Source organism: Ictidomys tridecemlineatus, chromosome 4, assembly GCF_052094955.1.
Source record: "Ictidomys tridecemlineatus isolate mIctTri1 chromosome 4, mIctTri1.hap1, whole genome shotgun sequence".
NCBI lineage: Eukaryota > Metazoa > Chordata > Mammalia > Rodentia > Sciuridae > Ictidomys > Ictidomys tridecemlineatus.
Window position 1 is genome coordinate 55,799,189 of NC_135480.1, and position 72,089 is coordinate 55,871,277.

The window sequence follows — 72,089 nt, forward strand, 5'->3', positions numbered from 1 at the left end:
TATATTTATAATAAAAATTTCTATGAACAAAGAAATCTAGCCTAGGACTTTGTGGCTTTACTGTTGAATTCTATCAAACTTAAAGAAGAATAAATACCAAGTTTTCTCAAACTATCCCAAAACTATTGTAAAGGAAAGAACTTTGCTGAACTCATTCTACATTGATTTCCCTGATACCAAAACCAAAGACATAATAAAAAATAAAAACCTACAGACCAATATCCCTGGTGGACATATATGGATAAAATCACAACAAAATACTAGCAAAGCAAACCCATAATCATGTCAAAAATTATACACCATGATTAAGTGATATTTATCCAATAGATGCAAGGATGTTTCAACATATGCAAATCAATAAAAATAATACAGGGCTAAGAATGTAGCTCAGTGGGAGACACTTGCCTACCATATACAAGGCTCTGGCTTCCCTCCCCAGCACTGCAAAAAAGGAATAAATCTATAAACAAAATACAGTATATCAACATACTGAATGTAAAATAATTATCTCAATAGAGATGAAAAAATTATTCTATAAAATTCAACATAATTTCATGAGGAGTTGGAAATGCTAAGTATCCTGATTTTGTTATCATACCTCATATGCATGTATTGAACTATAATACTATACCCCTTAAAAAAGTATAGATATTTCAATTAAAATTTAAAAAAATGATAGGAAGGAAGAAGAAAAATGAACTCTAACAATGATGGAAATGATTTACATTGTGGCATTCTTCCACTTAGAGGCAACTTAAGTGTGGTTTTTCAATATCAATTCTGCAGTCTTTCCCTAGACAGTCATTTCCTTCTCGTTATAGATGTGACTTAGACATATTCAGATGTTAGTTAGACATACCCAATAATATTTTAAAGTAATGTATTAACATCAAAATATTAAAGTGTATTCTATGAAGAAAAATGTTTTGCAAAAACAATATTTTCTTATTTATATTCAGTCCCAATGTAGTGCAGGTATATATGAAAATATGAAGATATTTTATGTATAAATAGTACGTAGATACAGTAATCCCCCATTACTTGTGATTTTGCTTTTTTTGGTTTTAGTTACCTGTAATAAACTTTGGTCCAGCACAGCCCAAAAATATTAAATGGAAAATTTCATGAATAAACACATCACAAGTTCTAAATTATGTACTTTTACAGGTGGAGTGATAACATTGCCCACCATCTTTCTCCCTCCTACCCCAAATGCGAATCATTCCCTTCTATAGTGCAGTCAGGATGCCTATGCTACTAACAGATTAGTCACTTTGTAGCTGTCTCAGTTATCAGATCAATTGTCATAGTGTGACATTTCTTGTGTTCAAGTAATACTTATTTTACTTAGTATAACTTCCAAAGCCTAAAAGTAGCCATTTGTATATGCCAAAGAGAAAACATAAAGTGATTTCCTTTCACTTAAGTGAAAAGGTAAAAGTGCTCAACTTAATAAGAAAAGAAGAAATCACATGTGTAGATTGCTAAGATTTACATAATATAATAGGATATTTTGAGAGAAAGACCATGGTTACATAACTTTCTTTTGGAGTATATTGTTATAATTTGTTACATTCTGCTTTATTAGAAGTTAAATTGTTCAGTTCTTACTATGTCAGATTATCATAACTTGGTAAGTACAGAGAAAACAGTATGTATAAAGTTTAGGAATCCACCTGCAGATAACAGGAAGATTAATATAACTATGTGTGTGTGTGTGTGTGTGTGTGTGTGTGTGTGTGTGTGTGTGTGTGTAACTATTAATAGTAACTATCTGTGTTAGTCAACTCTGCATCACTGTGGCAGAATATCTGAGATAAACAATTTTAAAAGAAAAAAGGTTGATTTTGGCCCACTGTTTCAGAGATTTCAGAAGATAATCACTTAGCCTCATTGTTTTGGGCCTGAGGGGAGGTCAAACATCATGGTTGAGAGCATACATTGCAGCAAAACTGCTCATCTCATGGTAGGCAGGAATCAGAGATAGATCACTTGTATAACAAAGTCTGTATCCCCAAACACATTAAACCATGAATAAATAAGTGATTACTCCAAGATGCCAGAATCCTCTTGATCCAGTCACCTCTAAAGACTCGCACCTCTGAACAGTGCTGCATTGGGAACAAAGCATTTTGCATGTGGCATTAAGAGAACATTTAAGATCCAAACCATGACATTCTTCAATTGGCCTCCAAAGGCTCATGTTCATTTCATAATACAAAATGTATTGAGTTCATCTCCAGAATTTCCATAGTCTTAACAGTTCAAGTAGCACTGAAAAGTCTCAAATCCAAATCCTCCACTGAGGTGCAAGGCAAACTCTTAACTGTGAACTCCTGCAAAAATGAAACAAACAAAAAAAATAGCTACAAACAAGACACAAGTTACATTCTTCTAAGATGTAGTAATGCAGAGTCTTAACACTCTTGTTTCAAAAAGGAGGAATGGAAAAAAGCAAGATAAAAATCTAGCAGGTCAAATATAAAATCTTTTAACTCCTGTTTAGTATCTAGGGCAAATAGCAGTGAGATGTGAGCTCCAAGCTTCCCTGACCCTACAATCTTGCTGGCTACAGCCTTCCTGGTGTCTCTCTTGTGCTCACTATTCTTGCTGTTTGCAGATTTCTTTGGTAAATGTTCCAAATACTTGTTTCTAACTTTCTGGGATCTCCATGGTAGCTTCAGCCTCACTCTCACAGCTTCAATATACTTCCTTTTCTGAGAGGCTTATTTCAGGGGCTCTGAACCTGCCATACAATGCCTGGCCTCAGATTTTCCTTTGAAATCTCAGTAGAAACCTCCATAATTCTTGTATTTGGCATTTCTTCAAAAGCAGCACCATGTGGACAATGTCAAGGTCTGCCACTAGTGGGAGCAGTAACCTGGCCACTTTGGACTATGACTGCAGTAGCCTCTGAGTGCCTGCCTAGACAGTTGTGGGAAATGAATCCAGGAAAGCAATTTCCTAGGTGACCCATGCAAGCACGGTGCCTTGGAACTTTCTTCTCAAAGTAGTCTTTCAATGAGTTATTATTTTTTTTTTTTAAATATCCATGAGCCTGTTATGGGTGGGGTTTTGCTAATTCCTGAAGTATTTAGGATGTGTCTTTCCTATTGTCTGGATGCAAAGTACTTGGCTTCTTTTTAATGGCTCTAATATCTTTAGCAATCATACTTTTCTGGCCCCTAAATTTCATACTTCTTTCCTGGACAAATTGCAAGTGTTTCCAATCTTTCTGCTGTGCTTTTGGCTCTTAAGTGTCACTGTAAGTCTGCTAAAAGTAACCAGCAATACCCATGTCTTAACCCGAATGCTGTGCTACCTTGAAATTTTCTTTTTCAGAGATTAATTATCCTTAAACTCTGCTCCACTCCAAGTCTCAGGGCATGTACATAATGTAGAAAAGTTCTTTGCTAGTATGTAACATGAAGGGTCTCTAGTGCAGTTCCCAGTAGAGCCCTCATTTCCATTTTAAACATCAGTAAACCTTTACTCTCCAGATTTCTATCAACATTCTGAGTCCTCACCAGTTTGCCCATTAAATCAATAACAACAACAACAAAAAATTAAATACACACTTTAGAGTATCATAGTGTTTCTGTATCCTGCATCTCCAAACCTTTCAAAACCCCTCCCACAACCCAATTCTAGAGGCTTCTGAATCACATTTTCAGGTATAGTTATAGAAATGACCCTGCTTCTTTTTACCAAGTGTATGTGTTAGTCACACATAACTTTTGAAATAATCAACTTACAGAAGTAAGGTTGATTTTGGTTCATGGCTTAAGTTAAGCCATTGGTTCATGGCTTAAGTTAAACCATGGTTCATGGTTTCAGTCAATGATCATTTGGTTACATTGATTCTGGACCCAGGATGAGGCAGGACATCTTGGTGGGGAGTATAGTGGTAAAACAAATTTTCTCATCTCATGAAAGGAGGGAAACACACACACACACACACACACACACACACACACACAGAGAGAGAGAGAGAGAGAAAGAGAGAGAGAGAGAGAGAGAGAGAGAGAGAGAGAGAGAGAGAGAGAGAGAGAAATAGGTTTGAGTCCTAATATACCCTTTAAGGACACACCCATAATCATCTACTTCTTCCTACTATGTCCCAACTCCTAATGTTTCCTCACTCAGTAATAACCTCAGCTATGTACCAGGTCTTCAACACATAAGCTATTGAGTTATATTTAAGATTCAAATCATAGCACCATCTAAAATATCAAAGTGTGCTTAATTATTCTAAAAAATGTCTACCTTTTTGTACTTGATGCATAAGCCATGACCCTAAACACAGAGAGGGAATTGTTAACCACTGTGGCCCAGAGTCTTCAAAAGACATCCAACATAACTGAAATTGAGGCCAGTATAACCAGAAGAATGAATCGTTATATGTATGATATGTGTTATATGTCAAAATACATTCTACTGCCATGTATAATTAATTAGAACAAACATTTAAATAAAAAAAGGAAAAAGCCAATGATTCTCTCAATTAGGAGGTTTCTTCCCAGTTGATGTGTTGCTTTTATTTCTCTAGACAATGAACTTTGATGGTTCTCTGTTCTGTTTTGTAGACCATGGAACTTATTCCAATCCCATGGTTTCCCACCGTAACAAGGAAACTGTTCATTCTACTACTATACCCAAAGACCTATTTTTGGTTCCCTCTGAAGTGTAAATCTGACTTCATGATTCTTCATTCTTGTATTTCCTCTCTCAGCCACTTTTGTTTCTTATGCCTTCATTGTCTCTACCATCCTGCACATACCCTCAGCCACTGGGCAGTGGAACGCCTTCTCCACCTGTGCATCTCACCTTACAGTGGTGGTCATCTTCTATACATTGTGATCTTCATGTATGTCTGACCATGGAAATTTGCTTCAATTAATTCTACCAAAATTGATTTTATCTGTATATACAGTCTTCATTCCCATGCTCAACTCCGGTCTCTACTGCTTGAGGAACAAGAAGGTCAAGGATGCCATCAGAAAATCCATTGCTACTGGCCAAGCTATTATCTTGAGAGATTCTATTTTTTTCTGTTTTTTTTTTCTCTCATCATTTGCTTTAACCACAAAAAGCACCTTCATTAGAGAAGAGTCTATGATTGTAAACACACTGACTTACAACCATGATTTAGGGTTATGGAACTAGAGTTAAAATAAAACCCACTTTTGTCAGATCTTCATTATATGCTCCCTTTTATAAGGCAGTAGATGGAGTAGTCAAAACTCTGAGATACTTATTAGTAAAACAGTTAATTTTACTGTTTATGAAGAACATGTTAAGAAATAATCAGTTACTATCCCCTTTTATATTTCTGCTAGTGAGGTTATTTCATTTTAACTGGTTTATTTTAAAAGTCCTCTATCTAAAGAAGGGTACACAAAGAGGAGTTTCCCATAAAATGTGGCCTGTTCATTGCTTAAAGGGGTGTGGAGATTGGATCCTTTTATAATTAATTGAGCTTATTGATATCTTATTTTAACTATTTTTTAAAATTTAAGAAGATGAGAGATAAATTTTCTTTAGACTCTAATAGAAATACTATAAAACACTGTGTAAAGAAAAGTGTGTGTGTGTGTGTGTGTGTGTGTGTGTGTGTGACTGTATGAGAGAGATTTCATGTTTTCATTTTTAATTTCCTTCTTTGTTATAACTTTTGCATATAGTATTTTGGATAAAATAGAAGACATAGGGAAGCTAGTGGGTGTTCATTAAAACCCATTCCTTTTCAGGTAAAGGAAGCATCAACATTGTCAAGACCAAGTGCTTTGCATAGATGGCACTTGGCTACCTTCTTTTAATTTTGTAAAGGTGAATGCAAGATCCAGTTTAGTTGTTTAAACTTTCATTTGGCTATTATAAAATAGTAGAAGAGAGATTCTGTCTGACTCAATAGAAATATTGAATGAGTGAATTCATAAAATATGGTCTGCTAAAAGTTTAAGAATAATATTTTAAATGCTTTGGAAAATACATTTCATGTTTTAATTAGGTACTGATTTATGTGCCATCTATGCTTTATTTACTTGCTTATTTATTATTACTCATTTTTATTGTTTTTAATACACATGACAGTAGGGTGTATTTTTTAAAATTAATTAATTAATTAATTTGTTCTAATTTTGTTATACATGACAGCAGAATGCATTTCAATTCATAGTACACATATGCAATCCATTGCAATTTTGATCTCATTCTTGTGGTTGAACATGATGTAGAGTTACACTGGTCATATATTCATATATAAGCATAGGAAATTTGTGTCTAGTTCATTCTATTGTCTTTCCTATTCCCATACACCCTCCTTTCCCTTCATTCCCCTTTGTCTAATCCAATGAACTTTTATACTTCCCCTCCATAACTCCCTGTTATGAGTTAGTATCCACATATCAGAGAGAACATTCAACCTTCAGTGTTTGGGTACTGGCTTTATTTCCTTAGCATGATTCTCCAGTTCCTTCCATTTATTGGCAAATGCCATAGTTTCATTTTTCTTTATAGCTGAATAATATTCCAATGTGTATGTACTATCTTTTCTTTATCCATTCATCTGTTGAAGGCACCTCGGTTGTTTTCATAACTTGGCTATTGTGAATTGAGCTTCTATAAACATTAAAGTGGCTTTGTCACCATAGTACACTGATTTGAAGTCTTTGGGTATAAACTGAGGAGTGGGAAAACTGGATCAACTGGTGGTTCCGTTCTATGTTTTCTAAGGAATTTCCATACTGTTTTTCAGAGTGATTGCACCAATGCTTTATTTTATTTATTTTTAGTCCTTACATTTTCTTCCCATTTCATGTTTGGTTTTATATAAAGACAGATGGGAATTTTTATTTTATTTTATGTATATTAAGATGCTTTACAAACTACAATGATTCCCAGTTAATCTAAATTTATTAGATTCTTCTTGCTTTAGCCCAAACCTAGTGTTTTCCCAAGGACAAAGTACTATTTTTCTTTAGTCAAAATATAGCCTTATGATCCATGATCCATGATACATAATAAGGACACTATGAGTAATCTAAGATGGTTTGTCTTGAATAGTATAATTTTTACCCCAATACTAGAATATTCTGCTCTTTTGGTATGAAAAGGGAAAATTTTGCTATGTGTATTTCTGCCTGAAAATCTTTATTAATCACTAATGGACAATTATTGCAATTTTGAAAGCAAATGTTTTTTTTTAAATCATATTCTCACAACAAAAATGAAAAGTCATTGAAGTAATATGTTAATTAGACTCTTAATTATTCTACAATGTATACAATGTATACATATGTCAAAAACATCACATTGTATCTCATAAATGTATACAATTATTGTTTATCAATGAAAAATGATTTTTAACTTTTGTTCATCAGCCCTGGAGTCATTCATTTAACTTAACTATGATCTATATTTGGAAACTAACATTCCTCTTCTGGACTAGACTATCGGTTATTTATTTATTTATTTATTTATTTATTCATTTATTTATACCTGAGATTGAACCCATAGGCACTTAAACACTGAGCCACATCCCCACCACTTTTCTGTGTTTTAATTAGAAAAGGGTCTCGCTGAGTTGGTTAGGGCCTTGTTAAGTTGCTGAAGCTGGCTTTGAACTTGCAATCCTCCTGCCTCAGCCTCCTGAGCCACTGGGATTATGGGTGTGTGCCATGGCATCCACATAGACCATCTGACTGTTAAAGTTTATATATTACCAGTGAGTGAGGAGATGAGATGAGTGTATAGGGTATTATTGTTCAATTGGTATGGAGTCATAGTTATACAGACGATTCACTTCTCAGGATTCATTGTACAACTTAGTGCCTATAGTTGTACAACTTAAAAATGTGTTGAGGATGAGATCTTATGCAAAGTGTTCTTAACACATACAAAAATCAAAAGCACACAAGGCAACTTTTGGAGAAATTAATTGTATACAATTTTTGCACAGCAACTATATCTCAATAAAATTGGGAAGAAGAAAGAAAAGATTTATATACTACTGTTATATCTTTGTTGTATACATCCTCTGTGTCCCTATATATTTTCAATTTTGCTTGATAAATCAATTTTCCAAAAGTCATGTTTGGTTGTTGGGTGTCCTCCTAAAAGCTTTTGTGTTAATGCAAGAATGTTCAGAGGTGAAGTGACTGGCTTGTGGGAGTTGCAACTAATCATCCCATCCTAGTTGGACAGATTGGGTGGTAACTGCAAGCAGGTGGGGCGTGGCTAGAGGAGGTTTGGTACTGGGGTGTGGCCTGGCAGGGTGCATCTTCCCTCTTGCCTCTTTCCTCTTTCTCTGTCTCCTTCCTGACTCTGCCATGAGCTGAGCAACTTCCCCCAGGATGTGCTGCCTCACCTTGGACTTAGAGCAATGACTGTGTCCATCTATGAACTGAGATATCTAAAGCTGTGAGCCCCAAATAAATTTTTCCCTCCTTTAAGTAGTTCTTGTCAGGTATTTTGGTCAGCAACTAAAAGTTACTTAAAATACCAATTGAAGCATCTTATTGCCTCTATAGCAGTGCACATTTTGCCTTCCTTTTACTATTACGGATTTACCTTTCATACTGCTTTTACCTTAATATTTCAATATTTTATTTTAAACTGTTTAAATATACAGAAAATTAGAGAACATAGTACCACTGACAATTTTGTTCATAGCTTAGATTTTTTCAATTTAAGATTAAAAACTGTAAACAATTACATTTTATAATTTTTTGTATATGTAATATTGTACTCCCATTATAACTATGCTACGTTATTCTAAATGAGAAGAGTGTATTCAAGAAGGAAAGATGAAGTGACCCATAATTGAGTAATTTCAGAAAAGAGAATGATAGCTAATGATAGACAATGGTTATTCCGCACATCATTCAGGCAGTAAACCAGCAAATAAACAGAGAAACAGTTAAAAGAAAAACATGATAGGCAAATTATCAAAATAGGGTAGCAAGAAGTTTCACAGGTGACTAAATTGGTTAAAAATTGTCTTTAGAGAAATTTTCCTTTATATTACAGAAAACTGTTAGATGTAGGAGGACAAATTTTTAAAATAATCTTTTACTAAAACTTTTAATGTTGACTTTGGATAAATATATTCACAGACAGGCTTTTGATCATATTATGAATTGAACTGTGTCTCCACTCCTGCCAAAAGATATTAGTGAGACCCTTTAATAATCTCATAATGTGATATATGAAAATAGGTTCTTTAATAGAAGTAGTTAAAATGAAATCAAGGGACTGGGGATACAGCTCAGTTGGTACAGCGCTTGCCTCACATGCACAAGGCCCTGGGTTCAATCCTCAGCACCATTAAAAAAAAAAAAAGAAATCTTTTGTGTTATTCCAAACCCAATATGACTGGTGTCCTTATTTAAAAAGGGTATTTGCAAACAGAGGTGGACATGTACTACTGATTATTCTCAGAGCGAGCTCAGAATTCTTCAATTAAATAACAATAACATAAAGAAACAGCCAATCACAGTGACATGCCTGTAATTCCATGTGCCAGAGAGGCTGAGGCAGATGAATCACAAGTTTGAGGCCAGGGTTTAGTGAATCCCTGTCTCAAAATAAAAAAATAAAAAGACCTGGGGATGTAGCTCAGGAGTAAAATATGCCAAGGTTTAATCCCAACTATCAGGAAGAAAAAAACAAAATAAACAAGTAATTCTTTTTCATTAAGTCTATTTTTATTCACCTTTCAAAATTTTTTTGTAATTGTAAATGGACAACATGCCTTCGTTTTATGTGCTTTTTTTTTCTTTTTTTTTTTTTGTATGTAGTGCTAAGGATCGAACCCAGTGCCTCATGTGTGCTAGGCAAGCACTCTGCCACTGAGCTCCAGCCCCAGCCCCTTATTAACCTTTTTAATTTTCAGAATTTATTTAATTTAATCTGTGGCCTTATTATTCTTGAGTTTTGACAAAGCAATCCTTTCATGACCTATTTTCTTGCAGCATCACAACATTAACTTCCCCTGTAGAAAATTATCCAGAGCCTGGATAATTGGGAAGTGGAACAGGATGAGGTAAGAGTTACTGTTTTAGGAGTAGACCCAGACTACAGCTCCAGATGATTTCAGTCTGTTGACCTTAGACTAGTCACTATCTTCTTTCAGTGTTTTTTCTTTCTTACCCCTTCAATTTTGTAGACAAGTTATCAAATCCTACATATGCAATAATGACTAAAGAGTTAAGTAATTAGAATTAAAATACTCTTGTGGATAAAATGTATCAATAATTATTGTTATAAATAACTATTTCATTGGTAGTCTTAATAAAGGTATATAGGCAAAGTTTATTAATAAATATGATAAAGGATTATAAAAATTTTTGCATAAATAGAAATAAATCTTGCTGGAAAAGTACATACCTATAATCCCAGCAGTTTGAGAGATTGAGGCAGAAGAATCTTGAGTTCAAAGCCAGCCTCAGCAACTTAGTGAGGCCATAAGCAACTCAGTGAGACCCTATCTCAAAATAGAAAATAAAAAAGTGCTGGGGATGTGGCTTAGTTGTTAAGTGCCCCTAGGATCAATCCCTGGTAACAACAAAACAAACAAACAAAAAATCAATATAGTATAACCTAGAAAAATATGAATCTGTTCCTACATCTTTCAATTAATTCAAATACTTGAATCTTACAGAATTTTTTTCTTTTTTTATTGATTTTATTTTTTATATACACAACAGTGGAATGCATTACAATTCTTATTATATATATAGAACACAAATTTTCAACTTTGTATATAAAGTATGTTCATGCCATTTCATGTCTTTATACATGTACCTTTTTTCTGCATTACAATTCTTATTACACATATATACCACATATCTATCTCTGTTTGTATATCAAGTATGTTCACACTCAATTCGTGTCTTCATACATGTACTTTGCATAATGATGTCCATCACATTCTACCATCCTTGCTAATCCCCAGCCACCTCCTTTTCCCTCCCATTCCTCTTCCCTATCTAGAATTAATCTATTCTTCCCATGCTCCCCCTCCCTACCTCACTATGAGTCAGCTTCCTAATATCAGAGAAAGCATTTGGCATTTGTTTTTTTGGGGATTAGCTAACTTCACTTAGCTTTATCTTCTCCAACACCATCCATTTACCTGCAAATGCCACAGTTTTATTCTCTTTAAATGCTGAGTAATATTCCATTGTGTATATATACAACATTTTTAATCCATTCATTAATGAAGGGTATCTAGGTTGGCTCCACAATTTAGCTATTGTGAATTATGCTGCTATAAACATTGATGTGGCTATGTCCCTGTAGTATGCTGTCCTTTGGGTATAGTCCTTTGGGTATAGTCCGAGGAGAGGAATAGCTGGGTCAAATGGTTGTTCCATTCCCAGATTTCCAAGGAATCTCCATACTGCTTTCCATATTGGCTGTACCAATTGAAGTCCCATCCGCAATGTATAAGTGTACCTTTTCCGCCACATTCTTGCCAACACTTATTGTTGTTTGTCTTCATAATAGCTGCCATTCTGACAGGAGTGAGATGATATCTTAGAGTATTTTTGATTTGCATTTCTCTGATTGCTAGAGATGGTGAGCATTTTTTTCATGTATTTGTTGATTGATTGTATATCCTCTTCTGAGAAGTGTCTGTTCTGGTCATTAGCCCATTTGTTGATTGGGTTATTTGTTTTTTTGGTGCTTAGCATTTTGAGTTCTTTATATACCCTAGAGATTAGTGCTCTATCTGATGTGTGAGGGGTAAAAATTTGCTCACAGGATGTAGGTTCTCTGTTTACCACACAGATTATTTCTTCTGCTGAGAAGAAAGTTTTTAGTTTGATTCCATCCCATTTATGATTCTTGGTTTTAATTCTTGTGCTATAGGAGTCTTATTGAGGAAGTTGGGGCCTAATCCCACATGATGAAGATTAGAGCCTACTTTTTCTTCTATTAGATGCAGAGTCTCTGGTTTAATTCCAAGGTCCTTGATCCATTTTGAGTTAAGTTTTGTGAATGGTGAGAGGTAGGGGTTTAATTTCATCTTGTTGCATATGAATTTCCAGTTTTCCCAGCACCACTTGTTGAAGATTCTATCTTTTTTCCAGTGCATGTTTTTGGCACCTTTGTCTAATATAAGACAATTGTAATTTTGTGGGTTAGTATCTGTGTCCTTTATTCTGTACCATTGGTCTACCAGTCTGTTTTGGTGCCAATTCCATGCTGTTTTTGTTACTATTGCTCTGTAGTATAGTTGTCTGGTATAGTGATACCATCTGCTTCACTCTTCCTGCTAAAGATTGCTTTGGCTATTCTGGGTCTCTTATTTTTGCAGATGAATTTTGTGATTGCTTTTTGTATTTCTATGAGGAATGCCATTGGGATTTTGATTGGAATTGCATTAAATCTGTATAGTGCTTCTGGTAGTATGGTAATTTAGACAATATTAATTCTGCCTATGTAAGAGCAAGGTAGATCTTTCCATCTTCTAAGGTCTTCTTTGATTTCTGTCTTTAGGGTTCTATAGTTTTCATTGTGTAGATCTTTCACCTCTTCATTAAATTGATCCCCAAATATTTTTTTTTGAGGTTATTGTGAATGGGGTAGTTTTCCTCATTTCATTCTCAGAGGCTTTGTCACTGATATATAGAAGTGCCTTTGATTTATGGGTGTTGATTTTATATCCTGCTACTTTGCTGAATTCAATTACTAGTTCCAGAAGTTTTCTGGTGGAGTTTTCTGGGTCTTCTAGGTGTGAATCATATCATCAGCAAATAGTGATAATTTAAGTTCTTCTTTTCCTATACATATCCTTTTAATTTCTTTAGTCTGTCTAATTTCTGGCCAGTATTTCAAGATTATGTTGAATAGAAGTGGTGAAGAACAGATCAGCAGCAAAAGCAGTAGAAGGCAAGAAATAACTAAAATTAGAGCTGAAATCAATGACAGACCCTTAGCCACACTAACAAAGAGCAGGAGAGAGAGAACTCAAATTACCAGCATTTGTGACGAAAAAGATAATATCACAACAGACACTATAGAAATAGAGAGGATAATTAGAATTCATTTTGAAATCTCATACTCCATTAAAATAGAAGTCATTGAAGGCATTGATAAATTTCTTAAGTCATAAGATTGCCCAGATTGAGTCAGGAAGATATACACAATTTAACCAGACCAATATCAAGTAAGGAAATAGAAATGCCATCAGAAGCTTACCAACCAAGAAAAGCCCAGGACTGGATGGTTACACAGCCTAATTCTACATGACTTTTAAGGAAGAACTAATATCACTACTCTTCAATTTATTTCAGGAAATAGAAAAAGAGGCAATAATTCCAAACTCATTCTATAAGGCCAATATCACCCTTATCCCCAAACCAAGCAAATACATATCAAAGAAAGAAAACTTCAGACTAATACCTCTAATGAACATAGATGCAAAAATTCTCAATAAAATTCTGGGAAATCAAATACAAAAACATATCAAAAAGATTATGCACCATGATCAAGTGGGATTCATCCCAGATATGCAAGGTTAGTTCAACATACAGAAATCAATAAATGTAATTCCTCACATTAATAAACTTAAAGATAAGAATTATATAATTATCTCAATAGATGCAGAAAAAGCATTTGACAAAATATAGCACCCCTTTATGTTCAAAACACTAGAAAAACTAGGGACAACAGGAACATATTTCAACATTGTAAAGGCTATCTATGCTTAGCCTCAGGCCTACATCATTCTAAATGGAGAAAAATTGAAGGCATTCCCTCGTACAGAAATTTTCTCAGATGTGTTTTTTTATTTTTTATTTTTTAATTGTCGATGGCCCTGTATTTATTTGCTTATTTGTATGTGGTGCTGAGAATCGAACCAGTGCCTCACACATACAAGGCTCTACCACTGAGCTACAACTCCAGCTCTTCAGATGTGTTTTTAAATACCAGCTAAAGCTATTTAATAATGGCCATGGAGTCCTCAAATAAACAATAATTTAAGCTTATTTACTAGATAACTACTGGAAAAGGGTGCATACTTTCATTTCTCTGACAATTTAAGTTTGAAGATGCCAAGATGCCACACTCATGCCCTTCATACTCTTGATTCTGCTGCTAATCAGAGAAAGAAGGTGCAAGTGTAAGTGACTTCTTGTGTCCCTCTGATGCTCAGAGCATACAATTTTTTTTAATGTTTAGGGAAGGGTTAGAAATTAAAGGAGATTTGCAGAATTCAATTTATGATCAGAAATAAACTAAACGAAATGTCCCAGGGTATCTCATTGTGTGAAGAGGTAATAAAGTGAGTTATTCCCAAGAGAACCCAAGGGAATATCTTGTTTACATCAACTCTCAGGACCTCAATCTTTTAACAGTTTGTCTTAGAAAAAGATTCAGCTCAGTGTTGGTGCTTGAAAAATAAGTGTTTTCTTCCAGCAAGAGTACAGCAAGAGTTTGGAATAGAAACTAGTGCAAAATCCATTTTGTCAGGAGAGAAGGTTGAATGTCCCTGAGACTGTTATCTGTGCATCTACAGCTTAGACCTCTGGATCTCTAGTATATTAATGTGAACTCCTCTCATTCATCGTTCCTCTGCCCTAAAACAAACTCATCCCAGGCTCCAGGTAAGGAGGAAGATGGTGAAGTGACCAGAAAGGAAGATTTTGAAAGAAATAAGATTCTCAAAAAACAGAATCTTGGGTGTATCCTGAGAAAAGGCTAAATCTTTATTTTTACAGCCCGTCTATTTGGGAGAGGAGATTTTTCTTTTTCCAATTTTCTCTAGCATCCTCAACCCAAGAAATCTTGCTACTGGACTCTTCATGAGGGTTTGAGTGTAAGTACTAAGAGTTTTGAGAAACCAAAAGTATAATTTTCCTCAAACTAGTTATGCCTTTCCAGACTCTTCCTACTGTCTGGTCTTGATTCAGTCCTTTCAACGTTAGTGTTCTCTTCCTCTTCCTCTTTCACTTTTCTTTTCTTATTTATTTTTTATTTTTTAGTACTAGGGATTGAACTCAGGGGCACTTGGCCACTGAGCCACATCCCCTGCTCTATTTTGTATTTTATTTAGAGACAGGGTCTCATTGAGTTGCATAGTGCCTTGCCATTGGCGAGGCTGGCTTTGAACTCACGATCCTCCTGCCTCAGCCTCTTGAGCCACTGGGATTACAGGTGTGAGCCACCGGGCCTGGCTTCTTTCACTTTTCCTGTAATCTCTTCTTGGGTGACTCACTAAACTCACAAGGCTCTACCTCAGATGTAAGACAGAGCTTCTTGACATTGGTCACCCTTTGTCTGGGAAGTGGGAAGGAGCCAGAATTTGATGAGCACTAACGTGGCTGTGAGTGTACTTCAAGTCTTCCAAGTCTTCCAAGGCCTCAATACTCTCTCTCTCTCTCTCTCTCTCTCTCTCTCTCTCTCTCTCTCTTTCTCTCTCTCTGGGGTTAGAATGAGAAATAGAAAAGACTTGCAAATTTAGGATCTCTTCCTCTTTTAAAACTGCCAGTGATGCACTCTCACCTAGGTAAGTACCCCAGATGATATTACCCTGTGATTTTCCTTATTGCATGACTCTCTGTTCTAAGGAGATCAACTAGCTGGACCACATCAGCTCTGCTTTTTAAATTTCCTACAATGCTTTAGATGGAATGAATAGTGATTATTAATACTAAGAAATTCATGTGTGACATTGCCTACATGTGGAGTAGGAGTCCATTCTTTCACTGAAAGCCAAAGGACTCTCTGGTAAATTAAGATAGACTAAATTCAGACTCAATCTAGATGAAAATTCTTTAATAGAAACTTGTCATCCTGTGAACTTGAAATCAAGTCACACTTGGCAGCTCATGAACCAGTGGTCCAGCCACAATGGTCTGTTCATATTCCTTCTATACTGCCAGCTAGACATAGGGTCTTGTGTGAGAGGGGAAAAACCTTACATGTTTGAAGTCTTGGACTACCCTCTATCTTAAGATGGTCCTGCCCAGAGGGCTGAATTTCTGCTCCAAACATCTTTATCCTAAAGGGTAGTTCTAAGACGAGTATTTCAATCCTTCTCAGGGATCTCACTATACCTCTGAGTCCCAGTCATCTGCTACCTTCTCTGATTCTTTCTATGATTCACTTATCCATTAACTTGGATCCTGTCATATGTTCTTTGTTGCATGTATACAGAAAAATAGAGAGACTTTGAATAGTCTGACTGGCTTCAGAGCATCAGTCCAGTGCCTGATTTCCTACCAATGCACCCAACCAGCTGACTGGACATTCTGAATGAAACTGCAGCATGAACGATGTCACACACTGTAAGACATTACAAGTATGTGGACAGTTGTTGTGGCTGCATGTGTTTTTCATGAAGGTCCCCACAATGTGTGGTGTTGCTATGGCTAGTCGCCTCTTTATGGTTTTAGCTCCACTACAGAGGACCCTACCTGCCTTACCCTTGAGCACCACCATCACAATCAAAGATCATTTCTCTGATCCAATGAAGAATTTAGGAAAGGACAAGGACTGTGGATCATATCACAATGGAAACTGTGTATTAATTGCCTTTTAGTGGGGAAAGGTGTGCTTGTATAGATGATAAAAAATCCACTGGAAAAACTGTAAAAGTTGGTTATTTAAATCTGCTATGTGATGAAATTAAATGTAAGTTCTGTGCTGTAATCAGTAAACTAGAAAGTAAACTATAACTGGGGCTTTCTACTAGAGGGACAATTCCTTTCATTGTCTCAAATCCATATAATACATTCTTTTTCTTTGCCTCAGATGAATAACATGAATTTTCCAAGAAGATATTTCCTAGTATCATTTGCACAATTGTCAAACAGCAGTTATGATTTATTTACTCTCCCAGCAAGGATCACCAAGAAGGCATAATGCTGGTGTAACTGTACCTACCAACCAAAGGGCTCCAGATGAAATATCAGGATGGGAAATCAGAAAATCCAATGTCTTACATGTTTACAAGAATTTAAAAAATAAAGTACATTTGTTCTTCCAATGAGAGGCTCACTTACTGGATTGGATGTCCCATCATAGTCAACGTTTGATGGTTCAAATCTGTAGACAGACATAAATATCCATGGGCAGAGAAAACAAAACTTACCTAACTGAATTCATCTTGCTGGGTCTTTCTTCAGATCATCAGATCCAGATCCTGCTGTTTGTGGTATTTCTCATCATCTACCTGCTAACTGTGTTTGGGAATCTACTTATCATACTCCTAATTCACATTGACACTCGGCTTCATACACCAATGTACTTCTTCCTCAAAAATCTGTCATTTACTGATTTCTGTTTCTCTACAACTATTGTTCCTAAGATGCTATCCCATTTTCTGGTTATAAGAAAGACCATTTCATTTATTGGGTGCTCAACTCAGATGTTTTTCTTTCTAGTAATGGGGTGCACTGAAAGTTCACTTCTAGCAGTGATGTCTTATGACCGTTATGTGGCAGTCTGCAAACCTCTGCACTACTCCGCCATCATGACCCACAGGGTTTGTGTTTTGCTAGTCATAGGGTCTTGGGTTAGTGGAGTGTTTGTGTCTTTAGTAGATACCACCTTCACTTTATGTCTCCCATACCAGGGGCCAAATATAATTAATCATTACTTTTGTGAGCCTCCTGCTCTTTTGAAACTGGCTTCGGAAGACACCTACAAAGCGGAGATGGCTCTCTTTGCAATGGGTGTAATAATCCTCCTAGGTCCTGCCTCTCTCATTCTTTTCTCCTACAGGAATATTATCTCAACTGTGATTCAAATACAGTCAGGGGAAGGGAGGATTAAGGTCTTCTCTACCTGTGGTTCCCATTTTATTGTGGTTATCTTCTTCTACGGGTCAACAATATTTACTTACATGCAGCCAAATTCAAAGAAAATGAATGAAGGGGATAAGGTGATCTCAGTGTTCTACTCAGTCATAACTTCCATGATGAACCCATTCATTTATAGCCTAAGGAACAAGGATGTGAAGGAGGCTTTAAGGAGAGTAATTAGAAGATAAAGCCTATTAGAGGTAGTAATCTTTCTACTGGTATATAATCAGGGGTATGAAGACATTAGAAAGTTCTAAATTTTCAACAGCTTTTATTCTGAATGATCTCTCATCTGAGACATCACCCAATGCGTACATGTCCTTTTACCCATCTATGAATATTTCCCGGTTCGTCTACTGCAGTCATGCTAAAGCTTTATTCTCTATGACCACTGCTCACTTGCATGGTGACAGCTTATTGATAAATATATTAAAATATTTTCAATAGTGAACAATGTTTTTATTCATGTGGTCTTATTGGTGCACCAATCCATTTTCATACAGGGATATTTCCTTTGGCTCTAAGCTCTACAACTACTTGCTAAACTCATGCCAGTACTATCCATAGCCACTTACGCATCTTAAATCCTGACAAATATTAAAAGACTAGATTCCACAATTTCCTGTAAGGAAAATGTCAGTGATTTTTGTTCCATGAAACTCTGATAGAAGCAGCATTTAAAAAATATCTGTAGAGGTCCAATCTACTGTTATAGACAATCTAACCACAATTAGAGAGAACTGTTAATGTAGATAACAAGGTCCAACAGCAGACTTTAATATCTCATACACTGTCTCTCTCTTAGGATAATTGCTGGCTGAGGAAACAAGAATTGAGAACAAACTTCCAATACCAGAACTGTCATGTGAAAAACCCTGTGATATCACAGTACTCCACAGCTTCTCTTCCCTCTGACATGCTCACCTCTCCTCTGTAGATTTTGCCAGTATCTATTAAGATCTCTGTGGAAAGTGGAACTGAATGGCTAACATCCAAGGGGAAATGTTGGAGTTTGTTTTGTAGGATGAATTAGTCCCTTTAGCTTTTTCTAAATATTGTTATAACAATAGGGCAGAAGCACCACTGATAACATACCTGCAGCTACTCGCTGTCCCCGCTTTAAAAGAAAATCCAGTTGTCTTATTCACCAGACCCAACTGAATGTGTCACTATAGGTGTGAAGTGGAATAAACCCAATGTCTCATTGGTATGCAGGAATTCTACCAATTCCCATCCCATGCAGGGCCTGTGGGTCATGGAAACATAGCAGTAGATCATGTCAGTGCTAGCCATTTTCCCCCATGGTTCTCTGTTTCTCTTGGTGAAAGTCTTATGGCACAAGCATCCCTTAGTTGCACTTCCTTTCCCAGATTTACACATATGCCACTTGCTTGTCCTATCTTTCTACCATGGAGAAGGATTCCCTTTGTGGGGAAGAGTCCCTTTGTGGGGAACCTTGGCATGAAGAGAAGAGTGCTGCTCATCTTGCCCAACCCTCCTTTCATGAAGTGGGAAGAGTCTAGAAACACCTTATTATTTTACAGGAAGTAGTTTACACTTGGAGTTCACCTCTCACTTTGTGAAGTTTTATTAACAAATGTACAAACAGCAATTAGAGTAAAGGATGACACAGGGTAGAAAAAACAAGAAAGTCCTGATGAAATCAAAGTTCAACACACTGACATCTGGCTGCTCTGCCTCAATACCCCTGGCTTGCCCTTCATATCCAATGCTCTTCATTCTCTGTGTTGAATGTATTGTGTGTAGAACAGGAGATCAAATGTGCAAGGATGGATTCATTATACAAGCGTGATGTGTAGTATTTTTAGATAACATGAACAAACATGATCCTATACAAAGAAATACACAGTTGGTGAATTCAGCATGCTGCTTTTATCCGACACTGAATCATTTCTAAATATTAGGGAAAGAAATTTCAACTAAAGAACTTTAAAAAACATAGATCTATTAGCCCAAAGCCTATATAATTAAATTATGAATTTATATATATTATAATATTTATATTTCTTTTTTTTATTAGAGCATAATAGTTCTATATAGTAGTTGAGTTTATCCTGAGAAAATCACACATGCATGGAATTCAGTTTCAGTTCACATTCCTCTCCTCCCTTTTTTAAAGTATTAAAGCAGCATTTTTTTTTTTTTTGGTGGACGGGGAGGGGCAGTGGGTACTGGGGACTGAATTCATGGGCACTCAACCACTGAGCCACATACCCAACCCTATTTTGTATTTTATTTAGAGACAAGGATCTCACTGAGTTGCTTAGCACCTCGCCATCGCTGTGGGTGGCTTTGAACTTAATATCCTCCTGCTTAAGCCTCCCAAGTTGCTGGGATTACAGGTGTGTGCCAGTGCATCTGGCTAAAGCAGCATTTTAGGTAAATAGATGACTTATAACAATATATAGTTGACATATAAAATATGGCATGAATGAAAAATTAATCACAATCAGGTACTGCATCATTACAATGTAAGAAAGAACACACTTGAAAAATCTTTTGGAATAATTCAATTTCACTGTTTATCTGAGATATTTCTCTAGTATTCAAACCCACCTATGTAGTAACTTCTCTATTGCTAGAAACAATTTTGTACATTTCTGAACTCAGTATTCTTCCCCTCCCTCTATCCAAAGGAACCAGAAGAATCCAAATATTGGTAAAAATAAATATTAGAGCAAGAAAAACTCAAGATGTTTGTCTGTTTTTAAGAAATAGTGACTCAGCCCCAGATTCTGGAATCACTGTTCTCCTAGGAAAGTTGGGCAGGTGGTGAGTAATAAACAGAGGCAGCCAAGTTTCTTCCATAGGATGTAGCACTGGTGGCTTCTGGTGGGTTGTAGGGATCTTTGGCTGTGACAACATTAACTCCAATATCTGTCACTGTCTTCACATGGCCTTCCTTCCATGTCTCTCCGTCTCTAATTTTATAAAGATACTTTTTATTGGATTTGTGACCCACCCTTACCCAGGATGATGTTATTCTCAGATTATACTCATTACAACTGCAAAGAACTTATTTGAAGGAGGTCACATTCAGAGCTTCCATGTGAACATATTTTTCTGGATGACACAATCCAACCCTTCAACAGCAATGGAATTTCTGACAAGGTGACTGATTTTACTTTGGGATCCATAGAAAGCCATCCCTGGTGTGTTTTGAAAAAAATCGCTTTGAGGGTTGTGTGGAGAATGAATGGTAAAAGGATAATCTTGGAAGCAAGAAAATCCATCAGTGAGCTAGAGGTTTAGCCCAGGTAAGAGATGAGGGTCTGAGCCAAGGTTGTGGCAACAACAAGCCAGAGGAGATAACAAGACAGGTGAATAGAGAGGATGTCCAAGGAGAAAAGAGAGAGGATTGAAATAGCCTTGCAAGTTTGGCCAATGAAATCTACTGATGATGGGGAAGAAGCTAAGGTGAGGATCTATATGAGAAAATCACGAATGATCTTTGAATTTGTTTATATGGCTTGTGTTTTGTGCTGACTCTGCTTTCACATTATTTCTATATTTTAATAACCACAGAAAATAACCTTCATTTAAATAGTCATATATCTGGGACTATACCATGTACCCTAGTGTGTTTTTCCTCTAATAGTATAATTAGGACATTTTGGAGTTCAAATACAGACATAAGTTTTGAATCCTCTTAGTTTGGAGGATATCATCCAGATGATGAAGAATATATCATTGGTCCTTTATATCCAGACTTTCTGTAAACAATCATCTACTCATGTCAAGAATGTTTTGGGCATTATAAGTAATCTGGAGATTATTTTAAATAGATAGGAGGATGTTCATAGCTTATATGTAGATACTACTCTATTTTATATGAGGGACCTGAACATCCAAGGATTTTGGTATCTGCAGAGGTCCTGGAATAAATGCCCTACATTTACTGAGAGAAGACTGCACTTCTATCAGCCACATTTTACAGTGTCATCATTTCTGGAAGCAGTATTTTAAAAATTTAGACAAAGACCTGGAAATCCCAGAGGGCCACAGGGTGGTTAGAGGAACATCAGTATAGTATTCAACATCAGATGAGAATCAGGTATTTCAGTTTCAGATCATTTTTAAATGCCCTGGGGATCTCTTATTGTAGAAAGGTTAAGAAAGTTCACTGCACTGGTTGCTCCAGGGAATTCCCTGAGTATAACAGCTCTCAGGACCTCAGGTTTGAAGACTTCCTTCAGGAAGATCCTCCAGGTTTGTTCCTTATGATTTGGGATTGTGTCCTATATTGAAATAGTACTCCTTGCCTAGGGACAGGGTAAGATGATGTCCCAACCTCAGCATATTTGAGAAGATGCAGTGGAGGTTGCCTATTAAAAGAAGAATTAGCAGCCTGCAGATCTGCACATTTCATCACTTGCTAATCCTCTGCATCACTGCACTCACTTCCTGGGCTTACACCTGCTCCAGGTGAGTGTAGGTAAGATGCTGAGAGGGTTCATACTTTTAATCAGTCTGAACCTTGATTTTCTTCATGGAGAGGGGGGCTTTTTTGTCTCTTTCTTAGCTGGTTTCTAGAGACAATAGATTCTCTTCATGAATCCTGTTCTGTAATTCCTCTGAAGATAGTTAAGGTCTTGACAAAGGGTACCGGAGTGACTACAAGGGCTGTGGACACCCACTGCCTCTTCTTTGGCACTAAAGGCTAATCTAGAGATTCTCCTCTGCCTCTGGCTGTCTCAGAGTACTCTCTCATTCTCTTTAATTAATGTGTTTGGGCATTGGGAACTGATAGGACCAGGCTAAAATCTGAGCTTCCAGTCTTGAGGACATAGGCAAGGGAGTTGTTGAGCTCAGACTTCCCTGGACGGCCACAGTAGGCTGCACATCCAGCCCTCTTCCCTGTCCTTAAGAGAACTGAACTCACCCTCCTCCATTGAGACATGGCTGGTAGTGAGCTCCTGAGCTTTTTAATCTGGTGATGATTCTGTTGGTTGTTAATTCAAGACCTTAGCATCCTGAAGTCAGTGCTCAGTATCTCAGTGTTTTGTGCCCTCTCTTCTCTCTCACACTCCTCTCGTAAGAGTCAATGTGTTAGTGAGAAAGTATTGGCAAGAGCCTATTCATTCATTCACGTAACTATATTCAACCCTATTATGTGTGATGTACTATTGAAATATAGATGATAGAAATGAATCACATGTTAATGGTCTTGAAGCTGCAACCCAGATCAGACACACGTAAACTATAGAAGATAATGTAACAACTGTACAAAATGAGGTACTGCACAGATCCTTTTCTGGCCATTATGGAAATAAAAATCAACATTGTCTTATAGAGTGATTAAAAGCTCTAGAAAGTGGTTCTATTAAAGTTGACTGTAGGCATGTAATGATGTTTAAAGCCAAAGGGACCAATATGTTCCTGTGAAAGACTATGAAGTTTAGAACTACACTGTATTTGTGGCTTAGGCTGGTATAGAAGGCAAGGAAAGACATGAGTATTTATGCTGTGGATATTGGTAGAAGATAGAAAATTTAAAGTATTAGAAAATAATTAAAAGAAGCTGAGGAAAAGGAGAAATGGAGTGATGCTGATCAAAGGGTCTAATATTCCAGTTATCTAAGATAAGTAAGTGCTGGAGATCTAGTATACTTTACATTGACTACAGTTAATGGATTTTATACCTGAAGTCTGGGAAAAGGGTAGGTCTGAAATAAGGTTTTCTCACCAAAGACGGGAGAAGAAAAATGTTAAGATGTGGAGGTGGTAGGTACATTAATTACCTTAATTGTGATGATCATTTCCCAATGTATATGTATCAAAACATCAAGTTGTATACCTTAAATATACACCTTGTTTATATGTCAATTTTCCCTCCAATAAGCTGTTTAAAATAACTGCTGAGATAAGGACTCATCATTTTCTAATACTATCATTTGCTTTCTTTTGTGATTTGTTTGTTTACATGGGATATCGGTAATTATGAAAACATAAAAGTATCATCTTGGAGATGGGTTTTAGAGAACATTCTTATGCTTTAGCATAATAAAAGAACAAAAGCCACAAGATACAGTCTCTGACAGTTGCCAAGTGATTTAAAGATATATTTATAGTTAAGTTATATCACATGCCATAGAGATTGAGGAGGATATGAAATGATAAAAGATCTTTGCTTCAATGGAATTGTTATAATACACTCATGGAAATAATAATGAAGATGAAAGGATTTGAGGAGTCAGTGGTATGATACAAAACAGAAGCAGTAACTGCTAAATAGATGCAAGATAAATTTAGTAATAAAACAGGTAAACAAAAATTAGATAATGGATACAAGGAATAAGAGGATAAATGAAAGTTGTAAAGATTTACTATTTTTAAGTAAAAATAATTTTTTTAAAAAAGTGGTAAAACAGTAATACTTATCATCTTTACCATTTTAAGTATACAGTTCAGCAGTATTTCACCTATATTTTTCATCTTGTAAAACAAACTCTATATCTACTGAGCAAAACCCTATATTTTTCTTGCTCCATAAGCCACTGGAAACCATCACTGCATTTTCTGTTTCTATGAGTTGCATATAAGACTCATAACTTTTGTCTTCTTGTGACTGGTTCATTTCACTTAGCGTAACAGTCTTAGGATCCATCCATGACGCAGCATATGATAGGATTTCCTTCTTTTTAGAGCAAAATAATATTCCATTGTATGAGCATACCAAGTTGGGTTTACCCATTCATCCAGCAGTGTACATTGGACTCACTTCCAACTCTTGCTGGTGGTAACTTGTGCTGTTTTTTTTTTCTCTTTAAAGTAAGAAATACTGAGAATGTTTGATAGTGGAATTAAATTAAACTCAAGAAAACAATAAAAAACAAGAATCAAGAAAAGCAGCTAGTGTCTATGTTAGTGTACAACAAAATAAAAGTCTACTTGATTTCACTCATTTTGCATTACCACCAATTATTACTTCAACATTATCAGGTTTTGAAAAAGAAGTAATATAGGGTAGTGGATAAGAGAATGTGACCTGAATCTGGGAACCTGGGTTCCAAGCCCAGCTTTGAACCTATAAATCATACTTTATCACCCTATGACTTAGTTTTACAAAATAGAGAGGTTGGACAAAGAGTAGCATCTTCTGAAGGTCGAATAAAATTATGCTTACAAAGTTTAATGGGAGGCTTCTCAATCAGTAGCAGCTTTAGCAAAGGATGTTCATAAAGTTGGAGGATTTAAAGAGAGAAGAGTTGGCAGTGAAGAAGTGAAGAGGGGTCCAGATTATAATGGATCTAGTGGAAAGTTATTATTCATTGTCAGATTGCAAACAATATGCTTTTGTGTTAAAACATTTAGGAATTATAAAGTCAAAAAAAGATTGTTGGGGCACAGTGGCACACACCTGTAATCCCAGCAGCTTTGAAGCCTTGAGGCAGGAGGATTCTTAATTTAAAGCAAGCCTCAGCAAAAGCAAGGTGCTAAGCAACTCAGTGAGACCCTGTCTCTAAATAAAATACAAAATAGGCCTGGGGATGTGTCTCGGTGGCTGAGTGCCCCAGAGTTCAATCCCTGGTATACCCCTGCCACCACTTCCCCCCCCCAAAAAAAAAACTACAAGATGAAAAGAGAAAATCACTTGTCATTCCAACACCCAGAAAAATATACACACACAACATAGAAAGACAAATGTTGAAATGAGAAAAACAGTGTAAAATATTTTAGAACCCACTCTTTTATCTTAAATATCCTGCCAACATTTTTGATGTTTTAAAACATTTGACATTTATATTGACTATGTAGTATTTCATCATTTGGATTTTCTGCATCATATATATATATTGTATGTTACTTAGAGACAAGGTCTTACTGAATTGCTTAGCACCTTGCTTTTTCTGAAGCTGGCTTTGAATTAAGGATCCTCCTGTCTCAGCCTCACGAGCCATTGGGATTACAGCCATGTGCCACCTCACCAGGCTGATATTTGGATTTTTTAATCTTTGGGTTTTTTTACTTGTTTTTTTATATACATGACAGTAGAGCGTATGTTGATATATTATACATACATGTAGTATAACTTACTCTGCTTAGGAACCCCTTTTTGTGGTTGATTATGATGTGGAGTTTCACTGGTATTCACGTATGTACATAGGAAAGTTATGTTTCTTCCCTTTATTCCCCTTTGTGTTCTTTTGATCAATGCTGTATACTTGTAGTTACCACTATAATAAACATGCATATAAAATAATTTTGCCTACATTGTTTTTGACAAACTATTGTTATATCTATTACAAAAGACTGAATTTACTTTATCAAAGTATATTTCTCATTTTAACCCATTTTCTATATATTGACAACATACTCCTCATGCAGATTTTACTAATTTGTATTTTCAGTGGTACAAGAACTTTGTTATCACGTTATCAATTTTGAAACATCATGTTACTCTGATGAGAAAAAAAGTCATTTTAACTGGCTTTGCTAAATTGTACTGAGATTGAAATTTATTATGAATTGTCAGTTCATGTATATACTTATTTTACTGTAATATTTTTCTTATATTTCCTTATGAATATATCATAACACTTTCCAGACTAAAGATATTACTTTTTAAAAAAAATAAGTTTTAGTTGGACACAATATCTTTGTTTTATTTATTTATTATTAAAATAAATAAATGAGGATTGAACCCAGGCCCTTCCATGCACTAGGCAAGTGCTCTACCATTGAGTCACAACCAAAGATATTAATTCTTGATCCATTATGTATGTTATGGTTATTTTCTTCACTTTGCTGTTCAAATTTTATATTATGAATGTGTACATACTTAAAATATTTTGAGTCAAAGTTATAGTTGTTTCTATTTGTCATTTGTACCTTTGTCATCAGGTTCAGCAATCTACCTCATGAAATCAGGCAATAGTCACCTTATTTTTAAATGTCTAAGGCTGTGTCCATTTGTGTGTTTGTGTGTGATGCATGCGTGCACATCCTGGATGCCTCTGGAATGTTTTCTCTGTGATGTTTTGCAGAAACATTTTATTTGACACTACTTGCTGCATTGCCTAAGTAAAATTATGGAATAGTGTTCATCATTTTTCTGGCTTATTAGAAATATCTTTGGCATATAACTAACTTTTAGGCAGCCTCTACTGATTCTAGTTTGTATTCTGTCCCATACTTTGAATATTTTTTCCCTATTTTAAAACTATCTCATTGTTACTATTTATATTGTCTATATTAAAATCTCTTCATATGTTTTTTAAAAATATTTATTTAAAACATTCTTAGCTCCATTGTACTTAGAAAATGCAGAGTAAATTGTAAAACAAACAATACACATCAGCATAAAAAAGAAAGTCCTTAGCCATTAGCCTGTTTCCCCTAGAGTTCTGCTTCCTAAGGGTAATCACCATTAAGAGAATATTTTCAATGGATTGATTAACCATGTATACAAACTATTCTGCTATGGCATGAAAATAGTTTTCCCAGGACTCCTTACAAATGCTTATTTTTATTTTAATCTTGAGGAAAGATTGAGTTTTAATTTTACTTACATGACAATGTTAATTTCTCTTATAGTTTCAATTAAAAAGGAGTTTCTAAATAATTTAAAGTAGATTTTGTTATTTCAATCACACTAAAATATTAAAAGATCAATTAATCAAACTTGATTAATACATTGGAATCTCATTGATAGATACTTGAAATTTTGTTGTATTAGCTCCATGCATTTATATATATTGGGCCATAATAAAAAAGTTTAATAAATGGAGAGAATAGCCTGATTAAATCTAACCTAAGCTTGACCCTCATTACATATACTTGGAAGACTTTCATTCTTCCTTATCACACTTCACCTTGGCTTTGAATTTTACTAGCAACATAGTTCCAGCCCCAACAGAAGAACAAAGAACAAAAGAATGCAAATGGTAGAAATAATTAATAAGAATAATAATCGTCTTCAATCAATCATAGTATCCATGTGTAACTAGCTTTGTTCTTTCTAATCTTGCTATAATAATAGGATGGAGATCATGAGTCCATTATTAAAGTGAGATTTTATATAATATTTTGAGCTAGGCTTATGTGTTGTCCTAAATTCTTCAAACATCTTATCTTTTGTTGAATATTTACACGAAGGCATTAGATATAGGTAATTTGTATCACCATTTTATAGTTGAATAAAAGCAAGGCACAGAAGAGTTAAATCATTTGCTGTTGTCACACATCATCTAAATCAGCCAGTATTCACACCTAGCAGCACAGGGGTAGAGGCCCCTGCTGATCAGTGACCTATGTTGCTCTCTGTACAGCTGACTACAGTCCATGGTCAGTGGACTCACAGGGCAGGAGAAATGTTATAGAATCGATACATATTAAAAATACACATAAACATACACATATGCAAACATACATATGCATTCACACTTTATGTAAAAGATTCAAATTATATATCATGTATGAAATTTGATGGCTTCCTTTTCACTTATGAATCCATTACAGTCATCTTATTACCTTATCAAACTTGGAAATTGTATCATTTTTAATTTTACCTAAAAGGCAAATATGATATCTCATTTGTTGTTTAAATGAGTATTTTTTAGTTTTAATTAGTTATACATGAGAGTAGAATGCACTATGATACATCATACATAAATGGAGTATAATTTCTCATTTTTCTGGTTGTACATGATGTAGAATCCCCCTGGTCATGTAGTCATATATGTACATAGGGTAATGATGTCTGATTCATTCTGCTATCCTTCTTGCCCTTATGCCCTCTCCCCTTACTTCACTCCCCTCTACCTAATCTAAAGTAACTCTATTCTTCCTTAGCTCCTGCACCCTTATTGTGAGTCAGCCTCTCTATGTCAGAGAAAACATTCAGCCTTTGGTTTTTTTGCTTAGCATGATATTCTCCAGCTCCATCCATTAACCAGCAAATGCCATAATTTTATTATTTTTAAGGCTAAGTAATATTCCATTGTGTATATATAACACATTTTTATTATCTATTCATCTGTTGTTTCCATAGTTTGGCTATTTCGAGTTGAGCTGTTATAAACATTGATGTGGTAGTGTCACTGTAATGTGTTGATTTTAAGTCCTTTGGGTATAAATGGAAGAGAGGGACAGCTGGGTCAAATGGTGGTTTCATTCCAAGTTTTCTGAGGAATCTCCATACTGCTTTTCATAATGGTTGTAACAATTTGCAGTCCCACCAGCAATGTATGAGTGTAGCATTAATCTTCAGGATATATAAAGAACTCAGAAAACTTAACACCAAAATTAAAAAATGAAATAAAAATAACCCAATAAATAAGTGAGATGATGAACTGAACAGACACTTCACAGAAGAAGATATACAACCAATCAACAAACATGAAAAAATGTTCAACATCTCTAGCAATTAGAGAAATGCAAATCAAAACTACTCTAAGGTTTCTTCTCACCCCAGTCAGTATGCCTTTGTTTTATGCTTTTTGTTTAGTTTTACCTATTTTTGTGAACTGGCATTTAAGTTTTGCGTAACTTCTAATGGATCATTTTTTTGGCTGATTTTAAGAGACTTTCATATTTTATAAAAATAATAAGAGTCTTTGTTAGATATTTTGCAAATGTTTTGCCAGACATGTAATATTTATATTTTTGTTTGTGGTGCCCACTACATACAAATCTGATATCTTTGAATTTGCAAGTTTGTTAGCATTTTCCTTTATAAGATTTTTGGTGTATGTTTATAATGTATTTTATCATTCAGGAATTGGATGGAAAATGGGGGAGAAGGAGAGAAGAAGAGAAAGAGTGAATGAATGAATGCTGGAAAGCCAAGCTACCTAATTTCAAAGAAATTTTAAAATTTAAAATAACTTTTGTGTATATTTAAGATGTACAACATAATGTTATTAGATACATAAGAATAGGATAAAGGTGAAGCAAATTAACATATGCATCATCTTACATAGTTACCCTTTTGTTTTGTAATTTTTTTGTGGTAAGTAAATTCTATTTATTTGGCCTGAATCCCAAATATAGTACGATTTTATCACCTGTGGTCTTCATGTTGTCCATTAGATCTCTAGACTTGCTCCTCCTACACATCTGCCCCTTCTTATTCTCTAAACTACCTCTACCCATTTCCAAACCACTACTCACTCCAAACCCTGGTAACCACTGTTTTGTTTTTGTGTGTATTTGGATGTTTCTTTGTAGATTCCACATATAAGTGAGATTGTGCCAATATTTTTGTTTCTTTATCAGTCCTATCTCACTTAGCCTCTCTGCCAGGCTGGTCTCATCCACAGTATGATGAAGGGCAAGACCTCATTCTCTTTTGAGATGATTAGTATTCCACTTTACACACACACACACACACACACACAAACACTCCACAATTTCCTTATCCATTCATCCATGGACAAACATTTAGGTTGTTTTTAATATTTTGGCTATTGTTAATAATGCTGCAATCAATGTGGAAACACAAATATCTCTCTGAGGTGGTGATTTCATTTCCTTTGGGTATTTTCCCCAGAAAAAAAAAAGGATTTCTGGATTATATGGTAGTTCTATTTTTAATTTTAGAAACTTTCATAAATTTGTCCCTGATAGCTGTACCAATCTGTGTTCCTACCAAAAACTAATTAAAATAGATCATTAATATACTTGAGGTAAATTATTATACTGATTTGCATGTATAAATATGCATATATATGCATAATTTTAAAGTGAAAAACAACTACTCCTTATTTTGTTAATAATGCACTTATTTAAGATGCCTTCTTTGTCCTTAAGTTTTTATATATATTAGAATGAATTACATACTATAATGTCACTCAAATTCTCTAAACCTGATTATTAATACACTATATTACTTAGATAAAGTTGAAAATATATTTTTATGTCAAGTAGAATATATTTTTACTCCCTTCTTTTTTTCCCAACATCACATTTTGTATCACAAAATTACTCGTCCAGGTAAAATTTTGAAGAATTGTGCTAACTTTCCTCACAAAAATACTCTGTAAACTTGCTTTGAATTGCAGTGAATCTCTTTAAAATAACTTATTATTCTTTCCATAAAATCAATATACCTAATATACCTATTCATTTATTTAGATATTGTGTTTCATAGTTTTCTTCAAATAGATCTTGAAAGTTTCTGAAGTATATACGTTGGTAAGTTTAGCCATTGTTCTTTTTCTGAAGGATTTTTTTTACTATAATTTTAATTGGTATATAATAGCCTAGGGATATTTAATTGTTCAGTTTGTATCAGATAACATTTCTGCCTAGTTTACATAGGCTAGAATCTGCTTTGATTTTTTAAAAAGATATACAATTATTTTATCTGCAAATAATGTTTGTCACTTTTCTATATATTTGTTCCCTTAATATTTTCTATTAGTTGTTGGACAAGACCCATCAAAATATTGAAAAATAATTGTTAAGATATGCTAGACTGTTAATTTTATATCTATTCATAACTCTGCCATGAAGATTAGTTCTAACTCTGGAGATGGAAAGGGAATGTGAGCTTCTCTTTAAGGAGTGGATGTGAGAAACAGAGTTGTGCATAACTTTAACCTGTGCAAGCAGTTCTGAGGAAGAAAGAAAACAAATTGCAGGGTACAGAAGGAGTGGGCAGGGCTCTCAGAAACTAGTTTCAAAATGTTTTTGAGTCTTATCTTTTATACATTGGAAACAATAATAACTGTCTCATGGATTTCAAAGATATTGTTAATAACAACTGACACCAGGAAATGCACAATAGATGATAATGAGTGTTATTAATGCCAAATGACATTGTGCAAATCGAGAGGAAAGTGTGTAGATTAGGGGATGTATAAATGAGCTACTGAGTTCAATGACCAAAAAGCAGCTATTTTTTACTGATATTCCAGAGAACGCTCTTTATGTTAAAAACAAATGACTCTGGGAACAGGATCACGGAATACTATATCATCCATTACTTAACTTTTTTTCCCCTTGATCAGAGTGATTCTTTATGACCGTTTTGTAAATATGATGAAAAATATCAGCTTTCATATATGAGAACAGGTAGTTCACAGCATGATATTCTAACTGGTTCAAAATTACATCATTTGTTTTCTTCCTAAACCTACTTGGAAGGTTGCACAGTAAGCATCATTATTTTCTCCTAACAGGTGGTTCATTTGTGGGTTGATATGCAGCAAACTCAGTATGATTTTTTGTACTGGTGCTACTAAAAGATCCAAGGGGAGAATAAATATAAATGGCTTTCAATGGTTGAAGTGAAGGAAAAGAAAACCAGACTTTTGGCATAAGAAAACCATGTATAAAGTCATAAATCAAGAACCAAACTTTGGATATTGATTAAAAAATATCTAAGTTATGCAGATTTTCTGAAATAACTAATGCACTTCTTATCTTGATGCTATTCTATAAACAGGGACAGACACTCATGGGAGAGGAGAACCAAACCTCTGTGACAGAGTTTGTCTTCCTGGGCCTCTCACAGGACCCACACACCCAAGTCCTGCTCTTCCTCCTTTTCCTCATCATCTACCTGCTGACCTTGCTGGGGAACCTGCTGATGGTGGTGCTCATTCACATGGACTCCAGACTCCACACTCCCATGTACTTCTTCCTTAGAAACCTGTCCTTTGCTGATCTCTGTTTCTCTACTACCACTGTGCCCCAGGTGCTCGTCCACTTCCTGGTGAGGAGGAAAACCATTTCCTTTGTTGGGTGCTCAATGCAGATCATTGTTCTGCTTCTGACTGGGTGTACAGAGTATGCTCTTCTGGCGGTGATGTCCTATGATCGGTATGTGGCTGTGTGCAAGCCCCTGCATTACTCCACCATCATGACCCACTGGGCATGCGTCAGGCTGGCTGTGGGGTCCTGGGCCAGTGGAGCATTTGTGTCCCTGGTGGACACCACATTCACCTTGCGTCTTCCCTACCGAGGAAACAATATCATTAACCACTTTTTTCTGTGAGCCTCCTGCCCTCCTGAAGCTGGCCTCAGCAGACACTTACAGCACAGAAATGGCCATCTTTGCCATGGGTGTGGTGATCCTCCTGGCTCCTGTCTCCCTCATCCTGGTCTCCTACTGGAACATCATCTGCACTGTGATCCAGATGCATTCTGGAGAGGGGAGGCTCAAGGTCTTCTCTACCTGTGGCTCCCATCTCATTGTTGTCGTCCTCTTCTATGGGTCTGGAATATTTGCCTATATGAGGCCAAACTCCAAGACCACAAAAGAGCGAGATAAAATGATCTCTGTGTTCTATACAGTGGTGACTCCAATGTTGAACCCTATTATTTATAGCCTGAGAAACAAGGATGTCAAAGGGGCTCTCCGGAGAGTAACTGCAAAATAATCGTTTTGGAGGTGGAGATCTTGGATTATGATGACCATTTTAGGGATGTGGAGAGACGGGATTTTTCTTGAAAATTTTCCATTTTCATGCCATTGTTTCATTTTTTCCCCTTCTGTTTTGTGTCATTCTTTAAAGGAAACATCTACTCTTACTATACTAAAGACAGGGCCCTCTATTCACTCTACACTATGTACTGTCTCCACCTGTCAGAGATGTCCTTCTCTCCCCCAGTCCTGTCTAATCAGGGTGTTTATTACTCAATAAGAATCCTCCTTATTGGTGTCATCATCAACCTCTCACAATCACTGTTAATCAGAATGTTTAATTCTTCATTTTCTGCCACAGTTTCTAGTATAATTGTGAAAACATTATTCACACTTCCTTGTGTGAATAATGGATTGGAATTTTTCAGGACCTGCTATGCTGCCAGACACTTATTTTATGATGTTTCAATTTAAATACTTTCCAGAACAAAAAGAACTATAACTTATTATAATGATAAATAGAGTAATTGTAGAACTAAGAATAAACATAACAAACCTCTTGAGGAACCATCATTTGCCACATAACAGCATTTCAGCCTATGATGAACTGAGAAGGTCACATCAGACTGCATGGCCTATTGATGTTGTGGCCATTGTCATTTCTGTCCTATGGTGTATGTTGCTTCTACAGTGAGAAAGTTTTGCACAACCAATTGCTTAAATGCATCGCTATCATAATGCAGACCTGGTGATTTGCATACAAATGCCTCACTAAGTGTTTGCTAATTGAGAAAATTACAGATGAGATTAGAACTTTAGATAGATAAACACAATAATCAGATTTCCTTCAAACTAGAAATTAAAAGATTAGATTAAAATTATCTTCATATAATGAACATCACAGATTGGATAGTATCTACCAGAATATCAACCACATAAATTCTTTGAAGTATTGTGAATCTGTGATCACAAAAAAATGACAAAATTAATTTTCCAATTAATTATAACCTTTTAAAATAAAGTTCCTAATATAAAAGGATCTGTTCATCTCATCTCAAGTCAGCCTATAGAAAAATTGGTTACTCTGGAGCATAAGCACCTCTGCAGAATATGATACAATTAGTTAATCCTATGACAAGGCCATGTGTCTATTTATGCTGCTATAAATAATGTAGAGGGAGTCATTTAGAAAGAACAAAAATTTATTTCTTGCTGTTTGGGAGCCTGAGAGTTAAGATCCAGGGTCAAATGGAGACAGGGTTTAGGAAAGGCCTATGTCTGCTTCCAACCTGGCAATTCATAGCTGTATCCTGCAAAGGGGATGACCACTGTCCCCACATGGGCTGGAAACACATTAATGTTGGGCGAACCTCATGACCTTACCAGTTCTCCATGACCTTCACCTCTTAATACTATCATATTGCCATTAAATTTTAACCTGGCATTTGGAGGGGGTACAGTCAAACCATAGCATTCTACCTGTGACATACAAAATCCATGTCTCACATGAAAAATACATCTGTTGCACCCCAATAGCCTCCAAAGTCTTCATACATTTCAGCACCAACCCAAAACTCTGAAGTCCAGAGTAATTTACATAAGATAAGGGTGAGACTGAGGCACATTGCTCTCTAGCTGTTAACCTGTGAGATCAAACAAGTTAAGTACTTTCAAAATTCAGTGATGGGGAAAGGAGATGCTAGATATCCCTGTTGAAAAGGGAGCAGTGGGATAGAAAGGAGGAGTAACAGGCCACAAGTAAGTCTGAAACCCAACCAGGGAAGCGACACTAAAATATGAGTCTTGAGAATAATCTTTGACTCCATATCTTACTCTGGTCACACTGGGACAAGATTTGGGCCCCAAACCCTTGGCAAGCCAATGTCTGCTGACTGTTGCCCATGCTGCAGCTCTCAGAGATTAGGTTTGGGTGCCTGCAGGTTTCTCAGGTTAGTATTGCACACTGGTAGATCTACAGTACTAAAGTCTCAGGGTCGGTCTTAACCTCAAGGTTTGTTGTGGAAACCTCACTCTTATAGAAAAGTTTAGTTGGCCCCCAAGACTGTCTGAAGCATCATTTTATATTTAGGTGGAGGCAGCTGTGACTTCACAACCCAGGCACTCATTATGCTTGCAAAATTAGCATCATGTGCCTACTAATAAGGCTTCCTAGTTGCACCCATAGGAGCACTGGTCCAAGCTGTGCCCGAGTGTGCCTGAGCCTCAGGTAGGATACCCAAAGAGCACTGCATCAGAATGGGGGGAGCAGAGACTTGAGGACACCATGGGATGGCCTGTTGTGGAACTCCTTAGCTGACACAGGTTGTATGTTTTGCGTTTAATCAACTCACGATATTGATTTCAATTGCACAGTGTGAGTTCATTTACTCGGTGTATATCTAACTCATGTACTCACTAAATATTTATTGCACACTCTACTAAGTGTTTAATACATGGCAATGAATGATGTTTACTTGTGGGAGACCAACCTTACACGTGACTGAGTCACACTCCCCGGCTGGGTGTTGAGGCACTCAGTCACAGAAATGTGGCAGAGCTTTCCCCACCCTTCTTGGGTTCCAGGGTTGGTGTCTCGTGCATGGGTGTGTCTTGCTACAGCCCCATGAGTGAAGCTATGCTCACCCGTTCCTTTGTAATATAACTTCTTGCCCTGTTTATGATAGAATCTTCCCTGGAAGTGTCTTGTGTGTGTCCCCTTCTCTTACTGTGCCCTTGGTGTCAGTCAATCTGCTGACAGTGGACATCATGATGATAGACTCAGTCCCCTGAAACCTGACCCCTTGCCTCATTTGAATAGCTTCTCCTCAATAAAAAGGGTCAGCACGTGCTCTTGCGCTCTCTCTCTTCCTGTGGACCCTTAAGGTCAGAGGAGCCATCATAGCGACCTCAAAGAAAAAGGTATTTGTGTCTCTTGTGTGGTTACTTTGCGCAGCCCTGTTAGCCCAGTTTAACTGCAGTGACCCCTGAGCCTTTTAGTCATGAGAACAGAAACCCGGCAGTTTACAATTCCTACTTCCATAAAACTTGAATCTCAAAAAAGGGTGATAAAGCATAAAAATCACAATACATATATGTCTGACATCAGGGAGTGTTATAAAAAGAAATAAACCAAAGAAAGGGGGATTGCAATTTCAAGTGGGTGGTCAGGGAAAGCTACATTATAGTTAAAGGACTTTTCAGATCTCTCAGAATTTAGCACTTGTACTGAGGGGCCAAAATATTGAGAAGAAAGGAAAACCCACGAAGGAGAGATTTGGGAGAAGAAGGTCCAGGCAGAGAAACAGGGAGGCTAATGGCTTGAACAGGAATATGATGATTGAGATTCAGACTTAGAAGATGTGTTATGAGGGGCTGGGGATGTGGCTCAAGTGGTAATGCACTCCCCTGGCATGCGCGGGGTGATGGGTTCGATCCTTAGCACCACATAAAATAAAGATGTTGTGTCTGCCAAAAACTGAAAAATAAATATTAAAAAAACTCTCTCTCTTCTATTTCTCTCTGTCTCTCTCTTCTCTCTCTCTCTTAAAAAAAAAGAAAGAAGTGTTATGAGTTAACAGAGAGTGATAATGAAGGGCATTATAGGAAGAGGTAGAATCACATCAATAGGGTATTTGTATCGATTTCCTGGGGGCTGTCTTAACAAATTACCACAAAATTTGTGCCTTAAATAAAAGCAGAAAAATAGAAAAACAAACAAACCAACAAACAACAGCAACAACAACAAAAACAAAAACAGGAAAAAAGTTCTGGAGGCCAGAAGTCCTAAATCAAGACGTCAGTAGAACAAGCTCCCCCTCAAGGCTCTGGAGGAGGAGGCTTCCTTCCTCTTTCAGTTCTTCTGGCTTCTAGGCTTTACTTTACTTTTTTCTGTTTATTTTTTTATTTTTTTAAATTTTAGAGACAGGGTCATCCTGGGAGGCTGAGTTGCTTGGGGCCTTGCTAATTTGCTGAGGCTGGCTTTGAACTTATGATCCTCCTGCCTCAGTCTCCCCAGTCATTCCCTGTTTTTTAAATTTATTTTTAATTTTTTTTAGCATAAATCCAATCTCTGCTGCTGGCTTAACATGACCTTCTCTCCACATAACACGCTGAGAACTTCCACGTGGACATACCTTTTTGCATGACGAAATTCAACCCTTTGACAGTTTTGAAAGTCCTGAAAATGTGACTTGATTTCATTTTACTTTCAATAGAAAACCATCCTGATATTGTGTTTTGAAAAATCACTTTGAGGATTACATGGAGAATGAATGGTAAAAGAACCAGCATGGAAGCAAGATAATCCATCAGTGAATGAGTTCTAGCTCAGGTAAGAGATGAGGTTCTGAGCTAGGGTTGTGCCAATGGTGAGGCCATGCAGATGGCAAGACAGGTGGATAGGTAGGACACATAGTTGATAAAAGAGAAGCCTGGAATCTTTGCTAATTTTTAGCCTCAGAATTCTGTGGATGGTGGAGAGACTCAAAAGTAGAGTATTAGCAGGGGAAATCAAGAATTCTTCTGTTGGACTTGTTCATATTGGCTTGTGTTGTGTGCTGACTTCACACTACTCTTCTGTATCTCAGCAGCTACATTTCAATTTCAATACCTTAGTTTACATAGTATGTACATCTTGGTTTGTGCCCATACCTCTAGGTTTTTCGTGTATGTGTGTGTGTGTGGGGGGCAGAGTGGGGGGAGGGCTTTGGATGTCTTTAGCAGAAGACAGTTCTGATATTTTGAGTAGAAGTGTAAAGGTTCTGAACTACCCTGGTAATTATTAGTTTGTGATGTATCATCCAGATGATGCATGATATGCTTGAGTCAGCTGCCTTACATTTTATTATTAAGACCTTGATTTTAAATTTTTTGACAAGGAACATGGCAACCCCAGAAAGTCACACTCAAAAAACCTTATTGTAGTACCTAATATCAGATGAGACTTGAGCTTGTAATTATAATTTTAAAATGGTGCAGGGATCTCTTATTGTAGAAAGGTTAAGAAAGTTCACTGCACTGGTTGCTCCAGGGAATTCCCTGAGTGTAACAGCCCTCAGGACCTCAGGTTTGAAGACTTCCTTCAGGAAGATCCTCCAGGCTGGTTCCATATGTTTTGGGATTGTGTCCTATATTGAAATAGTGCTCCTTGCCTTGGGACAGGGTAAGATGATGTCCCAACCACAGCATATTTGGGAGACTGCAGTGAAGGTTGCCTATTAGGAGAAGAATTAGCAGGCTGCAGAATCTGCACCTTTCCTCATTTGCCAATCCTCTGCATCACTGCACTCACTTCCTGGGCTTACACCTGCCAGTGCTCCAGGTGAGAGTGGGTAGGATGATGGGTGGGGGTGGGGGGAGTTCATCCTTTTAAGCAGTCTGATTCTTGATTCTCTCCTTCTTCTCACTCTCCTTTCTTCCCTTCCTAGCTGGCTTCTATAGATAATAGGTGTTCCTCATGAATCCTGTTCTGCAACTCCTCTGGGGATGGTTAAGGTCTTGCAGGGACAGAGCAAGGGCTGTGGACACCCACTGCCTCTCCTTTGTCACTAAAGGAGGTTCACTAAGAGGTTCTCCTCTGCCTCTGGCTGTCTCAGAGCACCCCCTATAGGGCTTCCTCCCTCATTCTCTTTAGCCACTTGAGTTTGGGCATTGGGAACTGATAGGACTAGGCTAGAATCTGAGCCTTTACTCTTGGAGACACAAGCAGGGACTTATTGAGTTCAGACCTCCCTGGATGTCCACAGCAGGCTGAGTGATGTTTTGAGCAGTATGTGAAAGCACGCAGCCACCTTCCTTTCCCGTAAAAGAAGTGAATTCACCCTCTTCCATGGAGACATGGCTGGTGTTGAGTTCCTGAGCTTGTTAACCTGGTGATGAATTCTGGTGGTTCCTAAGTCAAGACCTTGCCATCCTGAAGCCAGAGCTCAAGGTCTCAGTGGCCCTCACCCCCACCCCTTCTCTCTCATACTTCCCTTGAAGGAGTGAATGTGTTAGCACTAGGGTGTCATCATGAGCCCATTTATTCATTCATTCACTCATCCAACTGGTATATGTGAAGTAATATTGAAATACTGATCATAGAGATAAATAATATATATTGTTTCTTGAAGGAACAACTCAGCCTGGAAATATGTTAACAAAGAATTAGAAGACAATGTAACAATGACAAGTATGTGGAAATCTTTTTTCTGGATATTGTGAAGATAAAGGTCAACTCTGGCTTGCCCAGTGAGTAAAGAACATTAAAAACCGGTTCATTTTAAGATGCCTGTAGGTAATTAATGGGGAGTTAAAGTCAAAGAAACTAGAATAATTTTGTGAAAATTTTTCAAGTTTAGGAGAACTGTGGAATTGTTATTTATTTATTTTTTAATTTTTTTTTTTTTTGCTAAATCCCAGATTTAAAGCTGTGGGAAGAGGTGAAACATGTGCTGTATATTTTTAATATATGTCCTTATTTTTATATACGTCCACTCTCCAGGGTTTTAGTTATACTTGGGTAAATTATTGTGAGAAGAAATATGAATACAGTACAGGAAGATATTTAGAAAAACCATGTTCATGAAACTTTTATTACAATATATTGTTATGTTTTCTTTTTTGTTATCACTTTTTATTGTCTGTTTTTTCCTTTGCCTAATTTATAAATTAAACTTTATCATAAGATTGTACATGTATAGGAAAAAACAGTAAACATAGGATTCAGTGTTATCCACAGTTTCAGGCATTCACTAATGTTTCTGGAAGGTATCCCTTAAAGTAAGGGAGGACAACTGCAATGGAATACTATTTGTCCTTAAGAAAGAAGGAAATTATGTTGTTTGCAAAACATATATAAACTTAAATGTGCCATAAACAAGGCACAGAAGATAAATTCCAAAATATCTCACTTACATGTGATAAGCAGAGAAAACAAAAAATTAAATATTAGAAAAGGCAACTAGTGTTTGTTTGTGTTGGTATACAGCAAATGAAAAAGGGCTTGATTTCACTTTTCCTCTGCTCTGCCACTAATTGTTATTTCAACTATTGGGTTTTGAAAAAAGAGGCAAAGACTCTTAGTAGAGTCTTGGATAAATTATTGTAAGAAGAAATGTGAGTACAGTACAGAAAGCTATTTAGAGATACCCTGTTTATGTAAGTTTCATTACAATATATTGTAATAAAAGAATCTGCTCATAGTAGAATTTTTAAGAGTCTGGGGGCCCAAGGTGGAGAAATCTTGGATCCATTTCAGTGGTAGAACAGTGAGAAACTTAATTTTATCACTGTCAGGCTTAGTTTTATTATCTATAGAAAATGGACAAATATTACTACCAAAGGGAACGATCATACTGAAGATTAAATGAGATAACACCAACTTAATTAATCTTAATGCTAGGCCTCTTAATTAACTTTAAAAAAGGATGTTTAAAAGAATGTTTAAAATGTTCCAGTATGGAAAGTCAGAGATAAGAAAGAAGGAAGAAATGTTAGGGAAGAAGTAGGCAGGGTCTAGATTTCCAAGAATTTGTTGCAAGGTATTATTTGTTTTCTGGTTACTAAACAATGTATTTTTGTTACAGAGTATTTGAATAGTATAGAAACAAAAATAGATGAAAAGAAAAACCCACTCTAGCACCATCACTCAGAAAAACACAAACATGCACATCCTGGGGAGACAAATATTAAAACAAGAATTATATTGTGTAATATATTTTGTGAATTTTTTTCTTGTAGTACTTAGGATTGACTGCTGGGATGCTCTACCACTGAACTATATCTACAGCTCTTTTTTAGTTTTTATTTTGAGACAGGGTCTCACTAAGTTTCCAAGCTGGCCTCAAATAAATTTGCAATTCTCCTGCCTCAGCCTCTAGAGTAGGTGGGATTATAGGAATGCATCAATGTGCATATTTCACTTTTTTTCTAGTGTTTGTATAGCATCCATCATTTGAACATTCTATGTTCATGTAAGGATACACTAGTACCTTCATATCTACAGGGGAAATGTTCCAAGACCCCTAGTGGATGTCTGAAACTGCAGACATTACCACACCTTATATATATCTTTCACCTGCAAATTTAATGTATATTTTATTTTAACTAAGCACTTAGTCTGCACTGTAGCCATAACTTGCAGTTATACATTTAACAGCAAAACTAGCAACAATTTTTTTCTTCATAATTTTACAGACCAATTCATTAGTACCATAGATCTTATCAACCTTAGCATATGATTTTTTTCCCTTCCTTATTTAGTTGGTAACTTTCACCTTTCATTTAAAAGAAGCATTTTCCATCTTTTCTTTGGCCTATACGAATCACCAATATCATGATTCTTGCATTTGGAGGGGCATTATTAAGTAAAATAAAGATTCCTTGGACACAAGGACTGTGATCCCTCCTTATCTATATGATAACTTAACTGGCTGTCAAGCAACTAATGGGTTGGTAGCACATACAGTGGGGATACACTGGACATCCTGGGTAAAAACACAGGGTGACAGCATGAACTATCACTCATAAAAATGTACAATTTCAAACTTATGCATTGCTTTTTAAAAAATTTTCCACTTAATATTTTTCATCTAATATTTGCAACTGAGTACATTTGACAACAACTGACACCACAGAAAACAAATCACAGAAAAGGGGAGGGGGCTACTATTCTACTATTTTTGTCTTTTAAAAACATTTATTATATAGTTGATATTTAATAATTATCCTCACTGATGCACTTTGTACACATTATTTTAGACAAAAATTTTGGTATTTATGTATAGTAAAATAATATTATATTTAAACTTAGATATTTTTCATTTTAATGAATTTTAATTTAAGAGAAAAGCATTCAGTTTAATTTTTTAAAAAAATTTTCCTGAGATTGAAATTTATTATAATTTTTCAATTCATAAAGTTTAATTTTCTTTTTAAAAATTTTTCTGAGATTGAAATTTATTATAATTTTTCAATTCATAATTATACTTTTTCTTTTATAGTATTTATCTTTTAGTTTCTTCTTAATTTATTGCTTTCTATAGTAAAGGTATTAACCATTGATCTGCTTTGTTTTTTATAGTTATTTTTCAGTATTATTATTTACTTTCAATTTTTATTTTGGAAATGTGTATAGATTTAAAATATTTTTTGCAAATAAATGTTTCAATGGTTTTGCTTTATACTTTCTTTGTCCCTTGGTTGTCAAATATAGCAAAGTCTTCTACCTCATGAATCAATGTAAAATCACCTTATTGTCAAATGTTTAATGTTGCTTGCATATGTGTGTCTGTATGAAATGCACAAACACATCCTTATTTCTTCTCGAATGTTTTCTCAATGATAAATTATGTGGACAAACATCATTTGTTTGTCAACTACTAAGCAATTGTCCTAGTATAAATTACAGAATTAGGTGCACTTTTCTGGAAGTGATAACTTTAGCATATGCTCTACTGGTTCTTATTTCTACTCAGATTCATGATTTGTCATCTATTTTTCTACTACTCTAACATTGTTGTCATTGCTACTACTTAGATTTTCTGTATTCTATTAAAATTCACGTTTTATTTTAAATGATTTGTATTTTATTTTTTACTTAGAAAATGTAGGTTAAATTGTAAAGTAAATGACACATACAAGCATAAAAACAACAAAGAGGAAGCCTTTCCTCAGCCATTATTTCTATTCCCATTAGAATCCCGCTTCCCAAGGGCCATCACTATTAACAGAATATTTTTCTGTGGATTGACTATCCATGCATACAAACTGTTCTGCTATGGCATGATAATAGTTTTCCTAAGAGTCTTCATGTATAGTTATTTTTATATTTTTAATTTTTTACATCTGGGGAAGATTAGGTTCAAATTTCAGATTTATATAAAATGATAATTTCTCTTGCAGAGTTTCAATAATAAAGGAGTTTTGAAATAGTTTTCAGTCATTTTGTTATTTATTTTTGTGGTACTAGGAATTGAACTCACGGCCTCTTGTGTGCTAGGCAAGCACTCTATCACTCAGCTTTATCCTTAGACATTGGTAGATTTTGTTATTATAAAGTCTAACAAAATAAATTATCAATTAATAAAAATTAATTGATATTTTGAAATTTCATCAGCAGATATTTGAAATTTTGTTGTACAATCATCTATGAATTTACATGTTTGAAATCTTTCATAATAGAAAAACAGTTTTTTTAAAAAAGAGAGAATAACCTCATTAAATATACATGGATGTCTTTCAATCTCTCATACCACATTTGACCTTGAATTTGGATTTTGCTAGCAATAAAGTTGTAATCACAAAGAATGAGCAAAGAACAGAGGATGCAAGGGGTAGAAATAATTAATGAGAATCATAATCTTCCTCAATCAAATACAGTAGTCATAAGTTACAGCTTTGTCCTGTAAAGACATTAAGCGCTTTGTAGGAATTATCTCATTTAATCTTCAGTAAGACATTTTGCTTTGGTAGTATTATATGATGATTTTATATAGATAATGAAACTGAGCCTCACAGTGATTGAAATTAATTTCCCACTGTTCCACAGCTGAGACTGGATCCAAGATCTCTCCATCCTGGCTGCAGACTCTTAATCATTACAAAAGAGTTTTTACCTCTTTTTTCAAAACATGGTAGTTGAAATAACAATTAGTGGTAGAGTTGTACATTAACTCAGATACTAGCTGCCTTTCTGATATTTAATTTTTTGTTGTCTCTGCTTTTCACATAAGAGAATCTTTTAGAATTTGTCTTTCTGTGCCTCCTTTATGCCATTTGACATAATGAGTTCTAAATTTATCCATGTTTTGCAGCAACATGATTACTTTCTTAAGGACAAACAATGTTCAATTATAGTTGTCCTGCCTCCCTCAGGAGATACCTTCCAGAATCATCAGCAGATACAGGACACTGTAGATAACACTGAAGCCTCTATATAAGGCTTTTTTCGAATGTATAATCTTATGATAAAATTTAATTTATAAATTAGACACAGGGAGAGACTGACAACAATAACAAATTACAAAATATAACCCTTCACAATATATTGGAATAAAAGTTACTCGAATGTTGTTTTTCTCTCTAAATATCTTCCTGTTCTATACTCAACATTATTCTCATAGTCATTTACCAAGGTAACTGAAACCCTGGAGAGTGAACTTAAATACAAGTGGGGATGACTGTGCAGCCATATTTCACCTCTTCCCACACCTTATTATTTGGGATTTAGTAAAAAACAGTTCTAAACCTGAAAGTCTTTCATAAAGTTATTCTAGTTCCTTTGACTTGAACTCCCCATTAATCACCTACAGTCACCTTTAATAGAACCACTCTCTAAAGTTCTTTACTCACTGGATGAGACAGAGTTGACCTTTATATTCACAATATCCAGAAAAACATTTCCACATACTTGTCATTGTTACATTGTCTTCTAATTACTCGTTAACATGTTACCAGACTATGTTGCTACTTCAAAAATGTCCTTGTAGTATTTATTTGTATCATCAGTATTTCAATATTACTTCACACATATCAGGTGAAATGAATGAATGAATGAATGAATAGGCTAATGCCAACACCCTCACATGAACACATTTACTCCTTCAAGGGAAGTATGAGAGAGAAGAGGGGGCTGTGTGGGCCACTGAGACCTTGAGCTCTGGCTTCAGGATGGCAAGATCTTGACTTAGGAACCACCAGAATTCATCACCAGGTTAACAAGCTCAGGAACTTACACCAGCCGTGTCTCCATGGAAGAGGGTGAATTCACTTCTTTTATGGAAAGGGAAGGTGGCTGCCTGCTTTCACATACTGCTCAAAACATCACTCAGCCTGCTGTAGATATCCAGGTAGGTCTGAACTCAACAAGTCCCTGCTTGTGTCTCCAAGACTGGAGGCTCAGATTCTAGCCTAGTCCTATTAGTTCCCAATGCCCAAACTCAAGTGGCTAAAGAGAATGAGGGAGGAAGCCCTGAAGGGGGTGCTCTGAGACAGCCAGAGGCAGAGGAGAATCTCCAGATTAGTTAGCCTTTAGTGACAAAGGAGAGGCAGTGGGTGTCCACAGCCCTTGCTCTGTCCCTGCAAGACCTTAACCATCCCCAGAGGAGTTGCAGAACAGGATTCATGAGGAACACCTATTATCTATAGAAGCCAGCTGGGAAGGGAAGAAAGGAGAGTGAAAAGCAGAGCCCACCTCTTCATGGAGAGAATCAAGAATCAGACTGCTTAAAAGGATGAACTCCCCCCACCCCCACCCATCATCCTACCCACTCTCACCTGGAGCACTGGCAGGTGTAAGCCCAGGAAGTGAGTGCAGTGATGGAGAGGACTGGCAAATGAGGAAAGGTGCAGATTCTGCAGCCTGCTAATTCTTCTCCTAATAGGCAACCTTCACTGCAGTCTCCCAAATATGCTGCTGTTGGGACATCATCTTGGGACAGGGGTCCCAAGGCAAGGAGCACTATTTCAATATAGGACACAATCCCAAATCATAAGGAACCAGCCTGGAGGATCTTCCTGAAGGAAGTCTTCAAACCTGAGGTCCTGAGGGCTGTTATACTCAGGGAATTCCCTGGAGCAACCAGTGCAGTGGACTTTCTTAACCTTTCTACAATAAGAGATCCCCAGGGCATTTTAAAATTAGAATCACAAGCTCAAGTCTCATCTGATATTGGGTACTATAATGAGATTTTTATACCCACTCTGGCTTTCTGGGGTTGCCATATTTCTTGTCAAAAATTTAAAATAGAGATCTTTTGTGGGGGCAGTAGGTACTGGGGATTGAAGCCAGGGGGACTTAATCACTGAACCAGATCCTAGCTCTTTATGTATTTTATTGAGAGGCATGTTTTATTGAATTGGTTAGGGCCTTGCTAAATTGCTGAGGCTGGCTTTGAACTTGAGGTCCTCCTGCCTCAGCCTTGAAATCTGCTGGGATTACAGGTACGTACCCTGAGGTCCTGGTAAAATAGAGTTCTTAATGATAAAGTGAAAGGCAGCTGGCATAAACATATCATACATCATCTGGATGATACCTACCAAACTAAGAATTTCCAGGGTAGTTCAGAGCCTTTAAATTTCTACTCAAAATGTTCAAATTTTCTTCTGTTAAATAAAAATAAAACCACACACAAAACAACAACAACAACAACTAGAGGTACTGGCACAGATCATGATGTCCATATTGTTTAAATTAAGGCTTTCCTATAGCAATTGAAGTACAGAAGAGTAGTATGGGTAAAGTCAGCACACAACACAGGACCATATCACCAAGTCCAACAGTAGAATTCTTGATTTCCCCTCCCAACTTTCTATTTTTTAATCTCCTCATCTACTGAATTCTCAGGCCGAAGATCAGCAAAGATTTCAGTCTTCTCTTTTATCAAAGATATGTCCTACCTATTCAGCTGTCTTGCCATCTCTTTGACTTCATTATTGGTACAACAGTAGCTCAGACCCTCATCTCTTATCTGGGCTAGAATTCTTTTCATGGATGGACTTTCTTACTTCCGTGCTGTTCTATTACCAGTCATTCTCCATATAACTCTCAAAGTGATTTTCAAAACACAATATCATGATGGTTTTCTATTGGAAGTAAAATAAACTCAGTCACATTTTCATGATTTCCAAACTGTTAAAAGGTTGAATTTTGTCATGCAACATGGTATATCCATGTGAATGCTCTAAATGTGTTATTAAAACAACAACAGCAACTTTGCAGATAGTTTTTGCAGATAGAGATGAAGTCATTCTGGAGTAAGGTGGGACCCAAATATAATGAAGTGCCCTTTTAAAAGAGAGGAAGACAGGGCTGATGTTGTGGCTCAGTGGTAGAGCGCTTGCCCAGCATGCATGAGGCACTGGGTTCAATCTTCAACACCACAGAATAATAAAATAAAGATACTGTGTCCACCTAAACTAAGAAAGAAATATTAAATAAAAAAAGACAGGAAGACAGACATGGATGGAAGGTCATGTGAAGGCAGCAGTAGAGAATGGATTTATGCTACAAAAAGACAGGAAAGTCTAGAAGCCACCAGAAGCTAGAAGAAGAAGGAAGGCCCCTCATCTAGAACCTTGAAAGGAAACTTGGTCTACTGACACCTTGATTTGGGACTTCTGACCTCCAGAACTAATAGAGAATATTTTTCTGTTTTGTTGTTGGTGATGGTTTATTTATTTATTTATTTTTGTTGTTTAGTTTTTTTAAATCACAAATTTTATGATCATTTGTTGAGACAGCCCCCAGGAAATCGATACAAGCACCTTATTGATGTGATCCTACCTCTTTCTATGATACCCTTCATTATCACTCTCTGTTCACTCATTAGTCTCCAAACACATCTTCTAAGTCTGAATCTAAATTATCATATTCCTGTTCCTGTTTAAGCCATTAGCCTCCCTTTTTTTCTGTCTGGACCTTCTTCTCCCAAGTCTCTCCTTGGTTGTTTCTTTCTTCTCAACATTTTGGCCACAGTACAAGTGCTAAATTCTGAGAGATGTGAAAAGTTCTTTAACTGTAATATAGCCTTCCCCAACCACCCACTTAAAATTGCAACTTCCCTTCCCTGGGTTTATTTTTTTAAAAAAACATTCCTTGATGTCAGACATACATGTGTTGATTTTTATGCTTTATCACCCTTTTCTGAGATTCAAGTTCTATGGAGATAGGAATTGTGAACATCATTCAATACTATGTATTCAACATCTGGAGAGTATATGATAAATATTTAGTGAATATATGAGTTACATATTCACTGAATAAATGAACTTACGCTGTGCAATTGAAATAAATATTATGCATTACTAAATGCAAAACATACATCCTCTGTCACCTGAGAAGTCTCACAACAGGCCATCCCATGGTGTCCTCAAGTCTCTGCTTCCCCCATCCTGGTGCATTGCTCTTTAGGTACTCTACCTGTGGCTCAGGCATATATAGGCACAGCTTGGACCAGACTCCCATGAGTGTAAGAGATGACAGGCAGACTCTAGAGATGTTGATCAGAATTTTACATTAGTAGTTTCATTTTAGAAAGTGTATAATTGAATGGAAAATTAATTGTCATTTTTTATATTCACAGAGTCAAAATTATTCAAAGAATTTGTGTGCTTGATATTCTGAAAAATGCCAACCAGTCTGCAATGTTCACTATATGAAGAGAATTTTAATCTAATCCTTTCATTTTTGCTTAAGGGGAATATCATCATTTCAGAATCTTACTATTTAACATTCTAATCCCCTTTCTTATTTTCTCAATTAGCAAACATTTCCTGAACTACCTGTTTTCAAATCATCAGGAAAAGTATAATGACAGGGGTTCATTTGAGCAATGGGTTATGAGTGATTTTCTCCTGTAGAAGCAACATACAGCATAGGAGGCAAACTACAGTGACTATGACATCATTATGCAGTACATACTGATATGACCTTCATCAAATATTAATGGCGACAAGTAGAATGAGATTGTGTTAGAATAAACTAAACTATACTGCATAACAAATTTCCTAAATTTTTTACTAATTTAATTCAACAAAGGTGAATTCTCAGGTGACTTTTCAGGGAGCATTTTCCACATAGTGACTGGGAGATCCAAAAACTTCTACCTTGTAGGAAGACCAGAGAAGAACAGGGAAGGGAGGAGGACAGGAAAAGAGGAAGAACAGGGGATTGGAATGCAGCAAATTATGTTCCATGCATGTATGAGAATGCCAAAATGAACCCTACCACTATGTATAACTATAATGTACTAATAAGAACAATTTGAAAAAGAACTTTTCCTCATGTCACTCTGATTCTCTGCTCTCAGCCTGTAGCTCCACAGTTGCCACCAAAGGGACTGGAGAATGCAGAGACCTTGAGGTTGCTCCTATTCATTTCTGACTGGAAATGATACAAGTCCTGTTTCTGAGACTTTACTGGTCAGAAATAATAGTCAATCATCCCTTGTGAAACTTGAAGTTAATAGAATAAGGGAGGATTCTCAACTGCTTATTTCAGCAGCACACTGTCTGTCACAAAGGGGGAAAAAACTAATTGGAAAATGTCTCTTATAGAACAGCCAAAAGGTGATTACTGACTGGATTTAGGCCTGCTAACAGGAAAGTGCAGAAAAAGGCAGAAATGAGAATTAAAAACAAAATGCTCATTTGAGTTAAAATTTAATGATATAAAGATAATTCCAAGGAGACTGGAGTCTGGTATGTTTTGGATTAGTGCCAAAGTGTGATAGATAAACTGCTTTGGATTTGTGAACAGGTTAGTACCAGTTCAGAAATCTGGAGTTAATATTTATAAATATTTATGGCAAATTGGCACTGCTGTGATTTTGAAGTACATAATCAGTGGGCTTGTTGATAAGAAAATGGACCCATTCTGTGGTTGCCTAACTTGTAGGGTGATATGAGCTACATGCTAGTCATGTGCAGCAGGACAATGTGTCGATTCACATTGAATTTTAAAAGTAGCAAAAACTAACTTTTATCATGAATGATTTGAGAAGTTAAGCTCTAGATAACAAGAGTATCAACAATCAGCTTATAGAACATGGCAGATTAGATAAATGAAAGAAAAATAATAAGTTTACCTTTTTGGAGAAATACAAAAGTGAAAGGAAAATTAAATAAACAAATCCCAAGTGAAAAATCATGAAAAAGGTGCCATAGAACGCAAAAAAAAAAAAAAAAATGCAGAATAACAAAGTCTAGGGAGGTTCAGATAAGGTTTCTAGGCAGAAAAAACAACCTAATCAAAACCTAAGGGCCAATTAGGATTATTCAGATGAAAAGACAAGGAAAATAGAGAGCTCAGGAGGCACGTTTCCCAAAAGAAGTAGCAGTGTGTGCAGTCTACAGCCAGATGTAGCCATGTATGTCTATCAGCAATCTCTACCTGAACATAAACAATTCAAAATGTTGTTTTCAATTTTTCTTCAAGATTCTTACCTCAGTAAATAAGACTACCATTTACTCCATCTCCCAGTGCTTAATGCAAGAATTATCTGAACTTCTCTGATTTGTTTTCTATTACAACAGTAATCCTGTTAGCTGTACTTCTAAAATATTTTCCTAGTTCTGAACACTTTTCTCAGTCTCCATAGATACCATTTGATACAAGCCAGAATAAATTAAAGAAATAAATTTTCAGTATAACATTGTAGGCTTTTGTTTTTCTTTACATGTAACTCAAATAGTACTCATTGTACATTGTTGTTAAAATTACATTTCCAGAAAACATCTCCAAGTAAAAGTCAGTGAGAAAGAAGTAAAAATGTAATCTGAGAATATTTATAATTATGACAAAATTATCATAACCCTGTATTTATTTGTATCTATGTGTATGTGCAAAACCAGAAGAAATTTTGGAAAGAAAATGAAATGACTATTTGTTGTAGAATTACAAGTCCCCTTGAAAAAAATTCTCTATTTTCTACTTATTCCAACCACAGGCAAGAATCACTGACCAGGGAAAAAATTAAGTGGAAATTTTAAAATAGCCTTATTGAAATATTGATTTTATAATATTAATTTGACAGTATTACTGGGATTCTTTTTTATATTTTCTACCCCTAAAATACATTTCAGTTTCTACAAATAGCAAACCTATGTAAGTTGTTTTAATAATTTCATTAGCCTATTAAAATAGAAGTTGTTCAGCAGAGGAGGCAGAGAGGGAAGGTGGGAGGGGAGGGGAGGGGGGAATAGTAGGGGATAGGAAAGGTAGCAGATTACAACAGTCACTAATATGCCATTAGGTAAAAATGTGAGTATGTAACAGATGTGATTCTGCTATCTGTATTTGGGGTAGAAATGGGAGTTCAAAACCCAATGGAGTCAAATGTATGAAAGATGATTTATCAAGAGCTCTGTAAGGTTTGGAACAATCAATAAAAAAAAAATAAAATAAAATAGAAGTTGTTAATGTTCAAGCTACTGTTGATGACATAGGGATAAGATTGGAGAAACATCTTGTTAAAATTTATTCTTTAACTGAAACGTAAACATTATATATAAAATGAAATATATATATAATATTTTATTTATGTAGCTACTCTATGATGTTTATATCACTTTATATATATTTGTATCCTAAATTTTTATGATTCTTTTATGGTGAAAAATTCAGTTATCCTTTCCTGTAGCTTTTCCCCCCATATTTTATTGGCACATTATCATTGTACATAATGGCTTCACTTGCTATTACATATTTGTACATACAAACAATGGAGTCATAGAATTTGGCCTATATCATTGTACTTTAAAGGTCTGATAGGTTTTAGTTGAGAATCCATCTGGTCCTGGGCATTTCTTTTCTGAAAAGCTTTTGAATGCTGCTTCTGTCTCACTACTAGTTTTTGGTCTGTTTATATTTTTTGTCTTCTTGATTCAATTTTGGCAGGTCATATGTGTTCAGAAATATATCTATTCTATATTTTCCAAATTATTGAGACAAATGTATTTAAAAGAGTCCTTAATGACCCTCTTGATTTCTTTGATATCTGTGGTGAATGTTCCTTTTCCTCTCTAATTTTATTAATTTGAGTCATCTTCATTTTTCTTTTGGTTTGTATGGGTAAACTTCTATCACTCTGGTTTATCCTTTCAAAGAACCAACTCTTAATTTCAGTGATCCTTTCTAATATTCTTTATTCTCAATTTCATTGGTTTCAACTCTGATCTTCATTATTTCCTTCCTTCCACTGGTTTTGTAATTGGTTTGTTCTTTTTCTCAAGGGCCTTGAGATACATTATAAACTGTTTAATTTGGATCATTGTGATTTTCAGAACCCTTCCCAATAATTTTTCACTTAGAACTGCCTTTATACTGTCTCAGAGGTTCTGGTGTGTTGCATCATTTTTCCCATTTGATTCCAAAAATTTTAAAATTAATTTCCTTATTTCATCTAACACACATTTATCATTGCAAAGGGTATGGAATGAGATGGACATCATTATCCTAACTACATATATGAAAACACAATGGTGTGACTCTACTTTGTGTACAACCAGAGATATGAAAATTTGTGCTCTATATGTGTAATATGAATTGTAATACATTCTGCTGCCATATATAACAAACTTTTTTAAAAAAATTAACAGGACAAAAAATGGTCTATCTTTTCTATATTCCTGAATATCTTTGTTTGCTTTCCTTGGAACCCACCACTCTTCTCTGCATGCAGCAATTTCCTCTCCTCAGGGACTCAGAGCTAATGTTACTAAACTGTCTAATGAGAATACTTCTTAAGGTTTGGCTCAGCAAAAGAGGAGTGGAATACCACTAAAACTTTTTGAAGTGGGAAGTTTTATATAACTATATATATAGTTATATAGTTATATGATGACTCTCCTCTTCTTTTAAGACTCCAATTTGGGCTGGGGTATAGCTCAATGGTAGATTACCTGCCTTGCACCTGTGAGGCACTGGGTTCAATCCTCAGCACAACATAAAAATAAATAAAGATACTGTGTCCATCTACAATATAAAAAAATTGAAAAAGACTCAAATTTATTTTTTCTTCTTTCTTTAAAACTGTAGTTTGCATGTTCTACCTATCACTGTTTTGTCTTTCGTTCCTCCTTTTGTATTTTCTATTTTTTTTGCTCTGCTATCATTTTTTCCTCTCTTAATTTTATTGAAACATTGACTCTTTAGCTTATTTTAGCCTTTCTCACTTTTATTGATGCTGGTATGAAAGTTGCAAATTTTTTTGCATGGTTTTCCCTTTATTTATGTGTCTGATTTTTTTATTTGTTCTTTGTAGTGTTAATTGTTTCCTTTTTGTCTACACAATGTTGGAGTTTAAGCCTGACACTTGGAGCACATTGGATGCAGGCTCTGCCACTGAATTAACATCCCAATATGACTAAAGGAGAATGCACCTTACTCCAATCAGAGCCCAGTCAAAGTTTTAGGCAATGACCCAGCCACAGATAAGCATGGTTGGAGGAGTGGTTTAGATCCTGGATAATCTGATCCAGGATATTCTCTCCAATAATTACAGCAGAGAAAAATGAAATATCTACTGTGACCCTACACCCATAAGAGAAATAGAATAGTTCATTCCCATACCCATCCTGCAAATAGCATATTGTTGAAAAGACTAGAATAATAATTGCAGAGGCTGGTGATGTGGCTCAAGCGGTAATGCGCTTGCCTGGCATGTGCGGGGCGCTGGGTTCAATCCTCAGCACCACATAAAATAAAAATAAAGATATTGTGTTCACCGAAAACTGAAAAATAAATATTTAAAAATTCTCTCTCTCTCTCCTCTCTCTTTCTTCTCTCTCTCTCTCTCTCTCTCTCTCTCTCTCTCTCTCTCTCTCTCTCTAGCTTTCTCTTTAAAAAAATAATAATAATTGCAAAAGCTGCACCTCATTTAATCCACTGTCTAAAACACACCTTCTAACCTACAACAGGGATCCAGATCTTGGGAGACTCACATAAGAATTTGAAATAAGGCTCTAAATAAATACAAACCATGTGAAAGCTGACAAACAAAACTAGGTGCAGTGGTGTACAGCTGTAATTCCAGCGGCTCAGGATGCTGAGGCAGGAGGATCACCAGTTTAGTCAGCCTCACCCAACTTTGTGAGTCCCTGAACAACTTAGGGAGAACCTATCTCCAAATAAACTAAAACAAACAAACAAAAAGGCTTGGGTTGTGGCTCTGTGGTTAAGTGCCCCTAGGTTCAAGCACTGGTACCAAATGAAAATACAAATAAACAAAAGCAAAAACACAACCAATCCTAGCTAGAAACCAGAAAAGCCACAGGAAATCTATACAATTAAGTCCATTTGGAATTTTATGATAGCCAACAAAACTGACTCCAAGGCACACTTGCTCTAAAGCATGAAGATCACTACCTATTGGTAAAAAGATATTACATCAAAAAGATATAGTAATTGAAATATATATGCACCCAAAACCAAAATACATGATTTTTAATTTTTTAAATTTGTTCTAGTTAGTTTTATGTGACAGTAGAATGCATTTTGACACATCATACATAAACAGAGTATTACTTCCCATTCGTCTGGTTGTACGTGATGTAGAGTTACAAGAGGTCATGTAATCATATATGCACATAGGGTATTATTGTCAAATTCATTCTACTATCATTCCTATTCTCATGCCCTCTCCCCTTCCTTCACTCCCTCTCCCCCTACCTTATTGGGAGTTAGCATCCAAATATCAGAAAATATTTGGCCTTTGGTTTTTTGGAATTGGCTTATTTTTCTTAGCATGATATTCTTCAGTTACATCCATTTACCAGCAATTTCCATAATTTCATTATTCTTTAAGGCTGAGTAATATTCCATTCTGTATATATGCAATTTTATGAACAAATAATACAGAACATAAATGGAGAGATAGCCCTGAATGCAAAAATAATAAAAATAAGCTGAAATTAAAAAAATAAGCTGAAAGCTAAAATTAGCTGGAAAATGAAATAATAAAGATAAGAGATGAACTAATGAAATAGAGACTTAAAAAAACAATACTATTCATTAGTGAAACTAAGAGTTTGTTAACCTAAAAGATAAACAAGATTGATAGACCCTTAGGCAAACAATCAAAGAAAGAAATAGAAGACACATGTAACCATAGCTCAGGACCCCCAGGGCTTCTGAGTCAGTGTCACTCTGCTGAACCGGGTGGGTTTCTCTAAGCATTAACCCCCCTTCACAAACCAGTGCAGTCAAATGTCTGTGCATTCACAGAACCAAGAACATGCAGGGGTTTATGATCCCTATGGCCATCAAAACTCAGAAAATAACTCTATTCTCAAGATGGAAACCTGGCTGTAGCACCTAGGGAGATGATGTGAGATCCTTTTCCAAAGTAAGGCTATTGTGCAGATTTCAGTGTTCTTATCTGAGTAGGGTGTGAAACCTTTCAGTAACTAGGATTGCCAGCACACACACTAATGGAGTTTGCAGGAATTCTCCTTTACACCCTTCCTCCTGCAAAGGGGAGACTCCCCATTCCCCTGGCTGTGAAGACAGGGTGGTAGACATCCGGGTATTTTATTTCTCTTACTATGTTATTGTTCTAGGTCAATAAATCTTACAAGATTCTAGTATCTCTTGTGATTTCCAGTGTTCTCTCTGATCATTTACCTCAAAATGCCTGTGTAAAAACTTTATTTATTTGTTTGTTTTTGTGAGGAAGACAGTACAGGGCACCTTTATTTAGTCTTCTTGTCCTCTACCTTGATATTATTGATCACTAGAGTCTCATATAATAAGATGGTCTGAAGAACAAGTGTAAGTCCCAAAAGTGTAAAAAAGAAAATGAAAGAAGTCTAGTGATGGGTGGTCATCTCAGACTGAGGAAGCTTAAAAGAGTTCCTCTCAAGAGAAATGTCTATAGTTTTGGGTTTGAGACATGGGTAGGAGCATAGTTGGAGAGAGATTTTTCAGGGTATTTAGAACAAGAAGTAAGAGTCAGAGTGTTCAGAATTGGAAATGGACTGTGAGTAGAAGGGCTTAGAAGTTATGGGCTTAAGAATAAATTTGGATACAACTTTTATTATTCAGATAATAATGAAGGGCCTTCCTTGCTCTTGGTTTTGTGGCTGTACACCCTTTGAAATATATGTGAGAACAATTTTTAGATTTTCATCCTCAGTTTATAAGATTGAATCTGGTATGTTTCTCTAGAAAAACATATGACCTCTGTCTAGGGAAGGCATGTGCATCAGTGTAGACAGGGTGATGCTTGGTTGTCCTCAAAGGTGGTCCTCTTAGAGATTGCTAGTGTTTGTGCTACTTTGTGCAGCTGCATACTGCTGTCATCTGGCACTATCTTTCAGATTTTCCTGAAATTGTGGTACCTGTACACAACTTGCTGAAGTGATGGGCAACACTGAAAGCAAAGGAGGCAAATTCAGGATAAAATGTGTATTTCCCTCAGCAACCTGAGCCACAGAGGGACACTATTTGAAACTTATGACAGGTGTTCCATTTCAGTGACCTGAGTTATTGGTAGTGGCCATTGGGAATCCTTGTGCCAGGCCACACTGGTCAAGATGAGTCTTGCAGGTGATAGAGATAGAAGCCACCAGGCTCCAGGGAAGTAGTAATTTCTCCTGAGTAACAGTTGAATAAGACAGTTTGCTTCAGGGGTAGATAAACTAGAGCCAGGGTGAAAGGAGCAGATTGCTTTGATGTCTGAGTTTCCCTGAGTACCTTGGTTCATGCCTAGAATTGGGCTGCTGGGGCTAGCACCACCTTACACTGCTGCCTCACTTGCAGATTTGGTTTTGCATCCCTCATCCATTCAGAGGTCAGTTGGAACACTCTGGGAAGGCAAGTGCCTGCTTATAATGCCAGCACAGTAGGATAAAAAGATATTACATCAAAAAGATATAATGATTGAAATGTATATGCACCCAAGAAGCAGAATACGTGATATCAATAATGTTTTCCAATAATAATTTATAAGGTCAAATGGACACGAGCCTCTTCTATACCACCCAAAGCACTCAGGAAATGATTCAGATGAGATTCAGTCATCTTCAAATGAAGTCCATTTCAAAGAGTTTATTTAAGATAAAATGAAAACAAGGACTATTGAAATGGTCTTTGAAAATGAGGACTTAGTTCTCTTTTCCTGGTGTTGAAAATGAAACACATTAGAAATGTCAAGGCAGGAAAACAAGTTTTATTTTAAGTATAGAAGGTGGGGGGTGGTAAGTGAAGGAGGAAGGGACACATAGTCTCTTCAGGAAAGTAGGAGATCCAGAGCTAGGGCCCAAGGGAGTGAGAGTGTCTTTCCCCTTTTATAGATTGCAGGTTTCCTTTCTTCTCATGGCCCCTTCTCCCATCCTGCCTATGAGGTGACAAAATGTGTCAGAAGAGAGCCATCCTGGGTGATTACTTATTTTGTAAAATATTATCCTTCCTCTCCCTTAGATGTTGTTAGTAATCAGGTGATGGGGAGTTCTATCTAATCCTTATCTTTTGTTTGATAATCAGCAACCTGTTCTTTGCCCTTGTTTCACTACCTTCTCATTGGGTGCAGTCCAAAAGATAAGAGTTACTTACTAGAAGGCCTGGGCCTCTTCCCATCTGTCTTTTTTTCTTCTTATCAACCAAAATCAGAAACTAAGGACTTTTCTATTGGCTTCTATTAGTAAAAGAAAAAAAAAGGATACTAGAAAGAAAAAGTAAGAAAAAAAGACATTAAATAAATAACAAAGTTTTAAAAGCAGGGGTTAAGCAAAGGGAAATAAAAGTAAATAAATAAATTATATATGAAATTCTTTATAAATATACAATTAATTGATAAACTATATATACATTTTACATAGTCTGAATCATTGGAAATTTGAAATTTATACATTAATTTATGTGATAAAGAATTCATGTAACAAAAAAGATAGAAAGCACATTGATTGACTTTTGTGCCTCTACGACATAGGATTCAATGTTACTTTAACCTTTGTTAAAATGTACTAGTTGACAAAAGTTCATGGAATTAATGCTGAGTTCAAAACTTCTGCCTATACCTGAGGATCCCTCTCAATGTAAATACTCAGCCTCAATGATCTTGAGAAGGTAATTAAATATTTTTAAGTAACTATTGAATCTCCTTCTAACTGTAACCTTGCCTGTTTTTCTAATAGTAATATGCTCATTGCTGCAAAATATCTAATGTTTATAATAGATGCTCTCACACCAAAAAAAATTTAAATTAAGTTTTTGTCATTTACAAATTGTCATGATGAAATAGAGCCCTGAGTTGATACATAATGTGGTCCATTGTAAATTAAACCAGGCCTAAAGAATTAAAATTTATTATGTAAACCATAATTAAGGGGCGATTATCTACTCTTCTGCTAAATTTAACAACCCAACCTTTTCCCCATTCCTAATTTAAGAAGAAAAAAAACCCACAAAGTTCATCCAAAGATGCATTACTACACCTTAATGTTCATCTCTCCATTATTACCCACAGTTAATTTTTAAAAATATTAGAACTACTGATTATATTTAATTGACATCTAGTAAATATTTTGTTCCTGTACAAATGGCTAGTATGTTTTCTGTGAAACCTGTTTCATAACCTCCCAACTGCAGTTTGCCTCCACTGTCAAAGGACATAGTGCACCTATCTCAGCTGCCAGGGGCAATTCCACAGCTTTATCATCACATGTAATTTTTGCAGACATTAATAGCATTCACCTTGTCCAGGAGAAACCTGATTACATTACATGGGGAAATTTCTTTACCTCTCCAAGGAGACTTTTTAAATTAACTTATTAAACCCATGTGTCCCAAATTGGAGGCCTGCCTGGGCAATTTAGCAGGAACCTGTCTCAAACTGAAAATGCGAAAGAGGGCTGGGAATGTGTCTCAGAAGTAGACTACCTCTGGGTTTAGTCCCCAGTACTGCAAATATATAATTATATATTAATTAATTAATTAGGACATTAATTAATTACTTTAAGGTTAATATAAAATTGTGTGTTGGATGGCATCAATTTCTATGAAGAAAAATATGGAAACGATGAATGCTAGACTTGGAGGATCATGACTTTATGTTGTGTCATTAGGGCCGACTTCTTTGAGTGGGAATATATGAGGAGAATTTGGATGACCATGATCAATGAATCAGAAAGGGAGCTGTGAAATTGTTTTCAACCAAAGAGATCAATCACAATGACCTCCAAAGGGAGAGTGCCCAGGGTGACTCAGGACAACAAGGAAGCTAGTAAGGCTGTAGCACAATAAGCAAGGGAGAAAGTGTCAGAGAGAAGCTGGCCAAGGAACACAGTAGGATGGCCTAGGGACTTGGAGTCATTAAAAGGAGTATTTCCTTTGCTAAGAGTGAGGCAGGAAAATCTTGGAGGTCTACTTTGCAGAGAACTACCATCCTAACAATTTAAAACCATCAATTATGCTGCCATATGAAGAATAAACTGAGATGAGGTGGATTAGAGTAGAATGGCAAAACAGAGAAATGTTCTAGAACACTGTGTAATGAGCCAGGAAAGAGACCATGGCAGCTTGGATAAGGGTGGTGGTTAGTGGTGTGTATGGTACAAGTCTTCTGAATCAGCATGCATTTTGAATATACAGAATTCTGATGGTAGCACCATCAGAATTTGCTTGGATTACATATGAAAATGCTATATTCTTCCAGGTTCCTGACTTGGAAGGTTTAGTAATATAATTTCAAAATGTTATCACAAATTCCATTAACTACAAATCTTATTTGGCAAAACTAACAAAATCCCTAAATCAGTTTCTTCCTCAAACGTTGATCCCAAACCCATGGAGTATTTTTGGTGGTTACTAATCTCTTCTATTAAAAGGAGTATTTCTCCACAATGACCAGTGGTGTCAGAATGCAGTTGAAACCCTTTGAGGACAAGCAAAGTCCAAAACTGAAAGGGAGCGGGCAGGAGATTAGCAAGGATGATGGAATGTGATAGACATCATTATCCAAAGTACATGTATGAAGACACAAATTGGTGTTAACATATTATATACAACAGAGATAGAAAAAAATGTGCTGTATACATAAGAATCATAATGCGTTGTGCTGTCATTTGTTTTTTTTTAAATCAATTTTTAAAAGCCCATAACTGCTGCCACACAGCTTGTAGTTTGTCCTCCATGCCCATCCCTATCACTGACTTCTATGGTGGGCACTCTGTAAAGATTGGCCATGTTGACAGTCTCCATGGACTCTCTGCAAAGGGAATTTCCCTAAGTCCTCACTCACCTTAAGTTCTCCTTACCTACTCCTCTAGATCTCCAATTGTGGATACTTATCCTATATTTATAGCAGTTATTACCATAGATTATCAGAAAGATAATGATATTTAGAAAAGTACAACATCTCCCCTTGGCTTGGTGGCAGAAGATTGCTTGAGATCTATATTCTGTTTTCAGAGTCAGGTTTAATATTCTCACTTAGGGCTTAGATTGAGTTGATAAGAAAGGGTTCCCCTGTTTGAATGGAAGGGAGACATGAAAGGCACCTGTGATGTGATCCCCTATTTTGGGTGTGCCACTAGAATAATCTAATTTTATCAATAAAACTCACAGGAAATCCAAATAAACCCTCTAGTTTCACTTGATTTTACCAATTTGCCAATTGATAAAATGGTACAAATTTTTCAAGGTCACAGAGTGAAACAATATATTGCCACTAACTTCACTGTAGATAACACCTTTGACCTGTAGGTCAAAATGATACCAGTTGCCCAAGTTGTTTTTCTGGAACTTGGAGGTAGCTCAAATATGTTGAAACACACACCTTCTGCTCAGCCCCGCACAGTGTGTGAGAGGGGCCCATATGCTAAGATGGCAACACTTGATAATTTGCTCAGAAATTCATGCTTCCTAAAGTGAGCAGGTTGGGCATATGATTGGATAGCTGAAATAGAAAATATTCCAAACACACAGGGCATGGGGGATATTATTCCTCTATACTTCCTCTGGCAAGCAGAGCCTACTGACTGCAACTTGCACTGCCCTCAGAGGTGGGGAGAGAAGCCCACAGAAGGCAGGATCTTCCCTCTCTGTCCATGAGTTCTTGATTTTTATTCCTCTTCTCCCTTGTTCTCTTTGTTGTCAAGTATTGCTCACAGATTTCAAGTGATTAACAGGAGGCCCTTAAAAAATAACCTCTTAACAAACTTTGAGCCTGCTTTCAGGAAAAGGCTAGTGGTAAATTCCAGGCAAGAAAGAACCAGCAAAGTTAGCTGCCCTTCACTTTTTAACCAATGAATGAAAAATATACTGGCCCAATCCACAAAGCTTTCAGTCGGAGCCTGGCAAGGGCTGAAAATAGGGTGAGAGAAGTGAGGTACCTTGGGTAAGTATTTGAGCAAAAGCTCTCAGATTTCCTTGTCCCCCTGGGTAGTCCTGGGTCATAGGATTCTCCAATATTCCCTAAGGAGGTCTAGGTGAATTCCCTTTGCTTCAATGCATCATAAAAACATCAGAATTTATCAAGTAGATTTAAGTTAGAAAACTAACATGAAGAAATAAAGAAAGAAGAAAAGAAAAGACAGATATACCTAGTGAAAACTGCTTACAAGGAAACAAGTCATCAGTCATGTTAAATATAAGCCTTTCTGAGGATTGTAAAAGAAACAAAGTCCATTTTCAGTTATGGGAATGAGCCAGCATTTGAGGACATAGACAGATGGTGGAATGATGGGTTTTACCAACTTCATCAATTGATACAACCCTTACTGAGATCCGACCATGTACAGGCAGTGTACTCTCACTATGAAGAAATCTCAGGGCGATCAGACACAGACTATCACCTATGAACTCCTAGCACAGCAACAGAGAACACAGGCACCAATAAAAGCCTCAGCACAAGGGGTCAAGACAATCCCCCCCATGAGCTGTGTAGAAGCAATGTGGAATTTCCCCTCAGCCCTCTTGAGGACCACTGAGAAGAAACAAGATTAGATGGGAGAAAAGGCATATGGGTTGATTATGATGAAAATTAGAAAAATCACAGCATGAGAGACAATCACAAGAGTATGATTATAACCCACCTGTTTAGCATTATGCACAAAGTTACATATCCCTTTTTCTATAGGCAGGGGGAGGTTGGGACAGGTAGATATTTTGGAGAGCTTATAATTATTATTAGTCGAGAAGGTGGTTTTCAGGAGGGTGTCTTATAATTTTGAAAGAGCCCAAAGGACAGAATCTTATCAGGAAAGTCCATACAAATGTAGTTGTATTCCCCTGCAACAGAAAACACAGGCACCAATAAAATCCTCTTGCTGTATGTATATACGTGACTGTATGACCAATGTGATTCTGCAACCTGTATAATCAGAAAAATGAGAAATTATACCCCATTTGATTCAAATGTATGAAATGTCAAGATCATTATACTGTCATGTATAACTAATAAAAAATTTAAAAATTAAAAAAATCTTCAGTACAAGGGGTCAAGACAATCCCCCCTATTTTTCACATAGATAATGGAATTTTAGGGTGAGAGTAAGGCAATCATTCCCTTTTGCAGTCTAGTCATAATGCATATAAAAAAAATTTCCAGGTGGCTTCTCCTTTTACACGAAATTGCTCAACAAGCCAAAAAAAATCAATCTTTGGGGAATGACATTTTCTAAGCCCCAACAAATCAAAGATTTTGGCAGTCATAGGAAAAGTGTCATAGGTTTAAATTAAACTTTAGAATATGATAGCAGGAGAGTGCCTCCCCAGTACCTCCTCTTCTGATACATTTGATCTTCAAAGTCAACTCTGTGCTGGGGAGAAAAGAATTCATATTTGAACATGTACTTCAGAACAAGGACTAGGTGAAAGTCACCAATGTCATCTCCTTTTGTCTTCAATACTGTTACTAAGTTAGATAATAGTACTGCCACTAGCAAATTCATCCACCATTTAGTTTCTTCTCAGTATTTTGCCTGCTCTTTTCCTACAGACAGGTCATGTAGGGAAGCTTTAAATTTACTCTTTTTCCTCCACAGATTTTAATCAGTTTAGTCAGAAAAATAAATTTACAACATACATACTGTGTGAAAAAAAATGCCTACAGGATATTAATGTGCTTAAGCATGGAATTCATAACAATGTATGAGACTCAAAGAGGGCAAGATGTTGTGAACTTCATGGAGAGCTTAACAAGGGTATAGGTGCTGGACTTCTGGGAGGGGGAGTGTCACAGGCACTGGAAAGGCAGAGAAAGAGGAGCACAGTGTTGTCTTCCATGCAGGTGAATTTCCCAGGTAACAGTCACCACTAGTAACTTCTGTCTGGGCCTGGTGTCAGACTCCCAATCTCTTTTTCTTGTGAAAAAGATCTTTTGTAGATAGAAAGAGGGTAACAGATAGAAAAGCCTCTGCCTGAGTCCACAGTGTACTTTACTAGGGCAGGCACATGTAGAATACTTTTTACAAAAGGAAAAGTTTTCAGATGCCTTCCTTTGTTTAAGAGATCAGCAGTCTCTCAATAACCAACTCAAACTATACCAAAGAAATACATTTACAGTTGGGCTGGGGCTGTAGCTCAGTGGCAAAGTGCTTGCCTTGTAAATATGAGGCACTGGGTTGGATCCTCAGCACCATATAAAAATAAACAAATAAAATAAAAGCATGCTGTCCATAAAAAATTAATAAATACATTTACAGTGAAATATTTGGATTTTCCTCCTTAGTACCTTGAATCCTGGGTTAGAACTGGGGACTACCTTCTGTTCTCTTTGTCAATCAGGTGTTCAGTTCCTGGGCTTTACAGTTTTTGACCTTAGTTGGTCCTCCCTGAAACTGACATGGTGGCCATCCTATTTAGGGGGGCTTTATCTACAAGTCAATCCCATGTTAACGTGGACACTAGGGAAAATAGCTGGTCAGAAGTTACCTTAGTGCACCTGCATTACTAAAGAAAACTTTCTTCCCAGACAATTGGAGTCACTTAGAGCCATAATTCCTAGCTTTATATCAGCATCAATGGATCCTGTCAAGAGTTAGTCCCTTTATCCTTTTCTCTTGACATATTTCCCAATTAGCTTCTTTTGCTTCTGTTTATTTTATACAAGTTAACTACCACCCTTTGCTTTCTTGTTTATACTGGAAGTAGTTTAAGAAGAACATAAAGGAATTTAAAGAACACTTGTGGCCTTGCCTGCATTTTACTGCTCAATGTAGCTACTATCTAACAAATTAATCCTCACAAACAAAAGCAGAAACCAGTTCAGATATGAAAGTTTTTTTTTCAATCATCACACATGGGTTGAACAGCCATACATTTAATTCACTTTGTGTAAGACTAAGGATATCACATGCATAAGAGAGAACCTCCCACAACAGAAAGAGAAACTGGGAGGTGCCTTGCCCTGAGATTAAGTTTAGTCCCCTCTCCCAGGAAAGAAGCCAGAACTGAATGCAACCGTGACTCCTCAGCATGCCACACTTGGGGAAGAAAACAGCTCTTAGCAGTGCACTTTTTTCCTGGAGCAACATGAAGACAGACTGTTGGCCTTAAGGAGACAAGTAGGTGAATAACAAAGTTGAGCAATGAGGGAGAGAGAGAAATTTAAAGAACCAGACTTGATGATTCTGAAATCCAGATGGGAAACTGTAGTTGGAGTTCCTCAATTAGGTTTCCATATCTGAGGGCAATAATGGCCTCTGCTTCTGCTCCCTGGGCTCCTGGTTCTGCCCTGTGAGTCACCCTTTCTTTTTCATGAAAAGTAGTAAATGTTCAGAGTTGAGCAGTTTTGTCATTTGCTTCCTATCAGTAGAATTTGGAGGTGGGGTGAGAAGTTATAATATCCACTTTTCATTTTGCACTCACTGTGTCTCAGTTCAAGCTGGCAGGCTCTCTGTTGTACTAATGATATGTGTCTTGGATATCAGAAACAGGTCCTTGGTCCCTGGTGTTGAAGATTAAACATCAAGAAATGCAGAGGCAAGTGTAGAAAGCCAGTTTTTGTTAAGGAAGTGATAGAGACAGACTTTTCCTAAGAGAAGGGGCTCCTGAGCTGGGTGTACATCTTGTTCTCCTATACACTTCAGAACCCCCTTTTATTCATTGTCTTCTCTTTCTTCTCCATGTGTGTTCCTGGAAGCAGGGAATTGTGGGTTAGTTGTTAGCAACCAGAGTGTGAATCCTCAGCTGTGAATCCTCAGCTTCCCACACTTGGGGAAGAAAACTGCTCTCAGCAGTGCACTTGACAGACTGTTGGCCTTAAGGAGACAAGTAGGTGAAAAACAAGTTGAGCAATGGGGTAGAGAGAGAGAGTTACAACCCATTGTCCTCTGTTTGATAAACAGCCCTCATCCTGGTTATTCATTATCTGCACTGACTGCCTGACCTTTGCCCCCTGCCTCAGTTTGCTAAGGAATGTGACATATCCTGTCCACTCAGACTATGAAGGGCTACAGGCATATTGCTTTTGGCAAAGAAAGCATGTATATGAAGAGGGTCAGCACTGTGGGCCAATTGTATACAATTATTCTCTTAACCAGTGTTTCCATCATTCTCATCTATCTGTCCTCTTACACTAATATTCTCAAGAACTTGTGACATATTTCATTGGGGCCTTACTCCATTGAACACAAGCCACATCCATAGATGACTTTCAGATAAACTACTGTCCTATACATTGGTCTCATGCTAGTTTTTGTAAAAAATGGTATCCTAAAGCTTACTCCACAACTTCTGGCTTGATCCACAGCACTGTACCAAACTCATTCTCTTGAAACTGTTCTTTATGTACCAGATTACTTTGGTGTTTTGATGTTTTTAAGGTTTTAGTGAAAGATCATCATATCATACCTGTTACAAAAATTTCAGATCTTGCCCCTGATGACAATTAAACAATGAATCATGGTTTTAAGACCAAGGATAAAGAATAGTTTTTGCCTTCTTCCTTTTTTTTTTTTTTTTAAAAAAATACCAGACTTCTTGCCTTACAGTTTAATTAACAGAGACCAGAAAAAGTTAATACTTATAAATATTCACAGATTAGATCATATGAGTAAGAATAATATTCATTGTTGCTATTCTTGATATATTTTCAGTCAGACAAATATCTCTGTAAATATAATAAAAGAGGAAATCTTCAGTTTTCTAAGAATCTGTTTCTAGAGATTTTTCTTTATGACATTTAAATACAATACTAAAATTTTATTATACACCATAAAAGAGCAGACCTTATGAATACTTATAGTATATTAGGAAAAAGTGAAGAAAAAAGCGAGCAGAAGTTTTGCAGAATGATAATGGAATAGGTGTCCATGACATATTTTCTATATTTCTTATGTAGCTCAAAAAGTAAGTTGGTTTTTAGTAGAGATTGACTAGAAATATTCTAGTCAATCATAACTGATTGACTAGAAAGAAATATTCATTCACAGCTGATGATTAACTTTAGAGAACTCCACAAGGAAAAGTGCAATCATGACAGCTACCATCTTATTTTCCCTCTCCGCCCCACATTGCTAAATGCCTTTTAGTCAAAGCTGGGTATGGTTTTCTGAATCATTGGTTCTTTTTCTTCTCCCAGAAAAAAAAATGTGTTACCAAATTCCCTTAGTTTATTCCAGAATACAGCTAGAATTCTTTCAAAGGAACTTCAAATAGAAAACAGGGAAAGAAACTGCAGAAGCCTGGAGACAAAAAAGTTGGCAGAGCACATTCTCTGATTCCTGAACATGCTCAATCTTTGCCAGAAACTGTTGACTGTCTTCAAAATTGAAAGTTGAATTATCTGTGGTCCCTGAGATCATAGTCAATGGTCTAAGGGAAGCAGATAAGACCGTGAAGGTTCCATTCCATGCGTGTAGTAAATGTCTAACAACTCTCAGGAGAAGAAACTCCTGGTTTGGAATTTTGTCACTGGTGGGGATCCAACCCAGCGCCTTGTGCATACTAGGTAAGTACTCTACCACTGAGCTGTACTCCCAGCCCGTAATTCCTGGTTATAGCATTTACTCATTTTCATTACATAAAGTAGCCAACTGAAAATTACCCATTCCAACTACAGAAGAAAGTTGAGAACTTACAGGATAATTCTGATAAATCACTATTTTCAAAACCACTTTTAAATGCCTAGGCTTTCATTTTCCAGGAGAAAGTTTCAGATGGGAAGAGATGCATAGTAACACATCAGTTTGTAGCTTGCCCTCTGTACATATATGATGGCTAAACATGGACCCTTGAGCATAAATAATAGTACAATATAATACAATAATTTCAGTTTGACTACCTTTTCATTTTATTACCCTTTATTTAATTGGAAATGTACATGATTCCTGTTTTATTAAGGTGAATTTTACATAATATCAAATTAGCAATTTTAAATATTACAGTTCACTAGCCTTTGGTACATGCACAATGTTATAGAACAAGCATCTCTATCAAGTTTCAAACTAATTTCATTATCCCAAAAGACAATTCCAAGCCCATTTAGCTATCGCTCCCCATTCACACCTCCTATAGATCTCTTGGCAGCCACCAATCTGCATTCAGTCACTATGGATTTATGTATTCTGAATATTTCTAACAATATATTATTCTTAGGATACAATATTTCACTTTTCTATATTATTCTGTATTATTATAAGTTCATTTCACTTATAATAATAATATTTTCAAGGTGCATCCACACTGTGTCTACATTGGAACATTCTTTTATGGCTGATTTTGTTCCATTGCATGAATGTGCCACATCTTTTTTATGCATTACTTAATAGGCATTTGGGTAATATTCATCCTTTGGTTTCTATGAATTGTACCACTGTGGACACTTGTGTATAACACTTATTTGCAATTTGGGAACTTTACACCTCTCATTAGATTTCCTAGGCCATATCATAATTTACTATTAATCTTTTTAAAGAAACCACAGGACTACTTTTTATGACAGCTGTGCCATTCCTCCTTCCCACAAATAATGTTTCACTTTCTGCCTCCCTCTCTAGCATTTGTTAGTCCTTTGTTGATAAACCTATCCTAGTGGATGTAAAATATTCAGTGTGATATTAATCTGCATTTTCCCAATGACTAACGATATTATACATCATTTAATGTGCTTTTTGGTCACTGGTACATTTTCTTACGAGAAATATCTACGCAACCACATTCCCGTTTTTAAATTGGGTTCTTTGTCATTATGGTAATGAGTTGTAAGAGTTCATTTTATATTCATTGCATTAAATCAATATTAGATATATATCAGGCAAATGTATTCTTCCATCCTTTGGATTGACTTTTCATTTTTTTGATCATGTCTTTGAAGCACAAGGTTTTTTAATTTTGAAGAGTCCTCTTTCTATCTCCCCCAACCCCATGCCTTCTCTCTCTGCCTTGGCTTTTGGTATCATGTAAGAATCTACTGTTGAATCCAGGATCATGAAGATTTACCTATGTTTTTTTGAAAGGGTTTTATGTTTTTACCTCTTATATTTATGTTTTTGATCCATTGGAGTTAATTTTTGTATATCTTGGAATGTAGGGCTCTGACTTCTTTTTTTACATATGGATATTGTCTTTACATGAAGCTAAATTTTGTTTGTGTCAATTTTCTCCATTGTCTTTCATTTATCCCTACACTAATCTTTACTATTTTCTTCCTTCTGCAGTCTTTGAGTTCAGTTTACTCTTTGGTTTCTATTTCCTTAAACTATGAAAATATGTTATGGATTGAGGTCTTCCCTCTTTTATGATTTAGAAATTCAGAGCTGTAAATTTCCCATGGAGCATTGATTTCACTGCATCTTCTAAAACTTGACTGTTGCATTTTAATTTATAATTATGCCAAAGAATTGTCTCATCCAGTTTAATTTGTACTTTTAAAAATACATCTTTTTTAGTGCATTATAATTACACATAATATTAGGATTTATTTTTTATTTAATTATAGAAACATAGGATATAATCTGCCCCACTTGAATCATAGTACTTCTCATTTTTCTCTCTTTCCCCATCCTTGTTTTCCTTTTTCTCTACTGATCTTCCTTCTATTTATTTACTGTGTTTTTAAATTAGTGTTATAGTTATATATAGTTGTGGTTATACATAAAGTTAAAATTTACTTATGTGAATATATATATATATATATATATATTCATATGTGTACCCATAATATAATTTTGTCAACTTCATTCCACGATTCCTCTCTTTTTCCTACTCTCCTGTCTTCCCTAAACTCTCCTTCCTCTGCTTCATTGACCTTCTTTCTATTTTTCTTGGGATTTTCCTTCATTTATTTTTCCTTATTTGGTGTTGTTTCTGTCAACAAGAGAAAACATTACACCCTTAACTGTCTGACTCTGGGACATTTGCCTCAGCATGATGTTCTCCAGCTCCTTCCATTAACAGCAAATGCCATGATTTCATTCTTTTTATGATTAAATAAATGTACAGATGTATATGTTCCACATTTCTTTATCCATTCATCTGTTGATGGGCACTTGGGCTGGTTCCATGTTTGGCTATGGTGAATTGTGCTGCTATAAACATTGTTGTGGCTGTATCACTATTGTGTGCTCACTTATTTCATTCTTGAATTTTTTGAGGGCTCTTCATACCCCTTTCCAGAGTTGTTGAGCTGATTTGCAGTCCCATCAACAATATGAGTGTATCATTTTCTCCACATTTTTGCCAGTATTTATTATTAATTTTATTCTTGATAATTGCCATTCTGACTGAAGTGAGACTAAGTCTCAATGTAATTTTGATTTGAAGTTCTCTGACTGATAGAGATGTTGAACATTGTCTCATATAATTGTTGGCAGTTTTGAGCAGTGTCTGTATAGTTTTTTTATTCATTTGTTAATTTTATTATTTGTGTTTTGTTGTTGTTAAGGTTTTTGAGTTATTTTTATATTCTTGATATTAAACCCTATTAGAGGAACAGCTGGCAAAGATCTCGCATTCTGTAGATTCTTTCATCATATTCTTAATTATTTCCTTTGCAGTGATATAACACTATATCTGTTATTGATTCCTGGCTTTATTTCTTATGCTTTAGAAGTCTTGTTCCAGAAATTGGTGCCTATACCAATATGTTCAAATGTTAAGTCTATTCTTCTAGCACTTGCAAAATTTCTGGTTTAGTTCCTTGGTCTTTAATCCTCTTTGAGTTGATTTTTGTGCAGGGTGAATGACAGAGACCTAGTTTCATTTTTCTATATATGGATATTCTTTTTTCCTAGTACCATTTGTTAAAAAGTCTATGTTTTCTCCAATGTATGTATTTGGCACGGTTTTTGAGTATTGGTTGACTCAATTTATGTAGATTTGTCTGTGTTATTCATGTCTGTTTGGGGGCCAATATGATGCTGGTTTTGGTACTCTAGCTGTGTAGTGTAATATGAGGTCTTGCATTGTGTTTCCTCCAGCATCACTCTCCTGCACAGAATCACTTTAGCTATTCTGGGCCTCCTATTTCTTCCAGATTAGTTTTAGGACTCTTTTTTTTTTCTAGTTTGTGAAGAAAATCATTGGTATTTTGGTGGGGTATTGCATTAACTCTACATACTACTCTTGGTAGTATGGTCATTTTGACATTTTGTTATTAAAGAATGTATTATTAAATTCTCACATAATTTCATATTCTATATTTTCTTTAGTTGTTAATTTATAGTTTCATTACACTGTGGTCAGAGAAGATACATTTTATGATTTCAATCTTCTAATTTTTATTGACACTTTTTATGGCTTACTGAATGGTCTATTCTGGAAAATGTTGCATGGGTAGAATGTGTACATCAAAGAAGAATGTAGTTGAATGGAATGTTCTGTATGCATCTGTTAGGTGTAGTCAGTTTATAGTGTTCTACAAGTTCTGTATTTGTAATCTCATATTTGATTGTATCCATTATCAAAAATGGAGTGTTGAAGGGAAAGCAGAAGGACTGGGGAATCAAATTGACCAAATTATGTTATGTTCATGTATGTATAACACTGAAGCTTACTGTTATGTATAATTATAAAGCACTTTAAAAGAAAAAAATCAAAATGGAACATTAAAACCTTGTCTTACTTTATAGAACTATTTCTCTATTTAATTCTTTCAATTTGTACTCCATATAAAATATAGAGATTCCTACTTGGATATGTATGATTGTTTTACCTTATTGATTTAATTGATATTTGATCAATATTTTGTGTCCTTATTTGTCTCTTGAAACAATTTTTTACTTAATATATATTTTGTCTGATTTTAGGAAGCCACCCCAGCTCTTGTTTGGTTACTAGTGGCCTGGAATATTTTTTCTTTTGTATTTTGGCTTATTTATTTATTGTTGTTTCTAAATGAGTCTCCTGTAGACAGTGTAATGTTGTATTCTAATATTTTGTTCACTTTCTCAATCTCTGCCTTTTGAAGGAAGAGATTAATCTTTTTATATCCATCAGTGATCAAAGGCTTCTTTCAGTCATTTTGCTATTTTTTCTATGTATCTGCTATTTGGTATTTCATTTCCTGGATATAAATTTTTACATTAGTCCACATTTTCTTACCTTAATAAAATACCTGCAACAGTGAATTTCTAAAGAAGAGATGTTATATATAAGTCAATTTTTGAGACAGAAAATCCAAACAGCAAGGCAGATGTCAAGACTGCCTGAAGGAGCAAGGAATTCCATATTGAACCATAGAACAGAGAGAGAAGGAGCCAACCATACTCACTTTGTAAAAGCACTCTTCAAAGGATTCACCAGGGTTCCTTGGAAAGTACCATGATCCATTTTGAGGGCATGCTCCTAATGACCTAAAGGCGTCACACTATACTCCTCCTCTTAAAGGTCCAACAGCACCTCTCATTACCACCCCCTTAAATACTAACCTTCCAATCCCATGGATACTTGAGGATAACCAAATCCTATCCACACCACAGCAGCTCCTTTCTCTCCCCCAAACACTTCTCCCTTTCTGAAGCCACCAGTATGTATACAATGGTGTGACTGATGGTGCCACAGAAATCTCATAATCTCTCTTCATAGTTCTTCATTCTTTTTTATCCACTTCTCCTCAGACTGGGAAAGTTCAATTGACTTCTATTAAAGTTCTCTGGTTCTTTCTACTGTCTGCTTAAGTTTGCTATTGAAACTCTTTGTAACTCCTTCATTTAATTTATTGCATGTTAAGCTCTAGAATTTCTGTATGGGGCCTTTTATAATATTTTATCTCTTTATAAATATTTAGTATTTTAGGAGACATCATTACTGATTTCCTTTAACTCTTTGTTGATGATTTTCATTTACCTCTTGAGGCATATTTAAGCCAACTGATTTAAAATCTTTGCTGAATGAATAAAGTGACTTCCCCTCCCCAAGGAATATGTTAGTTTTTCTATAAATAGACCAAGCTATATTCTTATAATTTTTAAATTTTTTTTGTAAAACAACTGGACATTTTGAAACTATAACATGGGAACTCTAGAAATGAGATTCTTCCTTGTGCTCAGGATTTGTTTTTAATGGTGAGTGTGAT

The 72,089-nt window shown here is 36.0% G+C and overlaps 1 protein-coding gene and 1 pseudogene across 1 annotated transcript; both read left to right on the forward strand.

Annotated features, from left to right (window-relative positions):
* Positions 1 to 17,083: 17,083 nt before the first annotated feature.
* Positions 17,084 to 18,007, forward strand: LOC144376807 (olfactory receptor 2D3-like). Its single transcript, XM_078045086.1, has one exon. It carries the CDS (start codon positions 17,084 to 17,086, stop codon positions 18,005 to 18,007), a length of 924 nt encoding a protein of 307 aa, XP_077901212.1.
* A 14,237-nt stretch (positions 18,008 to 32,244) lies between these two features.
* LOC144376808 (olfactory receptor 2D3-like) lies at positions 32,245 to 33,169 on the forward strand (annotated as a pseudogene).
* Positions 33,170 to 72,089: the final 38,920 nt, after the last annotated feature.

What these genes read in the sequence shown, in the direction of transcription:
- LOC144376807 (XM_078045086.1), top strand. Translation starts at nt 17,084, where the DNA reads ATGGGCAGAGAAAACAAAACTTACCTAACTGAATTCATCTTGCTGGGT.